The sequence below is a fragment of the Tiliqua scincoides genome, chromosome 10, assembly GCF_035046505.1.
Source record: "Tiliqua scincoides isolate rTilSci1 chromosome 10, rTilSci1.hap2, whole genome shotgun sequence".
NCBI classification, from domain to species: Eukaryota; Metazoa; Chordata; class Lepidosauria; order Squamata; family Scincidae; genus Tiliqua; species Tiliqua scincoides.
The window spans coordinates 17,221,507-17,279,423 of NC_089830.1; the positions used below are offsets into that span (position 1 = coordinate 17,221,507).

Here is a 57,917-nt window from a genome sequence, read left to right on the forward strand (position 1 = left end):
TTTAAGACCTGTGTACTTGAGGGGAAGGCAATAGATCAGGCCAAGGAAGTCATAGTGTTGGTCTCTGAACATAGTGTTGGTCCCCAGTGACCTGCAATCAGGGGTGGCCCAGAACCTCCAAATGCCTCTGCCACACTCCTCCCCTTAATTTCAAAAGGAAGAGGAAATATGGAGAGGAGAATCGTAGCCTAGAGTGTCTCCCGGGAGATGCTCTAGCCCACCACTCTTCTCTTCCACAGTTCTGCTCTGCTGTCCTCTTTCTTTTCACCTGCAGGAAGCTGGAGGAGAAGTGTGGAGGCAGGTGGGCAGGCTCTCCATCTCAGGAGATCTCATGGATGGGCCAGCCTTGCCAGTGATGACTCTGCATTTATCCTTTGGTAAGTCTGTTGTGGTGCTTTTAATATTATTAAATGCTGCCTTGAATGCCTTGGCAGAAGCCGCTATATAAAGGCAGTACACAAATTAATAATAATAACAACAACAACAATCTCAATGACTCAAGATCTTCACAGCAGTGAGGCAACTTTTTAATTAACCCTGTTTGGCTGTACATACCCAGTGATTCTCTAAAAGTTAGGAAAAAGAAAAATCATCAACTCGCAGAATTGTACTTAGAAATGTTTGCCTTTCTCGGAACCCAAGTTAAGAGACTGGCAATAAAACAGTAAGAATCTCCTTTTTAAAAAATCTCATTCTGTGACCTGGGGAGAAAAGACCACAGGCAATGACCGCAGTTTAGCCCAGAGAGCTCAGAAACGAGAATCCATTTACAAAAGTATAACCTCATGACCTTGAAAACCAGATCTTTGTAACTTAGGAGGCACCTGTTGATCATATCTGAACCCTAGCAGTGGTCCAACTCTCTTCCCCACCCCTACAATCTACCAGTCCCCCTTCTACAGCTGGACTTTACAGTCCATTAAATTTCTAAGCAACGATTTCCCACACAAACCGAATTGGAAGGGTGGAAGAAGGATCTTATAAGGCAAGAAGGAAACAGGCCCTTGAGAAAAATAACCGATCAATTGACCGAGCAGCGTCCAAGGTGGTTTCTTCTTTGGCCCACTCATGGGTCAGCCACCTGACCAAAACAGCCATTGTGACAAAGCTCATTTTAAAATATATACACACAACCACTCTTGGCAACAGCCAGTGTGACACAGCAGAATGAACAGGTTGGGGAAAACAGCAGAGTCAGACCCTGGAACCTGTTTCCATCACGGCCTCCTGGGATGCCTGTCTGCTCCCGTCCCTAATCAGTTCTTGGCTTGGCGCTAAAAGCCTATCAGAAGATTCCCCCCGGCTTTCTAGTTTTGCATAGTTGATGAGGCCAATGTGGTCCAGTCGGGGCCAGCTCCTGTGTTTCCTGTCCTTGACTGGTGCTACCAACACCACCCCTGGCCGGCCAAGATCCAGGGACTGGGAATGACCTGAACTAGGGATGTGAGTATCTGAACTGAATTCTCTCTTTGTGTGTTCGGGAAGGAGGAGTTTATCCACAGAGGTGGCGAGGGAAGGCTCGCCGTCCATGCTGATGACAACATGGCTGCCTTTGAGTTCATCTCTGGCAGAGGATGTGAGATTGCAGCTGGGGAGGAGAGTCCAGGAGAGCCTCAGTGGCTCCTCCTTCTCCGGTGACAACCGGATGTCCTCTGAGTCCTGGGCTGCTGCCAGAGAGACACCGTGGCTGTCAAGGAGGCAGTTATTGAACTTGATGAGAGGCAGCGAGAGGGCATTGACTGCTGAGGAGATGACCGACTCCGCTCCAGGGGGGAAGGGAAGGCCAAGGTTCCCAGGCACCGAATTGCCAGAGTCCGAGTGGACACTCAGGAGGGAAAGGGAAGGGGAGGCACCCTTGGGGTGAAGGAACTGAGCAGTGGTCTGAAGTTTGTTTGAGCTGCAGCTGTTGACCCATCTTCTCACAGGGCTGGAACAGGACTGGAAGCCGCTGGAGGAGAGGTTGACCTCATAGCAGCCTTCCATGCAGTCCGCGTTGGCCTGGAGGGTCGATGGGGTCGGCCTCCTCTGAAAGTAACGGCTTACTTCACTCTGGTCTTGCGGGAGGCTCAAGCTCATGCTGTAGAGCTCCCTCTGCATCAGCAGGCGGGTCTCCATGTCTCTGTTTTCGTAGAGCAACGTATTGGCACAGATGAAAATGAACAGGCCGATTCCCATGATGACCGGCCCAATGAGCTTCAGCTTCTCACTGTGCGGGAAGGCGCGGGAGTGGGGCGAGACCTTGACTTCCTTCCTGATGTCATCTGTGGTGCTGGCATTTGCCGGCCGACTCCCGGGTCTTGTTCCATGCGAACCGCGGTGAGGCCAGTACCCGATGACGGCGATGGTCATGCCCACCAGGACCACCGAGACCCCCACCATCACAAAGACCCCTGAGGGTGAGCGCATCCGGAGCTGCCCCTTCACAGTCACCTCGGAGGGTACCTTGCGCCTGAACCGGCGCCGGCGCCATCGGGAAGGTGCAGTAGGTCCTGCTGGCTTCTTTCTCAAAGGGTCGTGGTTCTTCATGGCTCTTTTGGCTTCAGCACCACCAGCAGCTGTCATGTTGTCTACAAGGCATCTTTACATAGTGGGAGAGAGAAAAAAGGACAAGAAGGCATTAACAGAGGAAGGCACAAAGGCTTCAAGTCTCCTCTCACACAACAAAGGCACAAAGAAGAGGTCACTTATCACTCTCTCCCTGAAGCCTCTTACAGCAAACAGGGTGAGAGGGTAGGATTCCCAGTTCTCAGTCTGGAGAACCAGATGATGTAGACAACTCTAACCTAGTTGAACCAAAGTTCTGGGCAACTACCTGGACAAGCACTCTTCCAGCTACCGTTCACTTTAGCTGAGCTCTACGGAGATCTTTCTGTACTGGAGCAAGTGTGTCCAGTGAACATCAAGATGTTCATCATCAAGATGAACAAAGCAAGACGTTTGCGAACATCTCCTTTGCTCAGGAGGGGACAAGGTCACAGGACTCATAAGTGGCTGGTTTATGCTGAAAGCAGTTGACCTCTTTAGCTTAGGCCAGGATCATTCTACGCCAGTGGTCTTCAGCTGGTCCACAATTGGTGCCAGGACATGATCTGAAGCAAAAATAAGCAAATGTTTTGGCCCCAAGAGCTACACAGAGGGCAGAAATCATACTGAGGGCCATAAAACATCCCTGGTGCTACAATTACCACTGCAACTCTGATTTTGTAAAACAAATCTTTAGCATTCCATTCCTTGTTTTAAAGCTACATTCACTGTCCATGTCTTTTTGTCCACAGAGCTCATTGTTGAATTGGAACAGTTGTGGGGAGGAAAATAGGAAGGGTTTTTTTTGGGGGGGGGGTTGCTCTTCCCCCCCCCACCTTATGGGCCAGTTAGTTCTTTCAGACCTGCACTGCTCTCAGGCAAAACTCATGTTTGCTCATACTTTATCCCAGCAGGCTTGGTCAGCACGACAGTGCACACAATACCTGATGCCGTTCTTTGGTGTGTGTGGGGGGGTGGGTGTTGTAATGAATATGTACAGTTTAGGCCTAGGTTAGCATGTGAAGCCTGAACCAAACTAAGTCAGTAACGGAGAAGTGGCTAGCAGTTCCTAGCTGCAAGAATGTGAGTAAACAAACAAAAAGATTGTTGTCTCTCCTTCGCTGGCCAGAAAGGACAGACAACAAGAATTACAACCCATTGGAATGTTTAACACCTCAGTAGACTGAGGGGCGCCTGATCAAGCGGAATGGAATGCAGCTATGGATCTCCTGTTGGGAGGGGTAAGAACTAGGAGGGCTGGCAACCAGACCCACTCTGAGAAGGTTCTGTCCTCAAAAGTTTCTGATTGGACAGTCTAAATAAGTGTGAAGTCACCTCAGTACTATTAGCATAAGAAGTATACTAATGAGTGCCCCAAGGGGTGTGTCCGCTTCTTCTTGGGCAGAGTTTTTGGGTGCAACATCCTGCACGCTGTGAGCTCCAATGTCCACCATGGGCATCTGGCCTCACAGGTAGCTTGGAGCTAAAAGATCTACAAGAGAAGCTGACTCAGTTGAGAGATAGGGATTAATAGAGCTAGCCAGCTAGTTTTATTATTTTATTGCTGCTATGTTTCATAGATGTTTATGCCTCTAGCATTTGCTGCCTTATGTAACCTTATGTACTTAATAAACTAAAATCTCTTTTACCAAGTTGTTTCATTGTCTGTTGGGGACAAAGGTTCAGAATCCTGCCTAGCCTTTCAGCAAGCTACCAAGTGCTCATTGTGGTCTAGAAACGAGAACTGAAGCTTCCATTGGAGAAAGCGCTTAGTGCCTGTAAGGGATAGAGTTAAGCCTAGAGGGTCTCAGTGTCCCTGGACTGAGGCACTGGCACATACAGGGTGGTGGCAGTACTACTAAACAGGGGGACCTTGAGGGCTTTAGGGTTCGAGAACCAAGAACTCTGAGCACCCCAAACCCCCCTAAGTTTGTGACAGGTGTTCACATACAGGGGAATGATTAGAGGGCCAGATTGCTACCATGGACAGGGAGCAGTTGGAGGGCCTGATTGGAGGCTCTTGGGGGCCGAATCTGTCCCCCCAAGTCTTGGTTTCCCCCCACCTCTGATCAATGCACAATTGCTTTAAACTGAAGCTAAGCAAATCTCGATTTATTCTGGTTCAGGACTGGCTGGAACCACAGCTGGGAACCTCACCTACACTGCCTTTAGCACTGCTAGGGAAGAAAGACAGGATGTGAATGTATGAAATAAAGAAATCGAACTGAGTCATTTCCCATCTCAAGGTGAGTCATGCCATCGTTCTGTTGCCTTTGCATTTCTTTTTTTTGAAGCAATACTCTTTTAAGAGGAGCAAAAGCAATCATGAAAAAGGGAGGCAGCAGGAAAGAGTGGAGGAGGTCAGAGAAGGAGAAAACTAGATGAAAAAATGAGCATGTTTGGTGTTTAAAAAATTAAGGCGTTCCCACGTAGATCAGGGTTAAGGGGGGGCACTTGGAGAAGATGGAGATGACTGCTTGGGATGCAACACACAGACCCGGTGGCGTAGCTGGAGGGGTGCAGAGCACTCAGCCTGGCAGGGAGGTGGGTGAGTGGCCTCTCCCTTTGGAGCCATTCCCGGTGGGGGGGAGGCCAAAATGGAGGCGTACGGGAATGGCTCTGCTGGGAATGGCTCTGAAGGGAGGGGCCGCTTGCCCACCTCCCTGCCAGGCTGAGTGCTCCGCACCCCTTCCAGCTATGCCAACGCACAGACCCCAGCCTTACAACCTGAATTCAGCTCCTCCTTCCAATTTCAATCATATCAAGGTATTATTAGTCTTAGAGGGAGAGGAAGTAAATGTACAGGCTTGATGCTGGAAAGTGCATTCCTCCCCAAGATTGTCAAATGATGACAATTTGTATGAAGGAGACTTAAAAAAAAAAAAAAGGAGGGGGAGATAACACTTCAGAGACATTTCAGCTAATCTTTCAGCAACCTGAATTTCAGCCATGCCTGATGACGAAGCCTCCCTCCCCCACAACTAATCGTTCTGTCTTCGATGTGCAAGTGAGCAGACCCTCCCCCAACCCAAAGAGGCCTTCAAAAGTTTGCCATCCACTTCTTTTCCAGAGACCACTTTTCTACTTCCCTTCAGCCCGCAACTGCTGCTAATGGGCTTGTCCTGCCCCCCCAAACGTCAGCCACCTGCTTAGAATAAGTAACTTTAATGATCATCTGAGAGGTGACCTACCTGAGTAAGTTACATTAAGCTGCTAAATCTCCTGCTGACAATGTGGGTGGTCCCAGCCCCTCGACTTTTTGCTAAAACTCATTTGGTATCCCAGTAAGCTCTCAAGCTTGAGGTCAAGTGGGGAGAGGCTGCTCCTTAAAAGAACTCATTACTCTTGATGGGATGCAGGAGAATTTCACACACATCCTCAATGATTAAAGCAGCACAATGGATATGACCCTATTTTGGGCTATCGGCCCTCCCTAATGCTCTTCTAGCTTATTCTGCGTTTCCTGATCCTCTTACTATAGAGTAGCCTCTATAGTAGTCAACTGCATTCAGGGGCAGAGTAGCAATTAAGAGTGACTGGGACGAGAGCCAATGAGTGGTTAAAGCATAGTGGTTAAAGTACCTCAAGGGTCTGATGATGACCAGAACATTCAAATTGCGACATTCACCACAGCCATGTTGCAAGGAAGGGAGCCAAACCTGACAGTGCACCTGCTTTGCGTGAAAAGGTTCCAGGTTTGCTGTATGGCCTCTCCAGGTAGGGCTCAGAAAAGATGCCATCATGGAATCCTGGAGAGCCACTCCATACTATAGATCAGTGTTTGTCTCAGTGTGAAGCAGGTTCATACAGAACTTAGGGAACACATCTCACCAGCTGTTAGCTACATTGGCCACTGGCACAGTTCAAAGTGCTGGAGCTTACTTTTGCGCCTTAGTTTGAAATCATAAGAACATAAGAAGAACCTTGCTAGATCAGGCCGAGTCCATCTAGTGCTGCTTCCTGTATCTCACAGTGGCCCACCAGATGCCTCAGGGAGCACACCAGACAATAAGAGACGTGTATCCCATTGCCAATCCCTTGCACCTAGCATCCCGAGATAACCTACTTCTAAAACCAAAAGGTTGCAGATACCCATCATGGCTTGTAACCTGTGATGGACTTTACCTGCAGAAATCTGTCAATCACTTATTAAAGGCATCTTGGCCAGAAACCATCACCACATCATGTGGCAAGGAGTTCCACAGATTAATCACATGCTGGTTAAAGAAATACTTCCATTTGTCTGTTCCAACTCTCCCAACACTCAATTTTAGTGTATGTCTGGTGTTGTGTAAGAGGGAAAGAACATCCCTCTACCAACTTTATCTATCCCATGCATAATTTTGTATGTCTCAATCATGCCCGTCCGTCCATCCTCTGGCAGCTTTTTTCTGGACTGAATCTGAACATCTGACAGGCCTTCTCCTCTCCCACGAACCTGCCCAAGATCACTATTGAAGGCCCTTCTCCAAGTCCCTCCACATTTTCTCAAGCAAGTGGTGACCGGCAAGAGGGCTGTCTCCGTTGCGGCACTCTGCTTTTTTTTTTTTAACTGTTTTATAATGTTTTGATTATATCCTGTCTTGACAGAATGCAAGCTGTCTTGAGCACCAGTTCAAAGGTGGAAAGATGGCAGATAAAACCCCAAATAAATAAAATAAGGGTGCTAACTATTACACTACACTTTCACTTTTGCCTGGCAATAAGAAAGCTTTCAATAAGAGAGAGAAAGAGAACTGAACTCAGAGACAGGAAAGCTGTTCTTCATATGGAGTTCAAGATCACTCTTTTATTATTAGAATTCCCAAGAAAGGTTACATAAGCTTTTTTTTAATGTACAAAAAAAACCTATTTCCAATGTTAACTTCTAGAACTCTTTGACATTGTCACTCAAGTTAATTGATTAATTCCATATTTTAGTGAGACACCAAATTTGACCTTGCTAAATATCTCGGCTCACAGGCTGAGAGAGATGCTACAGAAATGTAAATGCTATTAGCATCACAGAAGACGGGACTATCTCTGTACTTACAGGTTTTTTTAAGCTATGCCTTTCAGTTTTATTTTCCTAACCCAAAGCATCGAAGTTGTGATGGCTTAACTACACTGCCCCATTGGGGAAAAAAAATTCTTTCAATGTATATATTAAACTGGAAAGGAGCAGGTGGATCTTCCACCAATGTCATGTGAATTGGAGATGACAGGAATTTACTATCCATGCAAATTTCTTTACAAGTTTTGTTTCAAAGGAATTGGGAGCGAGAGTCGGGTCACACTTGTGTTGGCTCACAAATCTACAACTAAGGCCTGATTCACTATGGGGATACAGAACTTCAAAAAAGCTCTGCTGGATCAGGCCAAAGGACCAACTACTGCAGCCTCCTGTTTTCCTACAGTGGCTGAACTTCTGCTTCTGAGAAGCCTGCAAGCAGGAAAAAAAGACATCTCTCTCTCCTGTCATTGCTGAACTTGGAGATGGCACATAGTTTACATGACTAGCAGCCATTAATATGACTTGCTTCTTATGAATTTGTTGAAACCCCTTTCAAAGCCATCTAAACTATTGGACATTGTTGCATCTTGAGGCTGTAACGAAATAAAATAGAGTATTTAGAATAGCAAAGGGCTCTTCTACCTTTAGTAGCTGCAAAGTAAAGGGAAATTCTGCAGGCCTAGCTTGCCACATTACAAATGTGGGTCCTGATCACTGGGCAGTACCCAGTATTTTGGGTATTTGGGCAGGAATGAGTAGCTAGAAGGTTGGGAATAAGAGTGGTGGATTCCCGTCTGTCACGCTCCACTTGCCATCCTTTCTAGCAAAAGACAACACCAGCAGCCTCAAATGCATGAAAGAAGAACTTGAGTCTGGAACAACGGGGTGCGAATCACCCCGCCTCCTCTCTGTACACAGCTCAGTGATAGAACGTGCTTTTGATGCAATAGTGTCAGTCTGCAGGCAGAGCTGGGAAAGGCCTGTGTCTGAAATTAAGGACACAATAAGTCAGGTGGATCAATGGTCTGATTCAGCATAAAACCACTTGAAATGTTCCTTATGCACACAGTTATGTAAATTGTTGCTTCTGATGGATTTTTAATTGTCAACTGCTTTGGGGAGCCAATTGCGGCCAAAAGGTGGGTTGGAAAAGTAATAGATCTTGTAGCTTCTGGCTCAGGTACAGTTGCATGCCCCCCCCCAAACTGCCTGCCACGGAGAAGGGACAAAGGAACTCTGCCGGCGACTGCCCTTGTTCTCCGGAGTCACCTCCATTGGAGGAATGAAAAGAGTCATAATCACAGCCTACTTGGAGACAGGGCATTTAAAAATAGTTCCCTTTCAACATACCCTTCGCCTGCCACCTACACTGAGGGGGCAAGGAGGCAACGGCGCTTCAGGATCCCATGTCAAATTACCTGTTTGCTTGTGCCTGTCAATCTTTCGCTTTCAGTTCCAATCCAGACTGCGTCTTTGCAAACACCTGGTTGACTCCCCTTGTATTCATTTCATGTAGACCAGGGGCCTCCAAACTACTGCCCACAGGCCGGATCCAGGCGGGCTCTGCGGCCTGCACAGAGTATATCATCTGTGGAACTCCTTGCCACAGGGTGTTGTCATAATACCTGGCCTAGATGCCTTTAAAAAGGGACGAGAACAGTGGTTTTCAAACTGGGGCGTTGCGATGCCCCAGCCCGAAGGCCCTGACCTCTGCCCCTTTAAGGGGTGGTGGCAGTGAGGAGGCAGGGAGTAGGCAGCAGGGGCTGCAGGGGCTGGGATGCACTCACCAGTCCCTGCAGCAGCATCCTCCGGGTGGGGGAGCCCTGCGTGAGTGTCTGCAGGGCTCCCCAGCCTTCCAAAAGTGAGAGTGGTTTTGCAGAGGTGGAGCGCGATCACTTGCACTTTTGGAAGGCTGGGGAGCCCTGCAAGCACTCACCGCACCCCCAGGACGCTGCTGCAGGGACCGGTGAGTGCATCCCAGTCCCTGCAGCCCCCCTGAGTGACACGATCCTGGGGATCGCTGCCTTCCCCCCGCTGCCTCTCCCCCCCCTTGCAAGGACTTACTGTGGTTTTCAAACTCCCTGAGAGTTTGAAAACTGCAGGACTAGACGGTTAGATAGAGGGAAAGTCCATCATGGGTTACAAGTCTTGATGATTGTATGCACCTTCTGGGTTTTAGGGAGGTGGGACCAGCGGAGCTCAGCTCCATCAGATCTGGGGCGCCATGTTGGACCTCGCGGCCTGACACAAGGCATCTGTACTCTGCGCCAGCTGAACAGCCGACGCAGAGTTGAGCAGCCCCATTGCAGGGCTGTTTCCCTTACTTGGGGGAAGGAGTGAAAAGTTCTTATGTGCGCTCAGGATGCTGCAGTAGCCATTTTGGTGCCGTGGCAGCCCTGCACACCCGGCAGCTCAGGATTGGACTGCCCAAGATGTCCAGCCATCTTTTTATTGGACAGTCTCTGAGCATAATTCCTTTAAAAAAAAAAAAAAAATCCCAGGTTAAAACACAGCAGGAAGACTTTCATCTGCTTCCCAGTGAAAAAGCTTGCCCAAGTTCTGCAAGCCCATGTCTTCGCTGGAGCTGTGAACCAATTTAATCTTTTTAATTTTTTAAAATCTTAACTGTCTAGCGGCTCAGCAATTAAAAGCAACCAATATCCCAGTAAATTTAAATGAATTTGTGTCACCGAAAACCTCAGCAAATGTTCCTTTTGGAAACTGTCAAAGGCTCCTCCTGAACTGTAAAATAATAATTAAGAATTATCTGTTTGCTTTGGATGCAGCCCAAAATGGGATGGATGTCTGGTTTTAATTTTGCTCTTCATTGGCTCCAGTGTAGGGAGGAAGGAGCCAGTGCAAGACGGGGTGATGACCAGTGACTTGAACAGCTTTGAAAGGAGATTAGAATCTGGTGAATCTGATGTCCTGGAATCATGCAAGATCTAACATGATTTCAGCCCTGCCAAGGTGGCAGCACCCGAGACCACAGCAGTGTGCTTTGGTCTTGTGTAGCAATACAACCCATTTGGACGGAGGTCATTAGTGGCATTAGCCAGGTCATAGATCAATTGTTTGAGGATACGTGCGGTTGGAGCTCAGTAACCACAGGTGCCGAAACCTGCAGATAAGCGAATCCACGGGTTGAATCCAACAGGACCTCTGAATGTGACCGGAGATGTTTTCTGTCTACGTCCTGAGGTGTTCTGAGGTCCAGCGAGGCTGCCTCTGGAGGTGTCAGAAAGGCACTTCAGGCCTCAGAAAGATTCCCAGATATGACAGGCGAACATCTCCAGTCATGTCTGGGAGGTCAGATAAAGTTCTCCACTGCAAGCTTGGAAGCCACAGTGAATCACACCCATGAGTTCTGAACCCACAGGTAAAGAGAGCCAATCTGTACAGTACATTTTTTTGAACTATGTACCTACCTACTTTATGGAAGCTGTCTGAAGAACAATGAAAATGGACCCTCTGTGCCCTTACTGCAGCCAAAAGATTGTTGAAAGTTTGGAAAGATAAGCGCCCACCCACTATTTCTCAATGGACCCTTTTTAATTACAGGATGTGGTGATGGCATCTGGCCTGGATGCCATTAAAAGGGGATTGGACAAATTTCTGGAGGAAAAATCCATTACGGGTTACAAGCCATGATGTGTATGTGCAACCTCCTGATTCTAGAAATGGGCTATGTCAGATGCAAGGGAGGGCACCAGAATGCAGGTCTCTTGTTATCTGGTGTGCTCCCTGGGGCATTTGGTGGGCCGCTGTGAGATACAGGAAGCTGGACTAGATGGGCCTATGGCCTGATCCAGTGGGGCTGTTCTTATGTTAATTCTTTCTGTTATTTGAATCTATAGCTTCGAGAAGACAATTTCATATGGATAAACTTTTGGATATTTGGAAGCCCTTCTTAGACATCTATGCATAGATTTTATATTTGTACTATATAACACTATCTGCATTTTTAGATAGAAATTGCTAGCGCAGGTCCAAAGAGACCCATTGCGGTTTGGGAGGCTTACGGAGGGGATTTAAATCCTGTTTTGCCTCTGAAGTCTCTCAGTCTGTCCCATCGCTGAATACAGCACACCCGTTTTCGGTGTAGGTGCAGCAGTGGGGGGAGGGGAGGGAAGAATAGGACTGTGTTCTCAGATTGTCTTAATTTAAATGGTAAAGCACCGTAAGTATTTTGGGGATAGAAAGGCTGGCTATAAATGTAGAAAATAGGTCAATTCAATTAACAAGGCTACATCTTCAGGGCTTGGCCCATACCATTTGGGGCAGAAGACAACACCAACACTACCACATCATTTGCAGCACACAACTGCAGTTGTCAGGGTGAGGCATTAGCTGTAGATGTGGCACAGTGCTGAGAAAAATACCCTGAATTCTGTGTTTGTCAGGTTCATGTTGTGCAAAAGAAGACATAAATGCTTTATTTTTAGCTCCTGTCATGGGAGGGCAGTCTCAAACTAGCGCCTACTGGCCTGGGTAAAGAGGCAGAACTCAAGTGTCTATCAAGCAGGGGTTCCCATACTTTTGCAGCACCACAAGCTGCCTCATCTTCTGAGCTCAGTTGCCGGAGCTCCTGGTGGTGCTGGAGACCTCTCCCGAACTGGTTTTTGGAAGCAAATCAGAAGTAGCTTGCAGAGACTTTTGAGGGCCATTCTGAGCCATCCAGAGGCTTGTGGAGTGGGGCACTGAGCCAGGAAAGGTCCCTGGAGGCTCAGGAAGGAATGGGGTTTCTGGAATGGCTCCTATTTGGAGCCAAGACTGTCTGGTATATGAGGCAGCATGCCAGTCCCCTTTATCCATTACCACTACTGCTCCTCCATCTCCTGCTTCCTGGATTCAAAAAGGCAGAGGAGAATGGTGTGGAAGAGCATCTCTGGCACTCTAGCCCACCACTCTCCTCTCCTCCACACTTCCTCTTCTGCTCCATATCCTCCTTTCTTTTTAAATACACAAGGTGGGACAAGAAGTGGAGGCAGCTGCCATGTGCCAATCCAGCTCCTATGGCAACCACCTTAGGGCCCAATCCTATCCAACTTTCCAGCACTGGTGCAGCCACAATGTAGCCCCAAGATAAGGGAACAAATGTTCCCATACCTTGAAGAGGCCTCTGTGACTGCACCCCCAACACAGGAAGCAGTGCATACCCCATTGGCACAGCAGCACCGGTACTGGAAAATTGGATTGGATTGGGCCCTCAGTTGGCATCATGAACAGGCCAGCTCCACTCAGAGCAGTTGCTACAGGGCTAGAATAGTCCTAGGAAGGATGCCTGCTTCAGTTTCTTGCCCTGGCTGCCGGAACATCTCTGTCTAGTGCTGGGTAGTGAGGAGAGACAGAGAAAAGGGCAGGCTGAAAGACAAAAGGAAGGAGGGTATGACAGCCTCCAGAATAATAATAATAATACAGGTATTTATATACTGACTTTCTTGGTCTTTATTCAAGACTTTCTTCAAGGATGTTTACATAGGCAGGCTAATTTAAATCCCAGGAGGGATTTTTACAATTGAAAGAAGGCTCTATCTTTCAAGAGCCACAACAAATTCAGATGTTTCGTTCTGATCTGGCCTCCATCCTGGCCTCCATCCTCCCACGCTCAGAGCAGATGGAAATAGCTCGGCTTCAGCTTGTCAGCTGCTTCAAGGTCGCACGGTGCCGGTGGCCTCGAACTGGCGACCTTGTGGATGTTATCTTCAGGCAAATGGAGGCTCTACCCTCTAGACCAGACCTCCTACCCAAACTTCATCTGTCCATTGCAGTGTGGTCTTCTCCATCATTCGCTCACTTCCCTCCTGGCTTTCCTGCCATGTGCCCAACTTCATTTCCCTAACCCACAAAAAGCACCCAAACACTTAGTACATTATGAAATAATTATTTTAAAAAACCCACCCTGTTGGGTAAAGCATCCAAACAGCCAATCCACAAACAAAAAGGAAACCACTGGGGTTTTAGGTGAAACAGTCTGGGCTGCTCCCTCGAAGAACTCGTTCAGCAACAACGAAACTCAAACTCTTGCAAGCCACTTACAACACATCAGGAGCTTCCGCACGTCTCTTTCTCATCGTTCAGGATTTTTTAGACAGGCACAGAAAAGATCAAAAGGGTCAATGGAGGCATTTGCCTGGTCCTGCTGAATTGTTCTCAGCCTGTACTTTATGGTGTTCTTGTCTCATTCAGCTTTTGAATGCTCTGAATGCCTCCACACCATCTCAAAAGGCAGATACATCTCAGTCACGGTAGACAGCTTTTCCTGGCATTTTCAAGCTAACGTTCAGCTTTGACCCCATCACTCTCTATTGTGCTGCTTTCCTTAAGCAAAGTTTAATTTGAGCTATTTTTTTAGAACAGCAGTATGCAACATTCTGATGATGATTGTGGAACTCTTCCAGGGGATTTAAGAACTATTTTCCTTAAGGGAAAGGATAGTTCTTAAATTCTCTGAAATTTTTTTCAACAAACAGTTTTTCAGTTAAAGTTAAAAACATTTTTATTTCGTCTAGTTTTCAGTTGATAGTGTTCAAAAGTTTTCAGTTGATGGTTTTAAGGTTAGGCCTCCTCTAACTGTACATTGTATATTACATGCTGGTTTTTTTTGCTTTTCCGGAGAAGATACTGAGGTATCTGCCACTGGACACAAAGCAGTCTTTTATACTCATTTCAGAGCACAGGCAAAGCACATCAACAAGAGTCCAGTAAAATTCTACTCCCTTACTCTTTGCCCCTCCCTTTGTCCTTCACTCCTCCCTTTCAAGGGCAACAACAACAACAACCTTTATTACTATTATTATGAGATTTTCACACAATCAGGTAGGTGTTGACTAGTTTGTTTTATCCAGACATCAAGTCCTCCCAAGGACCTGGAATGCCTGGTTTTTATCCTATAAATACTGTTGCAAAATGTAAGCTGCTTCCAGTAACATTGCTTTTTGCAGTTAATTGATGGTAATTTATGTTGCCCCCTATGCTGTTCAGTGCCCTTCAAGGTGTTTTGGAATAGCACCAAGAACAGCAATCACCACTGAGATCACTTTGGTCTTCTTCTACTGCAGCCTTTCAATCTCTATGTGTAAACCTTTGTATTTTGTTATTCTTATTGTTATTGTTATTCTATTTTATAGAATCAAAGAATCTTAAAGTCGGAAGTGACTTGGGCGGTCATCTAGTCCAACCCTCTGCAAAACCCTTTTGAAACAGTGTGCCCAGAAAAATGCACATAGCATTCCAAAATAACCTTCTGTCCATTTCTCCTTCCCCACCAAGGGATACAAAAAAGGTTGCGTTCAAGATAATACTGATAAGAAAGGTCAGGGCACGGCATGGATTTCTCAACAGATGGAGATCTAAAGCCAGTCTCTGGAAGATTTTACAAACTACTGAAAAGTTGCCTGACCAATCCTCCTGGATGATATCCCAAGCACATTCACTGCTAACCATTGTAACATGACCACAAATGATGTCCACCCTGTTGCAAAGACTGCTGTGGCCACCCGCAATGGCTGTGGGAAAGGCTCATGCATGCGCTTGCCCCCACACCCTTTGCAAAACCACCATGCTGAATGGTAATGACGGCAAGCAAACAGTACATTTTGGAAACAGTTATCTGTTCACAGTTGACTAAAGAAGCACGTCAAAGCATTTACCGTGAAAGCATGCCTCAAACTGCCAATGCATCACTGGTGCCGATACAGCAGAGCGGCTAAGAAACTGAACAAGAGTTCCATTTGAATCTCATCTCTGCCATCCATCCAAGGCTGCAATCCTATCCATGCTTACCTGCGGGTAAGACCCACTGAATTCAGTGGATTCCTAAGATCGTGCTCTAAGTGGCCCTAGACAAGCCATAATGTCTCAGCCTCAACTTTCTGGAATGAAGGCTTGGCATGAATTTGTGTGGTCCTAAATGTGTGTCTCATGTCTCACCACATACTTAGTTCCAGCATACCAGCAAGGTGACTACACAATCAATCAATAATAGCTTTATTGGCATATAAACGAAAACACAACAATCAGGCAAGAGATATTTTGGTAATTTGAGATTAAAAAAACTAGCAACTGCTATAGTAATGTTAGCCTGGTTGTCACCTAACAAAACAAAAAGGGGATCAATAAATAGACTAATAGGATGCTGTAGAAAAGGGTCCAAACACAACTTCCGAAGTGAACAGTGCGCTGGGCAATGAATCAAGATAGGCTCTAGTGTGTCCGATTGGAGGAAGGTGACTACACCAAGATTAAAATGCTGAGCATCTACCTCCAACAGTTAGTATTGTTTTACTGGAAGGCAGAATTGGGTCCATATGAAGCTCTTTCTTTCTGAGTCAGACCATTGGTCCATACAGCCCAATATTGACTACATTGGCTGGCAATCATTCTCCATCCTAGCTTTGCCTGGAAGACGACGGGAATTGAACCTGGAGATTTTCTGCATGTAAAGGCAGTGCTGTAGCACTAAGTTACAGCACCCTTCCAGAGGTTGCCCTGAGCTGCAGTTAACGTGACTGCCAAGGAGAGCATCTTAAAGTGGAACATTTTCAAACTATTGAGACAGGGGCAATTGCTAAGACCTCAGGCTGCTGAGAAAAATGCCTATGACGAACTTCATGTTTGCACGATTACGGGCATGAGGGATGTGTTTGTTTTTCTTTCCGCTGTTCCATTTCGGCTTGTCTATTTTGTTGCTGCAGTGACTTAGTGGTGTTGCAGATTTCCTAAATTTAGAGTTCTCCAGGAAAGAGGATAAGATGAATAGGCTGATGGGAAGAGCAGGGAGCTTAAATGGGAGGGATTTAGGGGTAGGCTGAGGGTGAAGGGACAAAGAGACTCCTGCAGCTTGCTGCAACATTTCTATTGTTTGGTTGTGCATACCAAAATAAGATGACTGTCAGCTCCCTCAAAGAATTCTGCCCCTCTCTTGCTGCTCCTTGGTTGGCAACCTTCAGTCTCGAAAGACTATGGTATAAGCCTACAGCACCCGGTATTCCCAGGCGGTCTCCCATCCAATTACTAACCAGGCCTGACCCTGCTTAGCTTCCGAGATCAGACAAGATCGAACGTGTGCAGGGTAATGGTTGCTGCTCCTTACGCTGCTCTTTATGCAGCATCCTACCTTCAGGGCCGCCTGTGGGATGCGACCTCACTCACAACCTTGATTTCTGTGAGGAGTAGAGAGGTTTTCAGAAGGGACTTGCCCTTCGGAAAACCTGACAGAAATCATTTAATTTTGCATCATACTTTGGTCTCTATACCCTATCATACCTAGGGCTGCAATCCTATATGCACATACCTGGGAGTCAGTCCCACTGACTCCAGTAGGACTTACTTCTGAGAAGACATGCACAAGATTGTGCTGTAAGTATGCGTAATTGACACAACCACGCATGCACCCCATTTACCCCACCTTTACCTTCCTCTCTGTGGTCTCCTTTGTGCCAATTTCTAGATTGTAAGCTCCTTGGGGCAGGGACCCATCTCTTTACACTATATATATGCTGATTGCAACACACACACACCCCTACTTTACAGGGTGTTTATAAGAGTCACACCAAGATAACATAAGTGAAGACTTTTATATGCTCAAAAGCAGGAACAACATCAGGTGTTGGTATTGCTGGGGAGAGAGCCCAGGATCTCAGAAGGGCCCTCTGCAGACCCCTGAGACTATCTCTATGCCCAGAGCTCTTGTGCAGCAGTGGCAAAGTGATGCTCTGGGCCAAGAGAGTCACTCCAGCCTTCTTGTCTCCCAACCCTCCTAGACATAACTGGCATAGCATCATGGCTATGAGACTGAGCTGGACATCAGAACTACCCCGAGTTCAAATCCTGCCTCTGCCATGAAATTACCAAGCAGCCTTAAATAAGTCATTCTGCTTCAGCTGCAGGTATGGGGATAATATCATTTACTGATCTCACGCCCTTAGTGGTTCTCTTAAGCACTGCTTCCACACAATGCATATTAAGAGCGCAATCATATACTGCGCTGGAACAGGCGAGTCAAAAGGTTTGTGCTGTATCCAGTGCAGAATATGGGCCAAAAGCGGCTCAGCCAGAGGCAAGGGGAAACATTTCCCCTTACATCCGGGTAAGGGCCGTTGGCCCCACGGGTCTCCTCGGATTTGCGCCACCGTCACTCCGTTCTCCCTGGGAACAAAGGTTTGGATCCGGCAGCCCCGCCTCCCGCTTCCCACCCGTCCACCCCCAGGGCTGCCAACCACCCGCCCTCCCCCCGCCCAGGTATGCCTCCCTCCCACCTCCTCCCTGACGCAACCCACGCGGAGGTGCGGAGGCTTGTGTTGGCCTCCGCAGGCCAGCACTTCTCTGAGCACCTGCTCGACTTCCTCCTGAGGAGGCGCAAATGTGCCTTATGACCCCCAAGGGACTTGCGCCGACCCAAGTCAAGGGCTAGATTGCATCTTAAGTCCTGTAAGTTTATTGCCAAGGTAAGCCACATATTGAACCTCAAAGGCAGGCAGCTATATAAGCAGGGGCCCATAGCGGGCAGCTGGTCAAAAGCCCCCTGAAACAGAGAGCCAGCCCTGTTCAAAAGAATTACATACATGAAATTAACTTATGCATACATATATACATGTGTTAATTTCATACACATGTACAAAATTAACAGAGTGCACAGCACCAAGCAAGCCCCCCAAACCTACCAGTTCACAAGCGACATGAGGGGTGAAAAGGCATCTCCAACTCCTCGTGTGTTGTGTGAGTTATTATGCTGGTGACACCAGTCTGTCGATGAGATCCTGACAGCCTGTGTCACAGCACGAACTTAAATTTTGCTCATTAATTCCCAAACAGCGAACCGACCGCTGACAACCCAATGGAAACTTGTCCTGCCAATACAGTCATGTCACTCTGCACAACTGTAGGAAACTCTTCAATAAATGAGTCCAAGGTCTGGTCTGAAGGTTTGTGATGCAGCATCCTGGCTGATCTGGGTCTGGTCAGCAGTTTGAGGAGAGGCCCGCTGGAAATGGAGGGATGTTGCCCTGAGCTCCATGATGGAAGTCACAAACACAGAATTAAAGGGCATTTAAGCCCTCCCTCTCTCAGTGTACAGAGCACCCTGTACATGACTTCTAAGGGTATCAGAAGTCCCTAAAAGTCTGACCAACCATCATTAAGAAATAGGCATGTCCTGAATATTTCATATCATTATTTAATAAACAGAGCAGTATGACTTGAGTTGGTTCAAAGGATGGGATAGTCTGTAGCTCAAGGAGACAGCCCTGTTCCCCTGCATGCAGAAGGTCTCAAGCTAAGCTGGAACACCTTCTGATGCTTTACTTCTTTGGGGTGGGGTCCCTTTGACAGGAGAAGGGTTGTCGCTCTTTTTATGTCAATTGGACTTCTGCCATGAGGCCCACACAAGAGTAAACCAGTGGCATGCAGAGGACACCCCCCATTTCAATGATTATTTTGTTATTTAACCAATGTAAGAAAAAAGATCCCACTTTTCCGGAGCAATAATCGGAGCAATTTCTGGCATCTTCAGGCAGGGCTGAGAAAGATCTGTCTGAAATCCTGGAGAGCTACTGTCTGTCAGTGCTGGGCCAAATACACCAAACATCTGACTCAGCAGAAGGCAACGTATCATGTAATTACACAAAAAGCTGCCCCCATCAGCTCAGACAGTGAAGCCATCTAACTCATCATTGCCTGTGCTGACTGACAACAGGTCTCCAGCATTTCAGACAGGGGTTTCTCTTTCCCACCCCTATCCAGACATATCAGCAAAAGCCTCAAACCCTCTGCATGCAAAACAGAGCCTCTGAGCTACAGCTGTTTCCCCCCCCCCCCAATCAATTAAAGTGATTTCCCTTCAAGGCAGAAAAAGCAACAAGATTTCCCAGGTAGTGCGGATGGAGGTCTTGGCAGGGCTTGTGGATTTGTCAATGTGATGTTCTGCTAACCACCACAATCGCTGGCTGCTGTCAAAGATCCAGCTCTTTTTATGTCAGCTGGACCCTTGCCAGAAGGTGCACACAACGGTGAATCAGCCAGAATCCCTTGGCTTGATTCCCTTTCCTGGCCCCTGCAAGACTTTCAGCAAGATTGGATACAAGGCAGAGACTGTACTGAGAGCTCAGTGCAAACCGGTGGAAGACCACTGTTGCCAGGTCTGCACTTTGGCTGTACGTTGATACGAGAAGCCTGCTGTGGAAGAGCTGGTTGCTTTGCTCAGATCCATATATGCAGTGTGAATCCCCCAGCTCCCACGGCTTCTTGCCCCCCCTCCCCCATTGCCCAACTGTGGGTATCAGGTCACAATGCTGCAGCAACTCAACAAGCAGCATTCTCCCCTTCCTGAAAGTTCCAGCAATCCTCCACTCCCTTCCTCAACCTTGAATGCTACAGTGGACAGAAATTAGGGGGGGGGGAATCTAATCCCTCCTTCGCAATAAAGCTCACCAATAGGTGAGAACGAAACCATCACTCACTTTCAACCCAATCCAACACACTGTTAAGGGGAGTAACCCTGCTGTCCTGAGTTCTTTGGAGGAAAAGTGGGATAAAAGTGGAAAAGCATATTATCTCCACGCTTCCACCATGCTTTTCCCCCCCAGGCTGATACTTTGCAACCCACATGTTCCACATGTAGCCCCCCCCCTTTGTGTCTTGGCCATCTTCCTTAGCATTCTAGCCTGCACTAGACGTCAGAACCCAGGTATGGGTCACAACTTGTCCTCAGGTGGGTTGATGCAGTGCTGCCATTTTTATTTTTTTTAGTTTGAGACCTTCACACAGTAACAAAGGTTAAGGTCCTAACTGAAAGGTCCTTAAGGCATTGGAGAGATTGCTTTGGCCAAGATCCAATCTTCAATGGATCCCCTCCACCCAGGAGTGAATCCAAGGGGGGAGGCCATAGGTGTGTGGCGCTCCCCCCCTCAAACTGTTGTACCAGCAGGGAAGGGTGCCCGCTGGGACTGGGAACAAAATCAGGCATCAGGATAACACCCACTGGGTGGTGCACTAACGAGATTGGCTGCAATGGGAGCCCAGGTCTCCCCGGCAGGTAGACCTGGGCTCCAAAGACCGCCCAGCAAATCTCAGTCATGAAGGCCATTAAGTTCAATGGGGAGCCAACTCTGAAGTTGGTAGTGCTCACGGCCCCCTCCCAAACATAAACACTGGATCTGCCGCTACCTCCACCTATGTGCTCACCCCTCTCATGGCATTTCCTCTACTCTGCCTAGCTCTCTAATCTTTGCCCCTCATCTGCTTCCAATTGGCCTGGAGCAGTGACATTTAGCACTGCAGGCTGGTTGGAGATGACTGGGTGGAGCAAAAAGAGGAGAAGAGGAACCTGACTGCTGGGTTGGAACCCATGAACACTTGGGTCCACCACAAGAGGAACCCATGAACACTTGAAGGTGGGTCCCATGTTGCAAATTGGGTCTGGGGTAAGGCACACCTCTTGACAAGTTGAAGCTCTAGCATGTAGAACCTTGAATGTTGTGAACTTTCTTCACAAGAGAGCCCCCTCTCTGATTAGCCTCTCCTTGACTCAGTTCTGTGCCCCCTTCCTCAAATCTCATCTTCAACCTACTCTCGATTCATGTTCCTATTTCTTATTACATCGCTTATGTTCTATTCTTCCTTCAGGTCTCTTGTTTTGGGGTCTTGTCTTCCTGGAGGCCTCTCATTCCTTAGCTTCCTTATTTCCCAGAACCAATCACTAGTGCTCAGGCTGCCCCTGCATGAGATTTTCATCTCAGCCAGACAGTTTTCTTTTCCCTCACAGAAGCTGGATCACTGCTTGAGCAACAAGCAGTCCAAACCTATCTGGGCTGCCCATGCCATGATATAATAATAATAATAATAACAACAACAACAGGTATTTATATACCATCTTTCTTGGTCTTTATTCAAGACTTTATTCAAGGCAGTTTACAAAGGCAGGCTTTATTTAAATCCCTTATTAAATAGGGATTTTTACAATTTGAAAGAAGGTTCTTTCTTTCAAGAACCACTACATTCAGGTGTTTCATTCCGATCTGGCTTCACATTCTGGCCTCCATCCTCCCATGCTCAGAGCAGATGGAATAACTCGGCTCAGCTTGCCAGCTGCTTCAAGGTCGCATGGTGCCGGTGGCCTCGAACTGGCGACCTTGTGGATGTTATCTTCAGGCAGACGGAGGCTCTACCCTCTAGACCAGACTGCCTGCCCTGTATAGCAGTGCCAAAACAGCTACTGTATCCCACACAGGCAGAGAGGCTGCCGGAGGTCTCTTCGAGGTAAGGGAATGTTCGTTTCCTTACTTCATCTCGAGCCCCGGCAGCCCCTATGGGTCTACTACTCAGATCTGTGCCAGCTCAATTGGTGGTGCAGAACCGAGAAGATCAGTGTAGGGCTCCAAGGTAAGGGAGGAGGGACAGATCTGGTGGCAGCCTCTGCTGCTGTCCCTACCCCCTTCAGGGCCTAAACCCCCAGATCACCCTCCTGCTGTCCTGTTTCTTGCTCTCCCCACCTTCCCCCCACCCTGGAACACCTCCCCATCGCTAGGTACTGCACCTACCCCATCAGGCGGCTGGGCCATCACAAAGTGCTTTATGGCACTGGTTTACAGAGGCCCTAGGTTGCTGCTTGATTTATAAATGCCATGGGTTGTGGCTATAGTGGTGACTGGACAGCAGTGCCCCCCCAAGCAGCGGCTTTTTTAACCCTTGATGCACATAACCTAATCTGTGCTGTCAGTTTTGCAAACCACCAAAAATTGAGTCATGACCCACTCACAGTATAAGAAGCTGCTTTATGGCATTTCCCAATGGCTGTCCCTGTGGGCTCTGCAGAACAAAGGCACTGCAGCACAGTAGGATCGGGCCCTAAATATTCCAAGCCTCAGAACACACTAACTCAGCAAATCAAAGTCTTTGTTACAGTAAGTGAAATACCCTAAGGACTGCACACTAATTATCTAGATTGCAATCTTGCACTCAAGCCACACACACACACACACACAGAGAGAGAGAGAGAGAGAGAGAGAGAGAGAGAAGTTCTACTGAAATCCACAATGCGTACACGCCTTGAGTCCCTTCGGGGAGAAAGGCGGGGTAAAAATAAAGTATAAAATAAAGTATAATAATAACTGGGTGCAGAAATGCAGCCTTTTTCGCCAAAAGAGTGTCACTTTCATGCTTTCATTGAATTATACACTAAGGCATTCCCCACGTCTGCATTAAGCCTGGTGCTACAGTATTCCCTCCCCCCGCCACCTAGTGCGGTTAAGATCCACCACATATTGAGTCAGGGGAGGAGGGGGAAGCAACTGAGTGTCATTTCATCTCTGGGAGGGAAAATGCAGGGTGGGTGCTCTCAATCAACAAAGATTTCACTGCATATGTTGGCAGCATTAAGAAGGCTTAAATGATCAAATGCTACTGGTGGCATTTTAATATCCCTGAAAATATCTGGCTACTGCAGATAAGGTCTTATTCAGGACGAAAAACTTGCAGTAATAAAAAGGAGAAGGGAAGGGACCTGCCCAGAGAAAGACCAGTCGCAAGTGAAGGGAAAGAGCTCCTAAAGAAGCTTTGAGAAGTAAGAATTTGGGCATCCAGGTCAGGGCAGGGCAGGGCAGAAGGCAGATCAAATTCTGCTTGAAACCTTTTGCGTGATCAGCTGATGATCAGACAGAGTTTCTGACTTCCAACAATGTTTCTCAAACTTTTTAGCACTAGGACCCACTTTTTAGAATGACAGTCTGTCAAGACCCACTGGAAGTGATATCATTAACCTGAAAGTGACATAATCAGTTTAGCTTCAAACCTAAGCCACAATCAACCAAAGGTTCCATTACACAGCACACTCGCGCAGTTATTTTGCATAGCTTGGAATTTAAACATTCTAGCTGAGAAGTTAAAGCAGAAGGCAGACTTGGATCCTCCTCCAACCGCGCAGCCTCCCCATCTTTCCAGCGTCCCATCTCTTCAACTATTCAGGGCAAAGCACCATACCTCTCTCCCACCAGGAGCCCATCCTGCCCAGCAGCTCTGTACCCTGGATTTTCAACGGCATCTGAGTTAGGTGCTACGCGACCCACCTGAAATGAGCTCATGACCCAACTAGTGGGTCCCAACCCACAGTTTGAGAAATGCTTGTTTAACAGAAATTCTCTGACCTCGAGCCTATCACTTCACTCTTAGGGCCCAGTCCTATCCAACTTTCCCATGACCAATGCAGCTGCAATTCAGCCTTGAGATAAGAGAGGAAATGTTCCCTTACATTGAGGAGGCCTCCTTGACTGCCCCCCCCCCCCGCTTCAGCATCCCTCATCCGCAAAACAGAAGGAGGAGTGGGTGTTTGAGCAGCTCTGCCAGCCATTTGTGGAGTTTGGGGCTAATGTCCCCAATCTGTCATAACTTACATGCAGGTCAGTCCAGTGTAAGCTTCGTGAACTGCAGGAGGTAATTGGCTCCTCCCTCTGAGTCAAAATTTTGCATCTAGCTTCATCTGGTGGATCTTGTTCAGTAAAAAACAAATACTACAAGCCCAGGGGTGTAATCGAAGGGGCGTAAAACTCTGGGACATCTTTGGCAGGAGCAGTGATGTCACCAGCAGGAGCACTAAGATATTGCCTCTGAAATATTTTTCAAAGGACCTTGGCTGAGGAAAAGCATTCGGTTTAGCAGGAAGCAAACTCAGACATTTGCCTAGGGGTCTATGTTAAGGTCTTTGGGGCCATTCTCTTTTCTGCCTTAGAGACAGTATTATATATTATACCCACCTTGAGTGTCCTTATTGGATAGAAAGGCAGGATATAAATCTCTAAAATAAAATAAAATATTACATTAACAGCACAAATCCTACACGTGTTTACTCAGAAGCAAGTCTCATTGTATTAAATGGGGCTCACTCTCATATGTGTGTATAGGATTGCAGCCCAAGACTACAATCCTATGCAAATTTACTTGGGAGTCCTATTGAACCCAGTGGAACTTACTCCCAAGTAAATATGCATAGGCTAGCTCTCTAATGCACCTTTTGTATTTTGGGGGGATATTTTTTAATACAGTTTTGCAATCTTTATACATTTGTTTTCAAATATTGCTAGCCACTCTGAGAGTTTGGAATGAAATGAGCTTGTCTTTGAAGGAAGGATAGCAAGCATCAAAGTAGGAATACGTGTGAGGGGAATAAAACAGTCATTAAGAAATTTAAAATCATTTTTTAAAGTGTATAGTCTTAGAAAGACATAGCTATGGAGGCTTAGCTTGCTACAAGGGGTGTCATTACAAGTTCCTGTATATCAGAAGTTACCACTGCTCAAGCCAGAAGCTAGAGGTGTTTGTTTCTAGTGAGTAAAATAGGACTACAGCCTAAGTCTTACTGAACAGAATGGGCTTACTTCTGAGTAAAATAAATAACACCATTTCCGAACACCTCTACCTATAGCCTTCAGCATTTGCAAAGCAAAGTTCCTCCTTCAAGCCATTTCTGCCCAATGTTGCATATACACAACAGGGATCAAATGTATACACCTGTGGGCTGGGCAGAAATGGGTTAACTGCAACCTGTGACGTGGAAGCCATGTTTAATGTCTTATTGGTACATGGGCATTTTCCTGTCCGCCTTTCCGAGTTGACCGAACGCAAGGAAGGACAAGAGTCTCATCCCTCTGACAGTTAGGGAGAAGAGAGAGTTTCAACAGATGCAGCTTTAGCGGAAGAGTTACATTTGCTTAAACAAGTGGTCCTCAACCAATAAATAAATAAAATACACACACACACACATTATGAGCGTGGGGACTCAATGTTAATCTGCCCCCCTTCCTGGGGTCCTATCCTCCCATCCCCTGCCCCACTCCCATACCATAATAACCTCTCAGCACTGTTCAATGTAACCAAATATTCTTATTAGAGAGAGCAGAAAAAAGTGACCATGAAGCCTGGCACTAGCGCAGTGGCATAGCTGGTGCAAAGCACCAGTTTTGCACAGTGCGTGCATACGGGCCCTCCCCCTCTCCTTTGCAGCCATTCTGGGCTGCTTGAACATTTTGCTCTAACAGCTCAGAATAGCGATAGCTATGAAGGAGAAGGGGAGGGACCACGTGAATGCCACAGTGAGGCGCTGTGCAAAACTTAGTGTTTTGTACCCCCTCTAGTTATGCCATTGCACTAGTGAAAGCTAACTGAGCACCACTGCTAAGAGTCCGACCAGGACTGGGACACAATCTGCTCGTACCTGAAGGAGTACACAGATGCCTCCTCCCTTTACCTGGTAGTTCTCCAGTCCAATGGTCTTCAAACTTTTTCATTCTCGTAAGTTGCTGCAACCCCACAACTGAGATTTCACGACCCCATTGGGTCCCAACCCCAAGGTTGAAGAACCCTGGTTTAAACAGTCTCTTCGGTACAAATGTTAAATATACAGGAGGCCTGTCTCCCACTTTGCACTTGGTGACCGTATCTGCCTTTTCTTTTCACTTTAAACCATAAACCAGTGGTTCTCACACATTTAGCACTGGGACCCGCTTTTAGAATGAAAATCAGTCAAGACCCACCAGAAGTCACGTCATATCCAGAAGTGACATTATCAAGCAGGAAAATTTTTTAACAAACCTAGGCTGCAATCCTACTCACACTTACCCAGGAGTAAGTCCCAATTACTATCAACATTAAGAACATAAGAACAGCCGCACTGGATCAGGCCATAGGCCCATCTAGTCCAGCTGCCTGTATCTCACAGTGGCCCCACCAAATGCCCCAGGGAGCACACCTGATAACAAGAGACCTGCATCCTGGTGTACTCCCTTGCATCTGACATAGCCCATTTCTAAAATCAGGAGGTTGCACATACACATCATGGCTTGTAATGGATTTTTCCTCCAGAAACGTGTCCAATCCCCTTTTAAAGGCATCCAGGCCAGATGCCATCATCACATTCTGTGACAAGGAGTTCCACAGACCAACCACATGCTGAGTAAAGACATATTTTCTTTTGTCTGTCCTAACTCTCCCAACACTCAATTTTAGTGGATGTCCCCTGGTTCTGGTGTTATGTGAGAGTGTAAAGAGCATCTCTCTATCCACTTTATCCTTCCCATGCATAATTTTGTATGTCTCAATCATGTCCCCCCTCAGGCGTCTCTTTTCTAGGCTGAAGAGGCCCAAATGCAGCAACCTTTCCTCATTAGGAAGGTGCCCCAGCCCAGCAATCATCTTAGTTGCCCTCTTTTGCACCTTTTCCATTTCCACTATATCCTTTTTGAGATGCGGCGACCAGAACTGGACACAATACTCCAGGTGTGGCCTTACCATATATTTGTACAATGGCATTATAATATTAGCTGTTTCAAATCCCAAGGATAGAATTGGCCTTCTTTACTGCCGCCGCACATTGGGTTGACACTTTCATCGACTTGTCTACCACCACCCCAAGATCTCTCTCCTGATCTGTCACAGACAGCTCAGAATCCATTAGCCTATATGTGAAGTTTTGATTTCTTGTCCCAATGTGCATGACTTTACACTTGCTTACATTGAAACGCATCTGCCATTTTGCTGCCCATTCTGCCAGTTTGGAGAAATCCTTCTGGAGCGCCTCACAATCACTTCTGGTCTTCACCACTCGGAAAAGTTTGGTGTCGTCTGCAAACGTAGCCACCTCACTGCTCAACCCTGTCTCCAGGTCATTTATGAACAGGTTGAAGAGCACCAGTCCCAGGACAGATCCTTGGGGCACACAACTTTTCAGCTCTCTCCATTGTGAAAGTTGCCCATTGACACCCACTCTCTGTTTCCTGGTCTTCAACCAGGTCTCAATCCAGGAGAGGACCAGCCCTCTAATTCTCTGACTGTGGAGTTTTTTCAGTAGCCTTTGGTGCGGGACCGTGTTGAACACCTTCTGAAAGTCCAGATATATAATGTCCACGAGTTCTCCTGCATCCACATGCCTGTTGACCTTTGCAAAGAATTCTAAAAGGTTCGTGAGGCAAGACTTACCCTTACAGAAGCCATGCTGATTCTCCCTCAGCAAGGCTTGTTCGTCTATGTGTTTTGAGATTCTATTTTTGATGAGGCATTCCACCATCTTACCCGGTATAGATGTTAGGCTGACCGGCCTATAGTTTCCTGGGTCCCCCCTCTTTCCCTTTTTAAAGATGGGTTTGACATTTGCTATCCTCCAATCCTCTGGCACCATGGCCGTTTTGAGGGACAAGTTGCATCTTTTAGTCAAGAGATCAGCAACTTCATTCTTCAATTCCTTAATAACTCTTGGGTGGATGCCAGGGCAGGAGGTCTGGTCTAGAGGGTAGAGCCTCCATTTGCCTGAAGATTAACATCCACAAGGTCGCCAGTTCGAGGCCACCGGCACCGTGCGACCTTGAAGCAGCTGGCAAGCTGCAGCTGAGCTGTTCCATCTGCTCGGAGCGTGGGAGGATGGAGGCCAGAATGTTAAACCAGATCAGAGTGTAACACCTTGAATGTGGTGGTTCTTGAAAGAGAGAACCTTCTTTCAATTTGTAAAAATCCCTGCATGGATTTAATAAGCCTGCCTGTGTAAAACCGCCTTGAATAAAGTCTTGAATAAAGACCAAGAAAGGCGGTATATAAATACTGTATATTATTATTATATATATTATCCGGGCCCGGTGACTTACTGATCTTTAATTTATCAATGAGGTCTGAAACATCTCTTTTAACCTCTATCTGACTTAATTCCTTGGTCAGGAGGGTCATTTGGGCAGCGGTATCTGCCCAAGGTCTTCTGCCGTGAAGACAGATGCAAAGAACTCATTCAATTTCTCTGCCATCTCAAAGTGTCCTTTTATTTCCCCTTTCCCTCCTCACCATCCAGAGGACCAACCACTTCTTTGGCGGGTTTCCTGCTTCTAACATATTTGAAGAAGTTTTTATTATTCCCCTTAATGTTGCTGGCCACGTGTTCCTCATAGTCTCTCTTAGCCTCCCGTATCACCTTCTTACATTTCTTTTGCCACAGTTTATGTTCCTTTTTATTCTCCTCATTAAGCAAGACTTCCATTTACAGAAGGAAACTTCCTTGCCCTTGCCCGTCCCTCTTGTACAGGCCCTGCTTGTCCCAAAACATTCCCCAGTGCCTAACGAATCTAAACCCCTCCTCCCTACACCACCGTCTCATCCACGCATTGAGACCCCTGATCTCCGCCTGCCTAGCTGGCCCTGCGCGTGGAACAGGTGGCACTTCAGAGAACGCTACCTTTAAGGTCCTGGCTTTCAGCTTCCTACCTAATAGCCTAAATTTGGCCTCCAGGACCTCCCGGCTACACTTGCCTACGTCGTTGGTGCCGACATGCACCACAACCGCTACCTCCTCCCCAGCACTATCTACCAGCCTGTCTAGATGAGAAGTGATGTCCGCAACCTTCGCACCAGGCAGGCAAGTCACCATGTGGTCCTCACATCCATCGCAAACCCCCCTCTCTATGTTTCTAATAATTGAATCCACCACTACAAGAAGCCCCCGACCCCCCTCCCGCCGAGGAGTATCCTGAGTGTGTTCGGATACGGGTCCATCCCCTGGAGAAGGGGTCCCCCCTAGGGGATTGTTTCCTTCCCCTCCAGGATGAGGTCCTCCAGCCCCGAGACTTCCCACCCGGGCAGCTGAGGAGCTGCATGCCTGAGGTTGGGACGAAGCCTGATTGTCCCTGGAAGTCTCCCCACGGTCCTTCTCTGCCTTCCTCTGCTTCTCCAGGTTGGCCACCAAGGCTTCAAGGGAGCGGACGCATTCCCTGAGTCCCTGGAGCTCCTTGCACCGAGGACACACCCATGACTTATGCCCCAGAGGCATATAGTCATACATGTGGCACTTGATGCAAAACACTGGATAGCCCCCACCCTGCTACTGGCTGTCTGACTGCATAGCTTTTTTTATTTTGTTTGTTTTTGTTTAGGGGTACTTAAAAACCCTACACTGGTAAGCAGGCCTCTTCTCAAGGGAAGAGAAAGGGCGGTATCTGGGGCCCTGGCTTCCTCGCCCTGCTGCTGAACTCGCACAGATGCTAAACTTTCGGTGCCTTACGTGGCACTTTGTTCCCAAGGCATTGGGTGTCCCAGAGGCCAAGTGCGCTTCTGCAGAGAGGCTCACGCGGTGGCAGGCACTAGCTTTATACTCCTAGCTAGCTCCTCCTCCCTCCCTCCTTGCTGATTGAAAAGGGGCTGGTCTTCCCAGGTGAGATTTCCCTGAATGGGGTGCTTGGATTTGCCTAATGGGGCTCTTATCAACTCCTAAAGGTCAATTGCTATGACCTAAAGGACAATGACTATGCGAAATTGCCCTTGCTGGGTGGGAACTGGCCCTTCCTAGGTTCTTACCCTCCTACTTCAGTTCTCTGAGGCTGGACTCTTTTTTAACCTCAAGCTGGTCTTTTATTTGAGTTTAAACTGCACTCGTTTAAGAGTTTTTTGACTTGGCAGAACTTACACACTAAGGTTTAAATCCTGTTTAGCCCTGCTAAGATCCTGCTTTTATTGTGCACCTTTATTGATTGATTGATTGCTCTCACCTAGATCCTGTGTCCTAATTTAATGAACCTTTAGATTATGTTCTAATTTAGATTAAGTTTAACTTGGGTTAAGTATAGGGTTAATTTAAACCAAGTAGAAAAACTTGCTTTCCACTTTATCCCCCTGTTTTATTTATTTTTCCAAGTGCCTGTACCTTGGGCTCTTACGCATAAGTAGGACTCTGCTCCTGCTCAGAGTAGACCTCTGTATGCACTTACGTATTTATTTTTATTGTCCTCCCCTAGTTCCTGTGCCCCAACTTGCTGGATCTTAGAATCCCTCCCTTAGGTTAGATTAGGTGCTAATTTAGGTAAAGCTTAGGTATAGCTAAGCTAAAGGTAAAGCTAAATTTCAATGTTGATCCAAGGTTGATTTAAGGTTAGAAGACAAAGAGTTAGAAAGAGTACACTTGCCTTCTCCTTCTCTTCCCCCTCTCCTCTTCACAACTCAGGGAGTCTTCTTCTCCAAAAATTGAAAAAATATACATAGAAGCTTGTTAAAAATACAGATCTGCAACATTTCCCCAAATGCAGTAACATCCCATGGTAGCATCAAGTCTAATAGATTAAAAATAAAATATTGAAATGAATGGGACCCACAGTTTGAGAAACACTGCCCTAAACGAAACAATACAGTAGTGTGGATACCACTGCTTAGAGAAGATAGAGGGTACAACAAACTTGTGGGTCCCAGGCTCCCAAACTACCAGCTGATGCTTTTTTTTCAACTCTGTCCACCCTATATACAAAAGTTGGGGATTAAATCTGGGGCTTTTGGAAAGCAAAACACAAGCTCCTCCATTGAGTTACGCCTGGTCTCATCTCTAACAGAGCGTAGATTTCCCTTCTATCTGGCCTCTTCTCCATAACTGAGGCCACAAACTGATCCTTCTACCCAACTGTGAATTGCTCAGTCTCTCTTCCCCCCCCCCCCATTTTTCCATTGCTAATTAAACTCATCACTCCAGCTGGGAAATAGGCCCACAGCCTCTCATAAGCAGGAGCTTGCAGAATTAGTTGGTCACCTAAAGCCTGCCGTTCCATGTGACCCAATAAGTACTGAGGCTGCACGGAAATACTCGAGCGATTTTCCTCCTGGCTTGGTCTTTTTAGAAATCAGGACATCTGCATTGCTCAACTCTTCAGAGGAGCTTCAGTGCAAACCACATGGAAAGATGACCAGATCTCAATGTGATCTCCTGGCATCGACCCAATTAGAGCAGATTCCGAATGCAGCAAGTCAGCTCTGTTGGAGAGACTGAGATCGTAGTTGGAGAGTGGCCAGGCCCCTCCGTTTGCCTTCACAAGGTGTAAACCAGCAATGCCACTTTGACCGAAGGGAACATTTAAAGGGGTTTCTTTCCAGGAGTTCTACAGGTCAGCAGGAACACAAAATCTATAGTCTTCCCAGTACTGCACTGTGTTCCAGTGAGTTTCAGTGAGAATAAGACAAAGCGTTATTATATTCATATATCTGGTGCTTTACAATGAGAAGACAGACCCCTGTCCCCAGTGGCATAACCAGAGGGGGTGCAAAGCACTAAGTTTTGCAGGGAACCTCACCTCAGCATGCAAGGGCCCCTCTCCTCCCCCTCTTTGGAACCATTCCAGGTGGTGGAAGTGAAGCATTCACCTCCCTGCTCCGAATGCCTCTGGAGGTGAATTCCATTTTGCTTGCACCGCTTGGAATGGCTACAAAGGGGGGAGGGGCACCTTGCATGCCCTGGTGAGGCTCCCTGCAAAATGCACCCTGCTTTGCACCCCTCTGCGCCACTGCCTGTTCCAACAGACTTATAAGCTGTTTCTCAAGCCGTGGGGTCGGGACCCACTAAGTGGGTTGTGAACCAATTTCAGATGGGTCCCCATTCATGTCAATATTTTATTTTTAATCTATTAGACTTGATGCTACTATGGCATGTGACTGCATTTGGGGAAATTACGGCTACTACGTATACAATTTAAACAATGACAGTAAATGGGAGTTACTCCTGGGTAAGTGCAGGTAGGATTGCAGCCTAGGATTGTTAAAATTTTCCTCCTTGATGATGTCACTTCCAGTCATGACATCACTTCCAGGTTAATGACATCACTTCCGGTGGATCCTGACAGATTCTCATTCTAAAAAGTGGGTCCCGATACTAAAAGTTCGAGAATCACTGAGTTAGAGAGATTAGGAAGATGCACTATGTGATATAGGGCTAGAAATTGTTCTTCTGTTCTTCAAGAAACCTCTCCCTGTTGAAAAATGCATTTTTCTATGTCCTCCCTTGGTGGGGGGGGTTACCTCCATATCAAATGGGTTTGTACACCATCCTCACAAGTTTGGCCACACACAATGGCACCAGTGGCGTAGCTAAGGGGGTGCATGGGGTAGCAGTTGCACCGGGCATCAAGCTTTAGGGGGGCAACAAGCTGAGCTTGACAGTAGTGACCAAAATTGTGAAATCTTGTTATGTATGAATAATACCATCATGTTATATATCATTGGAAAGGTAATTTAATGCAGAGTGCAATGAAATAGACTGCACTGAAATATCTGTATTCAATCAAAAGTTATGGGCAATTAACCAGAAAATGAAAACACAACTGTCTTGTGGAATAATAAGTGGATTTGCTTAACTCCAAACTGGCCTACAAGACTGATAGTTCTGAGTGCCAATGAGATGTTATTATGATACAGCATGGAACCAATAACTTTTTATTTACTTAATTAAATTTGTTTTTATCATGTGGAGGGCTACAAAATCTTCTTTGACCCTGGGTAGCAGATAGATGCCTTAGCTATACCACTGACGGAGGCAGCAGAGCAAGTGGGTGGTGAACTGCTGGGGGGAACGAGGTGGGATCCTCCCAATTTTCACTTTTTAAAAAGCCCGGGTGTGATGTCACTTCTGGTTGTGACATCACTTCTGGGGCAATATTCTGAGCTTGGCACTGGGCTACATGGTTATTAGCTTCGCCACCGAATGACACAGAGGGGTCTAGCTCATTTGCAGTCACAACCCCTGCGTAACATAACAAAAATAAGGAAGGGAGGGGTCTTGCCACCTCCTGGGGCTACTTCACCCCTCTGCTCCACCCTGACTTGAGCCCAGCAGGGGGTCAGTTGCCAGTTCCTGTCTGTTACCAGTTCCTGTCATCCTTTCTCCCTGCTCAGGTAGAGCCTTGCCTTCTCTGCTTTGCCCTGGGGGTGGGGTTGGGGGTGGGGAACAATGCCCAGGACACTAGTAGGTTTTAATCCTATAAACAGTTTCCTGGGAGTATGCCCCACTGAACACAGTGGGACTTACTTCTGAGTAGGATTGCCTAGTCTGATTAGTAGCCCATCTAGGATTGTGCTGTCAGTAGCTCCTTCTTGGTTGGCAGAGACTGCCCAACCATGTCTGCCCCCTTCTTGGTTGGGGTCACTGAGGATTCTGCCTCTTCTCTCCAACTCCAACCTGTCTTCCCTTCTCTTTCCTTCCTTCTTTCTTCTTGCCCTCTCCTCCTCCTTTCCTCCCTTGTTCTTCTCCCTACTAGAAGTGTTATCAGCCTTTCTCAGGGGCCACCACACCTGGCAGCCCATCTCCGTCCCCCAGCTATTTGGCAGGGTCTCCTGGCATTCTGGTCATGCACAGGGGTCCAGTGCTTCACAGGAGGCTGTCAGTACCACACCCCTGGCAGTGTGGGGCTGAGTGGGACCTATAGCTCCATACGACTAATTAGTAAAGTAAGGAATGGATCCAATGCCTGACAAATCAGGCGGTTTTATTTCTTTACCCAGCGTGGAATTAATCAGTGGAACTCCTTGCCTCAAGATATAGTGATGACGTCTGCCCTAGATGCCTTTAAAGGGGGATTGGACAGATTTCTGGAGGAAAAGTTCATCACAGGTTACAAACCATGACAGGTATGTGAAACTTCCTGGTTTTAGAAGTAGGCTACCTCAGAATGCCAGGTGCAAGGGAAGGCACCAGGAAGCAGATCTCTTGTTATCTTGTGTACACCCTGAGGCATCTGGTGGGTCACTGGGAGATACAGGAAGCTGAACTAGATGGGTCTTTGGCCTGATCCAGCAGGGCTCTTCTTATGGTTACAAAGTGCTAACTACCCCCTTTCTAAGGTGACAGTCTTCAAGAAGCATTCAGAATGAATATATAACAAACACATCATCTCACTCTACACACTCAGGACTCTCTCCCTGCACGAGGGAACCCTGCTAGGCCAGAGTTTTAGATTATGCAGCAAGATTTCTACACATGTATAGTTGTACACACCTGCATACCATTCAAGCATTCAGCTGAACACCCCTTCCCATTTAAAATTAATTTAAACTCATTTTTTAAAAAATAGTTTAGATATTTGTTACAGCAACTCCAGAACCAGAAGATATCCACTACCACTGGAGTGATAGGAAAGTCAGAACAGACAAAAGAAAATATTTATTTATCCAGCATGTAGTTAATCTGTGGAACTCCTTGCCCCAGGATGTGGTGATGGCATCTGGTCTAGATGCTTTCAAAAAGGGTTTGGACCTTGGGAGGAAGTCCATCACAGGTTACAAGCTAGGTGTTTGCAACCTCCTGCTTTTAGAGATAGGCTGTCTCTGAATGTCAGGTGCAAAGCAATGGCAAATAAGTCTCTTGTGCTCCCTGAGGCATCTGGTGGACCACTGTGAGATACAGGAAGCTGGGCTAGATGGGCCCTGGGCCTGATCCAGCAAGGCTCTTCTTACGTTCTTAATTCCTAACACCAGTTATTCATTTGATTTTCCTTTCAAAACCATGTTTATCCAGATGCACCTTTTAAGAGATGCTTTCCTTGAACTTAGGAAGGAGCCAGCAACTTCCTTTCCCAGTCACTCCAGAGTCACATCTTTCCCAGGTGTCTCTTTTAAAATTATGAATTTATTTGGGACAGAGAATCAGCTTTCCATTTACCCTTCTCCATCAACCACTGTGTAATGGCTTTTGTTGCTGCTAAAAACAACACACACTCCCTTCGTAATAATAATAGTTCTTTCAACAAAATGCCCAATTTTTATGTCAATATTTGGACAGGGCAGGCAGAAGAAGGGGGAGATCCCCCCCATGTAAGCGGAGGGAAATAAATGTTGCACAGTCATTAGCTGTTTAAAACTATCATGTATTATTTGATAGAGGGGGGGTGAGAAGCAGAGTGACATTTGATGCATTTTTAGGCCAATTTTTCCAATTCTGGGGAAAGAACAGAAAAAAATAGTTCACACGCTTGGATTGAGATGATGATGTCCCAAGATATTTAACAATGTGTTAATGTATGGATTTGAAGGGTGTAATTAAGCCAGTTAATTAGAACTGGAATCAACTGATGCAATTACTGATGTAACATGCCATTAATTTTGTACAACAGAGATTGAAAGCCCCTAAGACATGTACTTTGTCACGAAGGACCCAATCCTATCCAACTTTCTAGCACTGATTCAGCTGTGCCAATGGGTCATGAAGGGGGGCTCATGGAGGCCACCTCAAAGGAAGGGAATGTTTGTTCCTTTACCTTAAGGCACAGTCCTATCTAACTTTACAGCACCGATGCAGACGCAATGCAGCCCTTGGTTTATGTATGTATTCATGGTTACAAACTGAATCTTCCCTGAGCCCTAGTGATAGGGAGGGATAAAAACTGAAAGAAAGAATCCAGGGTGGGAATATGTACAAAACTCTACCATTATTACTCTTTGAGACTCTGTATTTGTTTGATTTTAATTATACTTTTTACAATCAAAATGCATTTTTATTGTATTTTTTACTGCCTTGGAAATGGTGGGTTATAAATGTTTTAAAATAAACAAATACTATAGAACAACCACCATCCTAAGGGGAACAACAGAATTCAGGCTGCAATCATGCGTATACATTTACTGGGGAGTATGTCCCATTGAACTAAATGAAACTTACTCTTGAGCAGACACTGATCCTGTACGTGCTTACTCAGAAATAAGTTGCACGCGTTCAATAGGGCTTACTTCCAAGGAAGTGTATACAATATTGCAGCCCTAAGGAAGAAGTCTCATTAAATTCAATAGGATTTACTTCTCAAGAAACATGTTTCGCTTTGGGTGTCCAGCCTGCAATCCTATGTATGTATTTACTAGAGAGTCAGGCTATAGCTCAGTGACATGGCACACATCAAAGGGCCTGGCCTGAATCCTCTACATCTCCACCTAAAATAGGTTTTGGATTGGAACTCAGATCCTGGAAGGCTGCTACTGAATATTGAACTAGGCAGACCAAGTGGGTGACTTAGTGTCAAGCAGGTTTACACACCAGCAACTCAGTCCTTCGTACTTCTAATCTAAGCAAGCAAACACAGGCTTAGGCTTTCTGGCTACAGTCATCATGACACTTAGTGGCGAGTATGTTTCACTGCACTAGTGGGGCTTACTTCTGAGTAAGCATGCTTCAGACTGCAGTGCCAGCCAATCACCATGCCAAAAGTCTGAAGTTAAAACAGTTTTCTAAATAAGTGAGGGGCTGACCTTCACACCTACCCCTACCAGCATATAAAGGTTTCTGCCCGGATCCCATGATCCTGATCCTGGATGGGATGGGTAGGGGAAGGCTGGTCTTAACAGCAACCCTTCCACCTATTCTAGCAGCAGAGGCACCAGCGCAGACTTTGAACGATGGAATCTGAATGTCTTCAAGACTTAATACAATGAGGAAAAAAACAATCCCACGGCTTAAGTCAGACTCCTGCATTCTGCCTTGAGGGATGGGCACTTAAGGGATCTAGACAAACTGCTCCCCAAAACAACCCTGGTACCAGGGAAAGACTTGCAGAGCCAGCTGGTTTGCTGCATCCTTTCCTGGGACTTGAAAGCCACCTCTCTTTGCGTTTGAGCCTCCTTTTAGCAACAGTGGATAAAACTGTTGCACTGAAATCTCTTCTCTATCCCTGCAGCAGCCCGGCTGCCTCCTCCTCCTCCATCTCATTCCAAGCCAAACTGTTACAAGCACTCCTGCGCTCCCAGCAGCCCTATAAAACTCTTTTTTATGTTGTCTCCAGTCCAAGAGTCTGGATTTATGAACATGCTTCCACCCGGCCCCCTCCCCCGCCTTTCCTTCCAAAGATCTGAAGCACCAGCTTCGACCAACTGATGTTCTGAAACCCACAGGGGGGAAAAACAAACCAGCCCCCAAATTATGCCTATGAAAGGGAGATATTGGGGGCAGGCAGGGGGACACAGAGGATGGATTGTTTGGAAATGGCTTTTGGCTCTCCAGTCAAAGCCACATGGGAAACGAAGCAAACTGGATGGGGAGAGCAGCAAGTCCAGCACAAATGCGTTACACGAGATGTGCAGAACATAGACTCTGTCGGATCTGTGGTCCAGTCGACACACAGCGCACTGCGACCAGATCTTTCCCGGACTCGGCAGTTTCCAGATCTCTTTGTCGCTCCCATTCCCAGGCTTTTAGGAATCTAATTCGGTAAAGGGGAGGCTTACAAGCTTTTGGGAAGGAATGTTGGGAGATTTCCCTCCCCACAATGCAGCAGAACACAGCACAGTGTTCCCATCCCTTAGATGTGTTTTTGAAATACAGAGCACACTGGGACACCATCTGTTCCTCCCCCCCCCCCCAAGGTGTGGGAGCACCAGTTTGAAAGAGTGACTTACCATGAGTCGGGGCAATCTCCACCACATTCCGCTCCTGCTCTTTCCTCTCCTGCACACACCTGGACCTGCTTTCTTGGAAGAAGGAACAGAAAAGAGCTCAGAAGCGGAGCCTTCCAGCTTGGTGGTTCACTGGCCATCCAGATGTCTAAGGAAGGGGAGGGAACATGCCGTAAGCCCCCCCACTCTGTTGCAAAGCCAAGCAGGAACATCAGCCCTTTTCAAGTTGGTGTGACAAGTCTCCCTGCTGGGCCCAAGAACAACCCAGTGTGTGGCAGTGTGAAGCCAGTGACTTTTCCAAGACACATGGCTGGCTTGCATGCACCCTCAAGCCCTCCCTCCAGAGCACATTATACTTCTGACAATCAAAGGCCCATGGACTTATGGGCCTCTGGCTTCCGCCTCTTTTCTTGGGGGGTGGGGGGGTGGGAGAATGAAAATGAGAGCTTGATTGATTGGGAGAGGACATGTCTCCTAAGAGGCATTTCATGTTTAGATTCCCCCCCCCATCTTCCAAGGGGGGAACTCAAGGCAGCCTTTGTGGGGTTCCTAGGTGACCCTCCCCCAATCAGGCACTGACCAGAGTTAATGGAGCTTACTCCCATGTAAGTGTGGACAGGATTGTAGCCTGCAACCCTAGCCACACTTCCCTGGGAGTAAGCCCCACTGAACACAACAGGACTTACTTCAGAATAGACATGCCTAGGCTTGAGCCCTGAGGCTGCAGTCCTACGGCTGCTTTCCTGAGAGTAAGCCCCACTGAAGCCAATGAGACTTACTTCTGAGTAGACAAGCATAGGCTCGTGCTCTGAGCAAGAGATTCAGCTGCATCACGTACCGGTGGGGGGCATCTTGGAGCGGGGGGGCGGTGAGGATGGAGAAGGGTCTCCTCTCCTTCAATTCAACCATCGACGGATGGGGGGGGGAGAACAAAGTATGAGAGGAATGAGTCCCAAACCCCCCCCCCAGCTTGAAGCCCCCCAGATCCTGGAAAACTCCGTCTCCCCCCCCCCATTTCAGAGCCTGCCCCCATACGGTGCCAAAGGAAGTTGGAAAGAAGGGGGGGGAGTTACCTTGTGCCACACTGCCTGCTCCCCACGGTCCGGACGGCGGCTCCTCCAGGCTGCGAGCCATCCTTCCTCGCCCCCCCCCCGGACCAGGCGCCTTGTGGCCACGGATGGCGCGGCCACGCGTGGGGAGAAGCCGGGCAAGCGGGGATCGAGCGCGGCTCACGGGACCGGGACCCCCCTAAGCCTGCCTCCGCCTGCGCCAGCCGGCTGGCGGCTTCTGCAGCGCGCCTTCCCCTGGGCGCTCCCGCACAGGCGCGCGCGGTGGGGCGGCCGCTGCTTCCCCCGCCATCCCTGGCCGGGATCGGATTACTTCTGCCTCCTCTCGGGGCTGCCTTTGCGCATCATCCCCGAGCGCCCCTTGCAACACTTGCTCCCCCCCCCCGGAAACCCCCCTCTCCAGATCTCCCCTGAGCTCGGATCTCCCCCCCAAGGAAAAGGGGGGGCAACGCTTTTGCTCCTTCCTTGCTTCTTTCACTCCCCCCCCTCCACTTGAAACTTGGAAGGGAAGAGTTGGCTGTGCTGGAGGGAGGGAGGGGCCTGCCACGCACCAGGGTGGGAACTGGGCTGGGCGAGCATCTTGGAGCACTTGGAGTGGGGGGGGGGAGGTATGTGGAGGGAAGGAACCCTGGTGCAAAGACTGCCCCATTTGCAGCCCATGCACCTCTGGCTGCAATCCTAGCATGCACACCTTCCTGGAAGTGTGCACAAGCCTATGCATGTCTACAGCACAAGCCTATGCATGTCTACTCAGAAGGAAGCCCCATTAAATTCAATGAGGGTTACTTCCAGGAAAGCGTGTATAAGCAGCGGTTCTCAAACATTTTTGCACCAGGACCCACTTTGTTTAGAATGACAATCTGTCGGGACCCACCCAGAAATGATGTCATTAACCTAGAAGTGAATGTGACAAAATCAAGTGGGAAAATTTTTAACAACCCCATACGACAACATCCTATCAAATGATTAAATGAAGCGCGTTAAAAGTTTGCAATGAGTTTAAAAATGTATTTAAAATAAAGAAGAATCCTCTTGACCCTGCCAAGCGGTTGCGGATCTGCTTAGAACACATGGAAATGAAGGGCCCAAGCCTAAGGGCCCAAGCCTATCCAATTTTCCAGCACAATGCACAATGCCCAAGCCTATCCAATTTTCCAGCCACAATGCACCCCCAAGGTAAGGGACAAATATTCCCATACCTGAAGGAAGCCTCTGTGACTGCTGCCCCACCACAAGATGTAGTGCATGCCCCATTGGCACAGCTGCACCGACACTGGAAAATTGGATAGAATTGGGCCCTAAGTCTCACTGACTTTAAAGGTCACTACTTCTGAGTAGACATGCATAAGATTGTGAAGTCTCTCTCTTACTCTCTGAGTGATGACTCCATAAAAAATATGGGGGCTACACAAGAGGCAAAATGCACTCGGAGGGGACAAGTTTTGTTCCCACATGATAGGATACACAGAAAAGGGTGTGCACAGTGTTTTGCATGAAGAGCAATTTCATGGAGTTCCTTCTGTTTTTATTTTGGAAAAAATTAGGAATTGCTGTATACTGTTATTCAGCAATTCACGCTACTAAGTCATACTGAGGTGTATGTATGTAAAATCAGCACCCCATACAAAGAGCATGTGTTTGTGTGTGTCTGTAAAAGCTTTTATTTATATTCTCTGTGCGCAGTTTTATGTATAACTGAAAAAGAAATTGCAGTGTTTCTCACACATTTAGCATGGGGACCCACTTTTTAGAATGAGAATCTGTAAGAACCCACCAGAAGTGATGTCATGACCGGAAGTGACATCATCAAGCAGGAAAATTTCTAACAATCCTAGGCTGCAATTCTACCCACACATGCCCAGGAGTAAGTTCCATTATCATTGTTAAAAGAATATACATAGTAGCTTGCTAAAAGAACAGGTCTGTAACATTTCCCCAAATGCAGTCACATACCATAGTAGCATCAAGTCTAATCTATTAAAAATGAAATATTGAAATGAATGGGGACCCACCTGAAATTGGCTCGCGACCCACCTAGTGGGTCCCGACCCACAGTTTGAGAAAAGTTTGCAGGAGAGGCCCTGTTCACACATTTATTCAATATATTATATTATACGACTTACTTCAGAATAGACATAATATATTATATTATATTGAATAAATGTGTGAACAGGGCCTTTCCTTCAAGCAAGCATGAGGGGCGTGTGTGTGGTGGGGGGACTTCTTGCTACTGGGGGTGTTTCCCGTGCCCCATTACAGAGGACAGTCTCAGATTTGGGGCGCCAGTGGCCAGGCAGATGACTCCCCATCACATCGTAGCCCCCAAGGCTTGACACTGACATCATCCACCCTGAGGAGTGCAGGTAAGATCTCATTTAGAGCAGATCACAATGTTCAGTTCTGTGTAAAGAGGTGGGTGTAAAACTGGAGAAGATCCAGGGAAGAACTGAAAGATCCAGAGGAGAACTGCAAGGAAAGAAGAAACAAAGTGGCAAAACATAACAGCAGAATAAAGTTGGCGATGAATCCGCTCATGCACTCACCATATCCTATATGCACAGAGGAGGGGTGGGTGCATGCATGCATCTGGCAGACTGCAATTTGGGTGCAACTACATACATACATCTGGATGTATGGATTCATGCATCCTCTCAAAGTTGGGAAGGTGGGTCTATGCATAAAAAATTAATCAGGGGTGGGGCACTTCCCCAAACAGGGAAAATTGATCCATTTGAGGCTTTCAAGTTAAGAGACAAAACAACTTGTGATAGTTACACAATTACGTGTGGTGTGGAGAAAGGGGATCGAGAGACGCTTTTCTCCCTGGAACGCAGTGGTCACCCAATGAAGTTGGCTGGGAAAAGATTTTGGACAGGCCAGAGGAAGGACTGCTTCAAACAGCCCATAACTAACCTGTCAGATTCAGTGCCACAAGATGGGGTGACTCAGATGGCTTGAAGGGGGTACTGGACAAATCTGTAGAGAAAGAGAAGCTGATCAGTGGCAAATAAGCTGTGACAGCTGAATGGCACAGCTCCCCGGTACAAGGCAGTATACCTGCTTCAAAAGAAACTGTTCGGCTCATCCAGTCACTGGATGAGATGAGCTTCTGGTTTGAGCCAGAGGGGCTGTGACAGTGATGAGTATGATACCCCTCTCACATTAACTCTTATGCGCAGTGGGAGGGGGCCTGTACATAAGAACATAAGAACAGCCCCACTGGATCAGGCCATAGGCCCATCTAGTCCAGCTTCCTGAATCTCACAGCGGCCCACCAAATGCCCCAGGGAGCACACCAGATAACAAGAGACCTCATCCTGGTGCCGTCCCTTGCATCTGGCCTTCTGACATAGCTCATTTCTAAAATCAGGAGGTTGCACATACACATCATGGCTTGTACCCCGTAATGGATTTTTCCTCCAGAAACTTGTCCAATCCCCTTTTAAAGGTGTCTAGGCTAGACGCCATCACCACATCCTGTGGCCAGGAGTTCCACAGACCAACCACACGCTGAGTAAATAAATATTTTATTTTGTCTGTTCTAACTCTCCTTCTACCATTTGTAGCAAATCCTTGACCAGGCAAATGAGTGAACTGATAAGTGGATGGGAGGGCCAAAGGAAATGTGTTGGGAAGAATGTTCAAGAAGAGAGAGGGACAATATGGTTTCACCCTATGTAGTGTAGTTATGGCAAGAGACATGGCCTATAAGTTAGCCAGCGGCTAGGTTCACAAACTGGGTCAAGAATTGTGGAACTGTGTGAATGATCAACTGCTGGAGGGCCAAGCCAGGTCTGGCCCATCCATGAGGCCAAGTGAGGTGAGGCGTGCATGGTCCACCATCCACTTCCACCACTCCTCCTTCTCTTTCTCACTGTCTAGATTTGAAAAGGAAGAAAGGAAAGGAACAGGAGCCGAAGAAAATGTTTATCTGATTCTCTAACTGACCAATCTCCTCTCCTATCCACTTCCTCTTCCACTCCATTTCCTTCTGCCTTTTCAAATAAAGGAAGATGAGGAGAAGCAGTGGAGCCTGCCACAGGGTAAGAGGGGTGGCATTTAGCACAGTTCTGCATGGCGCAAAGAATGCCCTGGGTCAGCCCTGAGAAAAGCAGTAATCTGGGTATTGTGTAACATATTGATCACATGTCCTGCTGAGCTTATTGAATGTAATGTGTGAAAATAACTGAAAACCAAACTTATCCCAGCAGGGTGCTCTCTCATACCCTGGGGCAGCTTGATCACTTGTTTCATTCTGCCTGAGGCCGTGTGAGAGAATAGATCATCCAAGAGATCACCTCGTGGTCTTCTCCAATATCAGTGATTTGAAGATCACAGCCTAAATCTGTATGTTCAGCTGGACAATGTGAGTAGATTCTTCAATTATTGGAGGGGGATGTTCTTTGGCTGAATGGGAATTGTCTGAATACAGGGATTTAAACAAGAGCAAGAGTTTTCTCTCCCCCTTGCTTCCAGCTATGGAGAGCCTCTGATCCAAACATTTGACAGGATGTGACAGTGGAGGTGGACCTAAAAATAGCAGCACTTTAAGCATACACAAGTGCCCCCCCCCTTTTTATAGCACAGTCAGCAACTACCCTGAAGTCAGAATGACAATTAATGCAGTAATGTATGGAAGGGACTGGCCCAACATTTTCTCCTGCATTTCAGATTGCACCTGGAAAGAATCACTGCACATAAGAAAGAATTTGCCAGGTTGAGCTTGGTGCATATAGATTTGAAAATCTGTTTGTCTGCCTGCTCTTCCCCCCCCTTTACCGCCACATGCACTGGGACAAGAAAATAAATGATTACATCCTGTCTATGTTTACATCCATAGAAAGAAAATGATACCAGTTGAAGGAAGAAGAATGCGTAGGAGGGAACATAAACACAAGAATTGCCCCGTTCTCCAATCAGACATTTAGCAACTCTATTCTGCCTCCTCCACCAGGGTTGGCCCAAGACCTCCTCTACTAGTCTGAGGAGGGACATGATTGAGATGTACAAAATTATGCAGGGGATGGATAGAGTGGACAGTCACGAGGGATGTTCTTTTCCCTCTCACACAACATCAGAACCAGGGGACATCCACTCAAATTGAGTGTCGGGAGAGTTAGAACAGACAAAAGAAAAATTTCTTTACCCAGCATGTACGTAATTAATCTGTGGAACTCTTTGCCATGGGATGTGGTGATGGCATCTGGCCTAGATGCCTTTAAAAGGGGAATGGATAAATTTCTGGAGAAAAAGTCCACCGCAGATTACAAGCCATATGGCTATGTGCAACTTCCTAGTTGTTGAAGTAGGCTACTTCCGAATGCTAGGTGCAAAGGAGTGGCAACAGGATGCAGGTCTCTTATTGTCTTGTGTGCTACCTGAGGCGTCTGGTGGACCACTGTGAGATATAGGAAGCTGGACTAGATGGGCCTTTGGCCTGATCCAGCAGGGCTCTTCTTATGTTCTTACTGCTCCTCCTCTTGCTTCTTGGATTAAAGAAGGAAGAAGGGGAATAGAGGAGAGTTGCAGGCTGGAGTGTCTGACACCAGATGCCTTCAAGAAACCCACAGCAGCGCATGATGACAACACTCCTCCCATGTTGCTTGACCTCGGTGACTGGTATCCAAATGTTCAGTGGCTCTGACTATGGGTGCCGTTCAGTTGACATGGCTGAGAATAGCCCAGTTGGATTATACCCAAGTTCCTGGTTCCCACAGTGGCCAAACAGATGCCTCTGGACAAAGAGTACTCATATTCCATGCCTTGCCGCTCCTGGACAAGGGGGCAGGCACAGACCTGAACTCAGCTTTCTCTCAGGGCTGGCCCAAGATCTCTTTTTGCCTGTGACAGTGTGTCAAATGCTGCTCCTGATACCTGGTGATGTGTCAGCCTCTCTTCCTCCCACTCTTTGGGTAGGAAAAGGAAGAGGGGGTGGGCAGAGCAGAACAGGAAGGGTAGAGGAGAGAACAATCTCCCTTTTCCTTTTTCAATACTGGGAGGAGAAGGAGGCAGCAGTGGATGAAGTGCGTGTACGGAGGTCTGCACCCCCCATCAATCTTCTCCATATACCACTAGACCAGAGTTTTCCAATCAGCAGGGGTGTATTTAAGGCATGGAGCCAAAGTTACAAGCTAAGTCCCCAGTTGGCAACCCCTCAGCCCGATTCACAAGTCGTAGTGCGCAGCTGTCACAACTCAACTCATGAGAAATTTTGAATCTTTTGAACTGAGTCACAAGTACTTTGAGAAACTTCACAAGCCCTTGAGCAAAAATGCACAGAGAAAGGAAGGTGGTGGTGGGGTGTGTAAGTAAACCAGAACACACACACACACACACACACACACACACAGTCGGGATTCAATTCGTTTTGAGTTCTGACTCTTTTTTCGCATCACCGGCCCCAGTTCGCAAGTTGAGTCAAGGTCCGTGATGTCCTTGACTCAAGTCAACTTGAGTAGCCAAAACCAGCATTTTTTGGTGACTTGAGTTGAGTCGACACAATTCGAGTGCCCATTCCTGCCAACCAACAGTATGTGTACCACCAGTGGTATGTGAGGTGGTGCCTAATGTCATTCTCAGCACCCCCTGGACAGCACACACACACCCCCCCGGACAGCCTGGCAGCGAGACTATGATGCTATGGATGGTGGTAGGAGGTTTTGCTCAGTGGGCAGAACTCCAGTACATGGTTCTTGCACGCTTGAAAAAGCCCTTCTGCCTGCTCTGGGTCTCTTACCAATGTCACATCACATCTGGCCTCCCATCCCAGAAGTAACTGGCAATGACATCATTGCCAGTTACTTCCAGTGGTACTTCCGATAGGTGTACCGTGCAGAGTGCAACAGCAGAGGATGAAGATTGGGGGACGCTAGGCCACATTGTCTCAACAGACAAATAGCCACCTTTTAATGGACCCTGATCCTTGCTCTGAGCAGAAGTTTGACATGCAAAAGATGGCGCAGCAAAAGCCTTTTCTGGTATAGAGGATGGGAGAAGCTTTCCTTGCTTAATATCTTCATGCAAGACTTCTACTAATGGAGCCTGGCCAGGAGAGGAAAGGTGGTGACCATAAGGGTGGTGACCCTATTTAGGGGCATGGCCTTTCCCAGTTTGAAGAGACACTTGGCCAACAGATTGAGGCTAAGAGGCAAAGAAGGAAGGCCCACAGCCAGGGAGACAGACCAGGGACAGACTGCACTTGCTCCCGGTGCGGAAGGGATTGTCACTCCCAAATCGGCCTTTTCAGCCACACTAAATGCTGTTCCAGAACCACCATTCAGAGCGCGATACCAGAGTCTTTCGAGAATGAAGGTTGCCAACAAAAAAATATTTAGGGGGGAATGGGAGGGCTTCACACATCAGAACATTCCACCCTCAGAAATGTTTCCTCGGCTTTGACAAGCCCCAGCCTTGTATTAAATGCTTAGTGCCACATTAAAAACAAAGAGCAAAACCAAAGCCTTCCTATATTGTTTGAACCTGTCTACATTCTGCCTAGTCTGTGAGAAAAAAAACCATTCTTCAAAGGAGCAGAGTTGATTGATATTCAGGGTCGCTAAGCACTTGCCCGGCAGTCCCTCTCTGCCACTATGCTGAAGGCTTCATGTCTGATTTCATTATTCCGAAGGGTTGAGCTTCTCCTGTGGTCTCCATTCGCAATGGGCTCAACTTGATCTATGACCACCACCGATATTGACAGGGACAGATTTCAGTGTGGCTTTACAGGGGATCCACTTGGAAGGAATCCCCCACTGACCACTGCAGAAATGAAAAGTGGTTCCAAAGGTCGGTGGATCTCCTCTCACACATCCCACTGTGTTCCTGTAGCGCTAGGCACAGGCGCTAGGCTTTGAGATGCTTTAGCAGTATTTGGCAATCTGGCAGGCACACCTGCGACTGCGCAAACGCTTTGCTAATATGTTGAGTGTCGAAAAGCCAGTGCTCTGGAAAATAGTAGAAGGTTATAGAAAGCTAGCCTTGAAGACGTTATGAAGAAATCATATCTATGGAATGTGTTTGCGGTTAAGCTAGAGAGCCGGCTGGTTACAGCCAGTATGAATCTCAATAATAATAATAATAATAATACAGGTATTTATATACCGCCTTTCTTGGTCTTTATTCAAGACTTTATTCAAGGCGGTTTACACAGGCAGGCTAATTTTAAATCCCCGGAGGGATTTTTACAATTGAAAGAAGGCTCTATCTTTCAAGAGCCACAACAAATTCAGATGTTTCGTTCTGATCTGGCCTCCATCCTCCCACGCTCAGAGCAGATGGAATAACTCAGCTCAGCTTGTCAGCTGCTTCAAGGTTGCACGGTGCCAGTGGCCTCAAACTGGCCACCTTGTGGATGTTATCTTCAGGCAAATGGAGGCTCTACCCTCTAGACCAGACCTCCTGCCCAACATCCTCTTATCTCAACATCCTCTTGGAAATTTCCCTATTACGTAGCCTTATATCATGTGTTGTGAGACTTAATAAAAAGCTGGGTCAGGAGCCGGGAGAGACACTTCTCCCTTGATTCCTTCCTGCTCCTGCTTCCAGCCCTTTCAACATCTTTGAAACCTATGTCTGTCGTCTGATTCTTCGCCATGGCTTCTCTGCCACACCAAAGCAGCATCTCGAGCTGCTTCCCAAGGAGCACTGCAATGCTACAGTTCCTACTACTGAACTGATTTGAGATAGATTCATTTTTCTTTGGTGACTTCACACAGATGAGGCTGATGACGGACATCATTGGGATGGTTGATCAGTGGGTGGTCAATGGTTATGAGTCTCCTGCCTGCTGAAAAACCCTCTGTTTTGCAAACAAATAATTTAGCTTGGAGTCAGTGATAGCTCAGGGGAGGGGCAGGCAGGGCCAGCTCAAGCCCCCTGAGGCCTGAAGCAGCATGCCAAATGCTGTCCCCCTTACCTGATGCTGTGCCGCTCTCTGCTCCTCTCACTCTCCAATGTCTTAGCTCAGCACTCTCCTCTACATTTCCTTTCTGCCCCCCTCTTCCTTCTCTGGGAGCATAATACAGGACGGGAAGCAGAAGGAGAAGGAGGAGAAGGGAAGACAAGTAGGTGGAGGGAGATGAGCACTCCCCCACCAATCGCTGCCTGAGGCAAAAGCCTCAGTTGGCCTCATGGATGGGCCAGCCCTGCAGGCAGGTGTGTGTTAAAAATGCAAATGGATGTTGAAAAGAGAGAGCCAAGAACTGTGGGTTACCCTGAGGTGGTGGGCTGGAGGGTCTCCTTTTGAGGAGCTGCTGCGGGATACAAGATCTGCTGTCTTTGGGAAGTGCCTGTTTACCTCCACCTTTGAGCTTGTAATGTGTTTGGAACTAAAGCCAATACGACCAAAATATTACTAAGTGAAGTCACCGCGAGTCCCTCGTCCAAAGACAGCCCTGCTCCTGGAATGTCTCACCACTTGGGGAAGTGAAGAGAAGGCAGCCAGGCTACACGTCAGCAGTCTGATGTGACCAAAAGGATATGAGAGATCACGTGCTATATTTGAACCAGCAGTTCAGCCACAAGATGTGGGGAGTGTGTGCAACCCTTCATACCCCCAGCAGAAGAGGGTAAGTCAGTCGGCATCTGCACAGCATTTTTTTTTTAATCCCCCAGGGGAGTAGACGATCATCAGTTAAGCTGCCTAATCTGTAGCACTTCATTCTGGAGAGTTGTTTTTTTTAAAGGAATTTAGCCCAGCAAACGAGAGGATCTCTGCAAAGAATAGCAGCAAACAGCAGCCAGGTCCTGAGATCACAGAGATGGAATGTGGTTCTGGAGAGGTCACTGAGCTTGGACTGGAATGACTCACACTAAAGGACACACACATCTCTTCTTGGCATGAGCTTTCGTCAGTGCAGGTCTTTCCATGTTCGCCGGAATCCATGTTCCTCATTTCACGGGCCTAGTTTCAAGGGTCAGCATCATTGGGTAGCTGCTGAGGGCCCAAGATCCCCAGAAGGGGCCACAGGAGACCATCCCTGTGCCCAGATTCTTTGTGTGGCAGTGGCAATTTCTTTGGGGTCATGATCCGCTCACTCACTCATTCACTCGCTCATTCAGATAGGAGGGCAGTTTGCCAAGGGCCTCCTGCAACCTGGAGCACAGGATGGTTGCATTCCATGGCAAAGAGCCAGCAGGTCTCTGAGCAGGGGTCCTACATCGAATGGGCAAGACTGGCCCGAAAGTCACCAGAGGTGATGTGCCAAATGTGTCCTCCCTCTTAACCAGCAATTTTTACATGTTGCATATTTTACACACACACATACTTAGCTGGCAACCTTCAGTCTCAAAAGACTCTGGTATCGCGCTCTGAATGGTGGTTCTGGCACAGCATCTAGTGTGGTTGAAAAGGCCAATTCGGGAGTGACAATCCACACTGGGAACAAGTGCAGTCTGTCCCTGGTCTGTCTCCCTGGCTATGGGCCTTCCTTCTTTGCCTCTTTGCCTCAGTCTGTTGGCCAAGTGTCTCTTCAAACTGGAAGAGGCCATGCTGCACAGCCTGCCTCCAAGCTCAGAGGCCAGGGTTTCCCACCTGTTGAGGTCCACTCCTAATGCCTTCAGATCCCTCTTGCAGATATCCTTGTAGGGCAGCTGTGGTTTACCTGTAGGGTGCTTTCCCTGCACGAGTTCTCCATAGAGGAGATCCTTTGGGATTTGGCCATCATCCATTCTCACGACATGACCGAGCCAATGCAGGCGTCACTACCCACTCTGCCAAAGATCTCCAGTAGCTCATGATTCGTTTTAGCAAGGCCTGCCAAGATTTTGGACTGACAATCAGCCTGAAGAAAACACAGGTCATGGTTCAGGATGTGGACTCACCTCCCTGCATTACAATCTGTGCGCACAAACTGGAGGTTGTCCATGACTTTGTGTACCTTGGCTCAACGATCTCCAACAATCTTTCTCTCGATACCGAGCTAAACAAACGCATCGTTTCAGCAGTGCATACATGCTAGGGATTCCAGCTCATTCCAGGACTGTGTTGTTTGGAACTTTGTCCTGCCAGGTGATGCCGAGGATGCATCGGAGGCAGCGCATGTGGAAAGTGTTCAGTTTCCTCTCCTGTTGTGAGCAAAGAGTCCATGACTCGCTGCAGTACAGAAGTGTACTCAGGACGCAAGCTCTGTAGACCTGGATCTTGGTATATTCCGTCAGCTTCTTGTTGGACCAGACTCTCTTTGTGAGTCTGGAAAACGTGGTAGCTGCTTTACTGATGCGTTTGTTTTAGCTCGGTATCGAGAGAAAGAGTGCTGGAGATCGTTGAGCCAAGGTACACAAAGTCATGGACAACCTCCAGTTCATGCGCAGAGATTGTAATGCAGGGAGGTGAGTCCACATCCTGAACCATGACCTGTGTTTTCTTCAGGCTGATCGTCAGTCCAAAATCTTGGCAGGCCTTGCTAAAACGAATCATGAGCTGTTGGAGATCTTTGGCAGAGTGGGTAGTGACAGCTGCATCGTCGGCAAAGAGGAAGTCACGCAGACATTTCAGCTGGACTTTGGACTTTGCTGTCAGTCTGAAGAGGTTGAAGAGCTTTCCATCTGATCTGGTCTGGAGATAGATGCCTTCTGTTGCAGTTCCAAAGGCCTGCTTCAGCAGGTCAGCGAAGAAAATCCCAAACAAGGTTGGTTCAAGAACACAGCCCTGCTTCACTCCGCTTCGGATGTCAAAGGGGGTCTAATGTGGAGCCATCAAAGACTACAGTGCCCTTCATGTCCTTGTGGAAAGACCTGATGATGCTGAGGAGCCTGGGTGGACATCTGATCTTGGGAGAATCTTGAAGAGGCCGTCCCTGCTGACCAGGTCGAAAGCCTTTGTGAGATCTGTGAAGGCTATAAAGAGTGGCTGTCATTGTTCCCTGCATTTCTCCTGCAGTTGTCTAAGGGAGAATACCATATCAGTGGTGGACCTGTTGGCTTGGAATCCGCACTGCGATTCTGGATAGACACTCTCTGCAAGTACCTGGAGCCTCTTTAGTGCAACTCGGGCAAACAGCTTTCCTACAATGCTAAGGAGAGAGATGCCGCGGTAGTTGTTGCAGTCACCCCTGTCGCCTTTGTTCTTGTACAGCGTGACGATGTTTGCGTGCCTCGTGTCCTGAGGTACTCCACCTTCTCTCCAGCAGAGACAGAGGATTTCATGCAGCTCAGTGACGATGATCTCTTTGCAGCATTTTAGGACTTCAGCAGGGATGCTGTCTTTTCCAGGTGCCTTGCCAAAAGCAAGGGAGTCCAGGGCCACGTGAAGTTCTTCTAGGGTTGGTTCACTGTCAAGCTCCTCCAACACAGGCAGGCACTCAATGTTGTTCAGTGCTTCTTTGGTGACTACATTTTCTCTGGAATATAGCTCAGAGTAGTGCTGCACCCAGCATTCCATCTGCTGTCCTGAATGACCTCGCCTGCGGCAGACTTCAGAGGGGCAATTTTCTTCTGTGTTGGACCTAGGGCCTGCTTGATACCATCATACATCCCCTTGATGTTGCCTGTGTCAGCTGCTATCTGTATCTGGGAACAGAGCTGGAGCCAGTAGTCATTAGCACATCTCCTGGCAGTCTGCTGGACTTTGCTGCAAGCAGCTTGGAGGACCTGTAGGCTGAACTCACTGGGACAGGCCTTGTATGCTGCTTGAGCTCTCCTCTTTTCCTCAATGACTGGTTGTAACTCCTCAGAGTGGGCTTCAAACCAGTCTGCCGTCTTGTTGGTCTTCTTGCCGAATATGGACAAGGCGGTGTTGTAAACAGCATTCTTGAAATGTTCCCATCTGTTGGATGCATCTGCATTGGCCGGGCCTGGAAGAGATTCCTCAAGTGCTCGTGCAAATTCCTCCACTTTTCTCTGATCCCGGGACTTGCTGGTATCAATGCGAGGTCTTCCTTCCTTTTTCATGTGATACAGTTGCTTTGTTCGCAGTTTTACTCTGCTGCACACCAGGGAGTGGTCAGTGTCGCAAGCAGCACCCTGATAGCTGCGTGTGATCTTGATGCTGGGAAGGCTGGAGCGTCTGGTGAGAATCAGGTCGAGCTGGAGCCAGTGCTTTGATCTTGGGTGTCTCCAAGAGACTCTATGTTGGGGCTTCATGTTGAAGAACGTGTTGCTGATGCAGAGACAGTGATGACAGCAAAACTCTAGCATGCGCTGGCCATTTTCGTTCATCTTCCCACAACCCCTATCTTACCCACAACCCCCCTCTCTCCTCCCTTCCCCCTTTGCAATCCTCCATTACACACACATACACATATTTACTTAACCAGTGCCTTCTACATATGCCATTCCTCATGATCCTGAGATTCTAAAAGGATGAGGGGAGTAGAATGAAAAAGGAGATATGGAGAAATGAAGAGGAAGTATAGTGTATTGGAGACACTCTAGCCCACCACTCTCTCTTCTCCTCCTCCACACTTCTTCTGCTCCATTCCCCTCATTCTTTTCATTCCAGGGATGAGGAGAAGGTGTGTGGATGGAGGTAGACACCCTCCTCAGTAATTGGTCACTGCCTCGCTTGAACTAAGGATGGGACGCCCTGTGACTGGGTTGTAGTGAAGGGCTCCCAAATCTCTTTGAACCAACGTTGTGATACGAGGATGCCACTTTTGCAACAGAGTCCAATTTCATGCTTTTTGAAAGCAAACAAACCAAAGAAAATTAGAGAGTAGTTAGATCTCAGTGGAATTGCCTCAGAAATGAAAGCATAACCATTAAAATGGGAGCGCAACTGGGAAGTCAAGTGGCACAAGTTATTAGAGCCTCTGTTTATTACTCTCATCTTCTGGAAGTCCACGATTTAAGGACATCCTTGATGTTTCTAGGCAACTATATCCCCATCCAGTAGTTGAAGGGGATCAAAGCAACATTCCAGCCCCACCCCAGCTAATGAATCCATTCCAAAGGGGGTTGCACACATTTCCTTCTGGTAGAACCTCCTGAGTGGGCCATGGATTACAGGGGTGGTTAGAATGCAAAAAGTACCTACTGGCTAGCAGTTGTGACATCTCTGAGGCCTAGCAATACCTTCCTCTCCTGCCGTGTCACGCCACCTTGAAACCTTTCTGTGTGTGAGTCAATTGCTGACAGTTACTGAGAAACCTGACCCACAATGAGCTAGGTAATATGGTGGAAGGGCAGTTCATGAGGGGGTTGGGGGAGGTTCAGGGAAAGAAGAGGAGAGGGCAGGGGGCAGGGAATGGACCAGAAGGGGTGAATCTCAGCAGCAAAAGCACATTGTTGATGTATTCCTGACTTTTTCAACCTGCCCCATCCCTTCCTCTCCTGGTTCTTACTCCAGCAAAACAGCCTATGGGGGTCTGAAGAGACCCTTAGGCAACCAGATAGCCTACTGGGAGATAAGTAAAACAGTCTTTTACTTACCGCTTGCGTTTCTGTACTATTGCTTATATTTTTGTATTAAAGATTCAAAATAAAGGTAAAAATAAATGTTCCTTCCACCACAAGACTTTCGCCTGAACTGTTACAAGCTTCAAAGGGACATTTGATGAAGGAGGTCTTGTTTTTTAGAGGTAAGTTGATGCACTCCCTCTCTCAGTGCTGGAGCACACAAGTACTGTCGAAGGGGGAACAGAGGCAAACCTCTCACAGTCCAGCTATGGGCCCAATCCTATCCAATTTTCCAGTGCCGGTGCTGCTGTGCCAATGGGGTGTGTGCTGCATCCTATATTGGGGAGGCAGTCACAGAGGCCTCATCAAGGTAAGGGAACATTTGTTCCCTTACCTCGGAGCTGCATTGCGGCTGCACCGGTGCTGGAAAGTTGGATGGGATTGGGCCCCATGTCACCTCACTCTCAAGGCTATTAATTTACACCCACCCCATGATTGGTACATTGCACTGTTAACTCGCATCAGGTCATTGCCCTTTTACTACTAACAGGTGTTTCTGTTTTCTTTCCAGGCCACTTGCTGTTGTTTGTTACCTTATTCACAAAGTGGAAGAGAGTTCCACAGGGCACTTGCATGCATAGCAAATGTTTTGTGAAACGTAGGCTTTGACACAGTGGAGGTGGTGGTGGTAGAAGCCCATCTGGGGTTTTGTGATTGCCTGACTGTTATCTCCATCTGTAATGGAAATGCGCAAGATCCCTCTGGGAGATAGGTTGTGGTGTCCACAGCGGCCCCTTGCTCTGGCAGGCAAGCATAGGGTTAACCTCAGGGCTCTAACTAGCAATGGGTCTACTGCACAGCTGCAGCCACTAGATCAGGGGTGCCCAAACCCTGGCCCTGGGGCCACTTGCGGCCCTCGAGGCCTCTCAATGTGGCCCTCAGGGAGCCCCCAGTCTCCAATGAGCCTTTGGCCCTCCGGCAATTTGTTGGAGCCCACACTGGCCCGACACAACTGCTCTCAGCATGAGAGCAACTGTCTGACCTCTTGCGTGAGCTGTGGGATGAGGTCACTCATCCCACAACCTCCACTGCTTGTTGTTTCACATCTGTGATGCAGTAGCGGCAGCAAAGGAAAGGCCAGCCTTGCTTTGTGCAAGGCCTTTTATAGGGCTTGAGTTATTGCAAGACCTTCATTAATTTATATAAGTTCATGTTTAATATATTCATGTATGTAAACTTATGTAAATTTATTCAAATTTTAAATGTAAATTAATTCTTTTTTTGCCTGGCCCTGGACACTGTGTCAGAGAGACGATGTGGCCCTCCTGCCAAAAACTTTGGACACCCCTGCACTAGATGCAAGCAGGTCATTGAGGGATTAAAGCAGCACCTGAAAAAGGGAGAGCTGTGTGGGTAGTAGAAGGAAGAAAGCTTAGAACAAGCAAGCAAGCAAGCAGCTGATGAATTAATGGACTGAGGAACTGATGACTGGCTGATGGACTACTGGACCTGCTGACTGACCGACTAACAGGTAGGTGGGTGAATAGACTTCGGAGGATTGTTGGACAAGAAACTGCTGGAACAGAGACTGCTGGAGACACTGGAGATTGGTATGTGGCTGCCATGCCCAAGACCTGCTGAGGACCAAAGTGTTGCTGGAGAAGTTGCTGGCAGAAGAGAGAAGGACCTCTGCAGGTGAGCTACCATGGTGATGGGGTCCAGCAGTGCTGCAATGTAGAACTAGAGTCATTGTTGCGGAAGGAGAGCTAATTAGCTTAAAGTGGGCATAAGTTCTCTAAGTGCAGCTTGGACCTGGAATCTGGCAAAACACCATCCCATGCCTGGTGGGCTTCCCACTTTAACTCTCTCCTGATCTCAAAATCAAAGGTTATAGCCACACACATAGTTTGGGGACCATCAATCCTGAGATCCTGCTTGCGAATGTTCCTGTTGGAATCTGCAGTCATTTTTCTTTCTGTGTCAGTGTAAAAATAATTGTCTCTAGATATTTTAGTGCACCTTGGGAACTGACCTAGGAACTTCAATTCCCAAAATATTGGCAGTTTCTAAATGGAGGGGGAAAAGGTGTTCCAATTTGTCAGGCTACCGAGGTTTTTATGAATTTACAAAAATACCATATTGATCTCATTAATTTCCCCAAAGTCAAAAATAAACTTGGTTTTTACAATAGCAAGTTCTTCTGACAGCTGGATTTGTGATCTTCTGATGCCTCAGGCATAACTTCAATGAGGTCAGCTGGATATGTCACAGTAAAGTGGATTACAAATGGGGGTCAGGAAACAGCAGGTGACATTTTGGAGACTGTACTTTGGAAATCAATATAGCTCCGGGCCCAATCCTAGCCAACTTTCCAGTGCTGCAGCCAATCCAACAGGGTGCACACTGCCTCCTGTGGTGGAAAAGCAGTCATGGAGTCCTCCTGAAGGCAAGGGGACGTTTGTTCCCTTGTCTCAGGGCTGGATTGTGGCTGCATCACCACTGGAAAGTTGGGTAGGATTGGGCCCTCAGTAAAGCAAAACATAAGAACATAAGAACAGCCCCACTGGATCAGGCCATAGGCCCATCTAGTCCAGCTTCCTGAATCTCACAGCGGCCCACCAAATGCCCCAGGGAGCACACCAGATAACAAGAGACCTCATCCTGGTGCCCTCCCTTGCATCTGGCCTTCTGACATAGCCCATTTCTAAAATCAGGAGATTGCACATACACATCATGGCTTGTACCCCGTAATGGATTTTTCCTCCAGAAACTTGTCCAATCCCCTTTTAAAGGCGTCTAGGCTAGACGCCATCACCACATCCTGTGGCCAGGAGTTCCACAGACCAACCACACGCTGAGTAAAGAAATATTTTCTTTTGTCTGTTCTAACTCTCCTTCTACCATTTGTAGCAAATCCTTGACCAGGCAAATGAGTGAACTGATAAGTGGATGGGAGGGCCTTGTCCAATCCCCTTTTAAAGGCGTCCAGGCTAGACGCCATCACCACATCCTGTGGCAAGGAGTTCCACAGACCAACCACACGCTGATTTCAAATGGCTAGGTTTCAAATGCTGATTTGAAAAGCTGATTTCAAATGGCTAGGTTTGGAAGCTTTTTCCCAAGGAGAACTCATAGCAGATTTAACAAATCTTTGTCACCAAAAAACTCAGTAGGTGCAGACTTCTCCCATCATATTATCTCCAAGTTGAAGAAAACTACACCTGCTGGATTTCAACATGACCCGTGGTTAAGGGCATAGAAACAGTGGTGGCATCACTAGGGAGTGTGTGTGGGGAGGGTGCAGACTGTGACAACCTCAGGGACACTATTACTGACCAGAAGTTTGGAAACCTTTTGGAAAATTTGTATTTATGAATAATACCATCATGTTATATGATGCAAAGTCCAAAGTTCAAAGCAGTTCAAAGTTCAAAGCAAAGTCCAAAGTTCAGCTGAAATGTCTGCGTGACTTCCTCTTTGCCGACGATGCAGCTGTCACTACCCACTCTGCCAAAGATCTCCAGCAGCTCATGGATCGTTTTAGCAAGGCCTGCCAAGATTTTGGACTGACGATCAGCCTGAAGAAAACACAGGTCATGGTTCAGGATGTGGACTCACCTCCCTGCATTACAATATCTGCGCATGAACTGGAGGTTGTCCATGATTTTGTGTACCTTGGCTCAACGATCTCCAGCACTCTTTCTCTCGATACTGAGCTAAACAAACGCATCGGTAAAGCAGCTACCATGTTTTCCAGACTCACAAAGAGAGTCTGGTCCAACAAGAAGCTGACGGAACATACCAAGATCCAGGTCTACAGAGCTTGCGTCCTGAGTACACTTCTGTATTGCAGCGAGTCATGGACTCTTCGCTCACAACAGGAGAGGAAACTGAACGCATTCCACATGCGCTGTCTCTGACGCATTCTCGGCATCACCTGGCAGGACAAAGTTCCAAACAACACAGTCCTGGAATGAGCTGGAATCCCTAGCATGTATGCACTGCTGAAACAGAGATGCCTGCGTTGGCTCGGTCATGTCGTGAGAATGGATGATGGTCGGATCCCAAAGGATCTCCTCTATGGAGAACTCGTGCAAGGAAAGCGCCCTACAGGTAGACCACAGCTGCAATACAAGGACATCTGCAAGAGGGATCTGAAGGCCTTAGGAGTGGACCTCAACAAGTGGGAAACCCTGGCCTCTGAGCGGCCCGCTTGGAGGCAGGCTGTGCAGCATGGCCTTTCCCAGTTTGAAGAGGCACTTGGCCAACAGTCTGAGGCAAAGAGGCAAAGAAGGAAGGCCCACAGCCAGGGAGACAGACCAGGGACAGGCTGCACTTGCTCCCAGTGTGGAAGGGATTGTCACTCCCGAATCGGCCTTTTCAGCCACACTAGACGCTGTGCCAGAACCACCATCCAGAGCGCGATACCATAGTCTTCCGAGACTGAAGGTTGCCAACAACCTATTTATCATTGGAAAGGTGATTTCATGCAGAAGGTAGTGAAAGAAACCATTTTGAATTATTTGCATTCTACCAAATGCTATGGCCACCAGAAAAAGAAAACACAACTGCTTTATGTAACAAAAATGGGGTTTCTTTAACTCAAAACTAACCAGGATTGATTGTTCCAAGAGCCAATGAGGTGTTGTTATGACACAAAAGGGAACCAATAAGGTGTTAGTAGGAGTCAGCTCTCATTTCCATGATCAGAGCTAATACTCTTATCTTGTATGAGTACCATCAAGTTTGCCACTGGTTTTTGGTTGGTTATTGGTATTGTACTGTTCTGTATTAAAAATAATAAAGTTAATGGGGGTGACTCCAATCCTAGTGATGCCACTGCATTTAGGCTGCGTGTA

At 47.5% G+C, this 57,917-nt stretch overlaps 1 protein-coding gene across 5 annotated transcripts; it reads right to left on the reverse strand.

Moving 5' to 3' along the window:
- Nucleotides 1-386: 386 nt before the first annotated feature.
- On the reverse strand, nt 387-39,079 carry TMEM200B (transmembrane protein 200B). Of its 5 annotated transcripts, none has more exons than XM_066638630.1 (4): nt 38,731-39,055; nt 37,661-37,728; nt 30,436-30,484; nt 387-2,578 (listed from the first exon to the last, which is right to left on the reverse strand). In XM_066638630.1, the coding sequence occupies exon 4, from the start codon at nt 2,560-2,562 to the stop codon at nt 1,195-1,197; it is 1,368 nt and encodes a 455-aa protein (XP_066494727.1). In that variant the 5' UTR covers nt 2,563-2,578; nt 30,436-30,484; nt 37,661-37,728; nt 38,731-39,055; the 3' UTR covers nt 387-1,194. The 5 variants fall into 5 exon arrangements, with proteins under 5 accessions (XP_066494727.1, XP_066494724.1, XP_066494723.1 ...); XM_066638627.1 differs by having other exon boundaries at nt 391-2,578; nt 30,436-30,481; nt 37,661-37,732; nt 38,731-39,079; XM_066638626.1 differs by having other exon boundaries at nt 391-2,578; nt 37,661-37,732; nt 38,731-39,079.
- Nucleotides 39,080-57,917: the final 18,838 nt, after the last annotated feature.

Coding starts and splice junctions, on each gene's coding strand:
- TMEM200B (XM_066638626.1), bottom strand. CDS start 38,791: ATGGCTCGCAGCCTGGAGGAGCCGCCGTCCGGACCGTGGGGAGCAGGC. Junction 37,733..38,730: donor AGCAGGCAGTGTGGCACAAG/GTAACTCCCCCC, acceptor CCTTCTTCCAAG/AAAGCAGGTCCAGGTGTGTG. Junction 2,579..30,435: donor AGGGGGAAGAGAAGGAGAAG/GCAAGTGTACTC, acceptor CACTATGTAAAG/ATGCCTTGTAGACAACATGA.